At 45.5% G+C, this 64891-nt stretch overlaps 1 protein-coding gene across 1 annotated transcript; it reads left to right on the top strand.

Annotated features, from left to right (window-relative positions):
* Positions 1 to 22020: 22020 nt before the first annotated feature.
* Slc1a4 (solute carrier family 1 member 4) lies at positions 22021 to 51228 on the top strand. The gene is made up of 8 exons (XM_021176313.2): positions 22021 to 22775; positions 34157 to 34199; positions 35676 to 35738; positions 40505 to 40671; positions 44749 to 44982; positions 45300 to 45494; positions 46772 to 46906; positions 48926 to 51228. Exons 1-8 carry the CDS (start codon positions 22261 to 22263, stop codon positions 49158 to 49160), a joined length of 1587 nt encoding a protein of 528 aa, XP_021031972.1. The 5' UTR covers positions 22021 to 22260; the 3' UTR covers positions 49161 to 51228.
* The last annotated feature ends 13663 nt before the right edge of the window (positions 51229 to 64891 follow it).

Raw genomic sequence — 64891 nt, 5'->3', positions numbered from 1 at the left:
TGTGTGTGTGTGTGTGTGTACTTTACAATAGCAGCAACAGCAGAATCTCATTCAAGAGCTGAGAATCTAGTAGTTATTTGATCCCTGAGGTTGTCCCACGATAGCTGACTCTCAATGGGAAGCAACAATCTATACTCATTCAGTCTACACGGTGGGATGCTTCAGTGAAACCGATCTGGCACCTGAGGCATGGGAGGTTCTGGAAGTGCTACTTAGATCTGGTGCATGATGAAAATTTGGAAAGGCTGGTTCTGCTATCACTGACGTAATCATCATCATCACCATCATCGACATCATCATCATCCTCTTCAGTGGTGTCAGTGGCAGCAGCAGCAGGAGGAGGAGGAACAGGGCAAATCAAGTTCTTTCTGCCATATCCTTTGATATGTGAAGGACCCCCACAATTGGGGTGGGCTTTACCACATCAATCAAGGCAATCAGGACAGTTCTTCAGGTGGGACTCCCTACGCAGATGATCTCATTTGAGGCCAACTGACATTAAAACCAGCCATAGTAAACCACTGATATCCAGAGCTACAACACTGCTGTGCTTCATTTCTTTCTCATTTGGGAAGCAGATGTGATATGAAATATAAAAGAAACAAATAAAAAAGCAATAAAACAGGGCAAACAAATAAATCCAAGACAAAAAAATTAAATTAAAAAACAAAACACTCTGACCAAAAGCAACTCAAGGAAGGCAAGACCTTAGGCATCCTCTGTTCTTCAAAATAGGAGGAAGAGATGGCCAATGCCCTTGAGAGTCACATTGTTGGGAGTAAGAGCCCATAGAGAGAAAGGACCTCACAGATGCAAACTGGACAGCCTATGACAGCTTCCAGCTCGAGAGAATGACCCCTATGAATTGGCAGGTCGCCATGGGTGGGCAGTAAGGAGCTCATCACATAGAAAGCTTCCAAGCAAGCAGTGGTGACGATGTCCTTGGAATTGATGCTGGGAAGAAGAATGGAAGGGATCCCTGGGTCTTCAACACGGTTGAAGGACGAGACACATCCCAGATCCCCACTTCTTATCCTTCCTTATGTCTCTCATCACAGATGGAGTCTCAGATCCACGGTCTCCTGGGCTCAATTTCACCCGGATAAAAGCTCTGCCAAATCATTTGAGCTCCGAGATAATTTGTCTTTCTGTTTGGCAAAGTTTAATGTGTCAGGGCACCTGGGACTCCTAAATACCATTTTTGCCTGGGCTGAAATCACATTCTTTTTCTATTCTGTGGCTGCTATTGCAGATCACCACTAACTTAGTGGCTACAACAACAGTTCTGGATGCCAGAAGCCAAATGAGCCTCAGTGGGTGAAAATCAAAGTGTGGGCAAGACTGCACTCCTTCTGGAGGCCCTAGGGGAGAACAGTTTCCCACCTTTGGTGGATTTCAATGGTGCTGCCATTTCTTGGTGTGTGGATTTTTTCCAGCTATGAAGTCAGAACTATGGCCTTTAAGTTGCAGAAGAGGGGCCAAAGCCTCAGGGTCACAGGGATATGCTGTTCTGAAGACTCCACTCTGGTGATTACATACTCTGTGCAGGTTAAAACAAGCTAGCCAGTGATCTGAATTCATCTCCAGTCTCTAGTCTGCTTTTAATAGAAAGGCTTGGGAGCCAAACATATTTGGGGTACTGTTATTTAGCCCACAATAGTTACACTTTAAGTGTAACACTTCTGAGCATGATTTTTTATTTATTTTTGAGACAGGGTTTCTCTGGCTGTCCTAGACCTTGCTCTGTAGACCAGGTGTTGTAACCCCTGAATTACTGATAGTAGAGAGAGATCAGTGTTGTGTACAGACAGTTTGCCTCTGCATCCCCCACCCCACCCCACCAGAAGCTCCCATCATTCCTCCAGCCCCCAGCAAACACAACAGGCAGACAGCTGATTTCTGTGCTTCATCCTCCTGCAGCAGCCCGGGGCTCCCTTCCCCTTAATGAGGACATTCTAAGGAGACAGCAAGAGACATTCTCCCCTCCCTGCCTTTGTGTCTCCAAAACCCAACACTCCTGCTGATAACTCTCCAGGTGCCTGTCCTTGAGACCTTAGAGAAATAACAAGTTCAAGGGAGACCATGGAAAAAGTAAACAGAGGTCAGGTCAGACAGTTAAAACTGGCTATAAAATTAGTCCTTGAACAGACACCCATTAACGCCCCCCCCTTCAGTACTATTCCACCCTATACTCCCCTTTTCTATAGATGCACACTCTTCCTAACTATACTGTATATAAACCCAATGTTTTCTGGACTCAGGGTTGCTTGCCACCATTCACGCAGTGGACGAACTGAGTTCAAACTTGAAACAATAAAAGAGTTGTGGCGGACTTTGCAATTCTTGGGCTCATCTGGGTTTCCGTGATCTCAGCGCACAACACAGGTTGGCCTTGAACTCAGAGATCTGCCTGCCTCTGTCTCCTGAGATTAAAAGTGGGTATTACCACCTCCCAGCCATCTTTTAGTTCTAAGACACAGCCATACATGGTGGTGTGTATCTGTAATTATAGCACTGAGGAAACTAAGGCAGGAGAATCAAGGGTTAAAGGCCTTGTCTGACCCCCCCATTTCTAAATTTTGGAAAAGAGAGCACAGGCCTATCGTTTAGGAGGCTGAGGAAGTAGGATTTTGAGTCCTACGCCAGCCTGGGCTGCATAAGAAGCAGAGGGACATGTCACGGAACTCTCCTCAGGCCAAGGATGCACTTGTTCTTTTAGATGTCTGTGAAATGGCTTGGATTCCCATGAAGTATGCTCTCAATCCTTTCAGAATGAACCTTAAAGAAACAAGATGTTGGAGGTCCACTTGAACACTTTCTGACTTGCTGTTTTTACCTAATTTTTGTACTCAAATGTTAGGAAACCAGAAAGACTTATCTTGGAATTGCATCGAAACTTAGAATGACAAATATTTACATAGTACCCAGGCCCTGTTCCAAGCCCCCTCTGCATCACTCTCAGTCTTCCAAGAAATGTTGTTGGAAGGTTGCTTGGTGTCATGACATAAACACATTTGCTACCAGGCACACAGGGCCATAACTTGCATCTTAGTTTCCCTCAGAAGGAAATAATGAAATAGAAATTGCTATTAAAAAAAAGAAAGTGGACTTACTTATAGTTTGGCCAAAGTGTGGAAAGAAATTCTGCTCTTCTCTTCCCTGAGCCTATGGTGGTCTTACAGTTTCTAGACAGCAGACGATCTGCAGTTAGCTGTGAGACAGTTTAGAAAGTTCTCTCTTGGGCACGGGGCCTTGACTTCTTTGCTGCCTCCACTCTCCAAACTCTTTAGACTATCTCCTCTGCCTTCCACTCACTGAGGGATCTCCACTATGTGTGCAGTTCAGATAGGAAGGTGCTGGCTGACAGCTCTGTGGACCAATAAGTTTATGGGGAGGGGGTGTTTATTTACAGGTGCATGAATGATGGGCAGCTGTGCATATAAAATCTTACATGCAAAGAGATAAAAAGAAATGAGACATTAATGTTTATAAAACTCTTCTTTAAAACCAATGAAGAATGGTTTAGAGAGATCGTTCAGTGGCTAAGAGCACTGGCTGCTCTTCCAGAGGTCCTGAGTTCAATTCCCAGCACTGACATGGTGACTGACAACTACTTAAAGTGGAATCTGATTCCCTCTTCTGGTGTGCATGAAAACAGAACAATCCTGTACATAAAATAATTAATAAATCTTTTAAAATGGGAAACAATGTAGCTGTCAGAAAGCATAGACTAGATTAATTAAATGTATATCAGAGAGGGCCACTGAGGTGGCTCAATGGGTGAAGGCATTTGCTGCATTTTACTGGTGAACCAACTCCACAAGTTGTCTTCTGCCCTACTCATGGGCACCATGACACTTGCACCCACATTCACACACATCGTGCACACTTGTGTTGTGCCATTAACACATTGTGAACCCAAAAGACCACCAAGGATCTGATTCCAATGTAATCACACTAGTGTCTCTTTATTCAAGCTTGAGCTTGGGCCACACCACCATCTCTGATGCAGGAGAATGGGAGGGGGCATCGAGCCCAGTTTCAGTCAAGCATTTATAGAGGCAAGAAGTGGGTATCTAGCCTGGTACACATCTGTTTGGGGAGCCATTATGGTTCATATTGGGAGCCAAACCATAAACTTAACTTCTGCTTTCCTCCGGATTCCTCTGTTATTAGGAAGTGAAGTGTCAGGGGCAGGCTTGTAACCTGGGGTTGCAGATTTGTTGGGGAATAGCCTGGAAACTGGTGCTAGGTACCAGCTTGTTAGTTAACTTGAGTTTAACCTTAGGTCAGGTTCTCTAAGATGGACTTAGATGGTCTGAACACAAAAGATTTGGTCTCTGACTTGCATGCACACATATTAATAAATAAAAAATTTAAACCTGTACTAGTGAGATGACTCAGCCAAAGAAATTATTATTGCAAATCAGCAAAATATAAGCCCTTATATGTTAATATGGGAAGATATGAAAGATAAACTAAGTGACTGAAATTGCAGAAGACCTGTGGTAGGCATGTCTAGGGGCATGCCTAGGGATGGAAGAGTTATGGAATTGTCATGACAGGAGAAAAGACATTTTAAACAAGACATTTGTGCTAGCAGACTTTTGAAATGGTGGTTCCCAAATCATTGAAATTAGGGAAATCTCATTCTGGGGGAAGGGAAAAGCAGAAGCCTTGTGCCAGGGAAAGAAGGAAAGGGAAGGAACAAGTCTCTTTGGGCGTTCTAACAGTTTATTGGACCACCTCGCCGGAAAGAGTTAAGGGTCAGTGACAGGCAGGACCACATCATAGCCCGAACTACTTAGTAATGCACGCCTCTCACACTTTATTAACAGGATATAGTTTAACTATCTCACTACCCTTTTTTCCTCTCTCACTCATTATTGTGTGTCCTGTGTATACATGTATAATGTTTGTGTGGATGTATGACATGTATGCGTTTGTGAGTGCCAGCCCACCATGACAACTTTGAGGAGTCTGTTTTCTCCTTCCTCAGTGGGTTCTGGGGACTGAACTCAGGTCCTCAGGCTTGAGCCACCTCCTTGACCCTTGCCCTCTATTTAGATTTAAACCTCAGGTCAGTAACCCACAGATGATCTTAGTGGGTATAGCGGGTGAGTCATGTACCAATGAATGTGTATTGTCTGACATAGGCCAGCCAAGTTGAGGAGTCCTGTAGAGAGAATCTCTTATAAACATCACCTGTTAATTAAAAAGCTGAAGGCCAATGAGCTGAGGAAGGAAATAGGAGGTGGGACACTGGCAGGAAGAGAGAAGATTCTGGAAAATAGTCAAAGACAAAAGAGAGATGTGAGAGAAACAGACTACGAGATGGAATGAGGAGATGGGTGTAAACCAGCAAGAAGATGAACTTAGAGAGACACTGATGGAGATGCTGAGGAGAGAAGGAAGAAGTGGCAGGGACAAAAGGAGGGGTAACTAGTCAAGTGGTACACGTAAAATAGTTTTAATGGGTTAAACAAGTTACAAGCTAGTCAGGGAATGGCTAAAGCTCATGGCCTAGGCATTTATTAAAAAATATTTAGTCTCAGAGTCGTCATTCTGGGAACAGGACTGGGAAAGGAAAAATGATTTCTTAATTTTTATAAACAACCCAGTACCTCAGACCCATGGGAAAGCTTTTTCCCCATTATTATTTTGTATATAATGAATATACTGAGCTTCTGGGGTGCTGTGGCTTCTCCCCCTGGGAGCCCAGACTCCTGATCCACCCCAGTTATTTTGATCCCTGGAGCCTTCCCCGTAGCACATGGTAAGGGGTCACAAGCCTGGTTTTTGGTTTCTCTTCCCAATGAGGCTGCATTGATAAATCTCTATTCTCTGTTTCTAGATATTGTTCGCCTTTTTAATTGGCAATTTGGTATGGGTAGGCAAATCCAATGTGCTACAACAGCTATAACCCTAACATTCACCCATCCTGAGTGCTCAGTTTTAGGAACTGGAAATCTCCGTTCAAAAAGGAGCAAAGCAAGCAACCTAGGAAATGAGATTCAACTTCAAACACAACAGCCAAACACACACACACAGGGGGGAGAGAGAGAGAGAGAGAGAGAGAGAGAGAGAGAGAGAGAGAGAGAGAGAGAGAGTCTCAGCTGCAGAACTAAGAAAACTGCTGCTTATTGACATGAACAAACCAGCTCCAACCATGTCCTTAAACAGAAGTCTGTGATCTACAAGTCAGCTAGTTTCCCATATGTCTTAATTAGGGTTTCATTGCTATGAAGAGATACCATGACCAAGGCAAGTCTTATAAAGTCAAACATTTAATTGGGGCTGGCTTACGAGTTCAGAGGTTCTGTCCATTATCATCAAGGCAGGAAACATGGCAGCATTCCAGGCAGGCATGGTGCAGGAGGAGCTGAGAGTTGTACATCTTGCTTTGAAGGCAAACAGGAGGAAACTCTATCTTCCAGGCAGCTAGGAGGAGGGTATCAAAGCCCATCCCCACAGTGACACACCTACTCCAACAAGAACATACCTCCTAATAGTGTCACTCCCTGGGCCACAGCCAGATATAGTGGAAGCATTCCCACCACTTCCTGCAGGGCTGAGCCTGTCTTTTCCAGTTCTGTCCCACACCCAGTAGGGGCTCTCAACCCTTACCTCTTTCCTGTTCCCAGAGACAACCACAGTCAATGGGCCAAGGTGCTGCACTGTCAATTTCTCCTGCATAGTTTTGAAAATAAGCATTTCTTCTTTAGGATGTTTTTGGATTCATTTAACATTTGCCAAAACAATACAAAGAATCACTACACACGCACAGCCATTTCCCTGTCACCAGCTCTATCTCCTCAGGTCCCCTTTAGCTATAGCAGTTTCCCAGGCTTTCTATGGTTTTGATGTCTTTGGGCACTGATTTTGCATTTTGTAAAATGCACCTCTTCTGGGGTATGTCTGCTGTTGAACTCATGATGCCACAGGAGCTGTATAGGTTTAAAGAGGAAACTATGGGAGGAAAGGCCATTCTTAGCATAGTGGATTAAGGATACACATTATCACCATGACTCCACATTACTCACGCTGAGTTTCACTCCTATTCAGATGTATTGCTCTTTACATACTGCCAAATGAGTTCCCTGGGCTTTCCATGTCCACATAAGGATCTGGGGGCCTGGGTGTGGCCCTTCATTTGAGGCTAAATATACCACCCATCATCTGTGTACATGCATACATATATGCATGAATAGAAACAAGGATTTTGTTTCTGTTCATAACAGAATCTTAGTCAGTGTGCCTTTGGAAGTCTAAACATGACAGTGATTCAAAAGAGAAACATGTGACCCTCATGCCAGCTATGGGCGTGGGCGGAGGATGTAGGTTAGAGAGAAATCAAGAGAACTTGCCTATTTCTGCCACATGCCAAAATCACAGGGGATGCTTGCCAAGGGCCAAGGTCAGCTGCCAATTGGGCTACATGCCCAGTCCTCTTTCTGCTGAACATCAATAGCCGTCCATGATGCAGCTTGAATTTTTGAGCTCCTGTCTCCTGCAAGTGTCTGCCTGTGCCCAGTGACTCATATCTGGCAGTGAGAGTTCAGGAAGGCTCAGCTAGAACACAAGGGATTAGACAAAGAAAACACACACAGACTGGACCTGAAAATTTCCCCATTACATAGTAAAGCTTGCTTGGATTCTTTCTTGCCTTATTCAAATGTATTGTGAACCAGAATTCAAATTAGCTTTCCTTGAATAGAATCAGGCTATTGACTCCCCCAACTCCTTATGCTGGCATATCAGCCAATTTGAAGTAACTCAAATAGACCACACATAATAATAATAATAATAATAATATGATTGTTTGTTATTTATTAAGCATTTTACAATGCTATAGAAACATTGCCTGGGGCTGGAGAGATGGGATGGCTCACTGACTGCTCTTCCGAAGGTCCTGAGTTCAAATCCCAGCAACCACATGATGGCTCACAACTATCCGTAATGAGATCTGATGCACTCTTCAAGGGTGTCTGAAGACAGCTACAGTGTACTTACAAATAAATAAATCTTTGGGCCAGAGCAAGCAGGGTTGGAGAGACAAGAAAAAGTGTCTGAAGACAGCTACAATGTACTTACATATAATAAATAAATAAATCTGAAGAAGAAGAAGAAGAAGAAGAAGAAGAAGAAGAAGAAGAAGAAGAAGAAGAAGAAGAANGAAGAAGAAGAAGAAGAAGAAGAAGAAGAAGAAGAAGAAGAAGAAGAAGAAGAAGAAGAAGAAGAAGAAGCATTGCCTGAGGCTATCCTGGACCATGTAGTTACTCAGCCAGACCACAACAAGACCCTGGTTCATAAGAAGAAAAGTATGGTAATAGTTTGTGTGCCTGCCTCAACAATACCATGAAGTAGAAGATAAAACAAAGCACCCAATGATTAAGTGAGCCGACAAAGATCAGAGAGCACAGCTATAACACAAAGGAACAAACACATCTCCATGCTTACCCAAGACTGCTGCACCACTCAAAACCCAGCCCTGCCCCAGTTCCCCTGGTCAGTAAACCACCACACACCCTCTAGGTACACAAGCTACCATGGTCACCACACTATTTGTACAGAGGGTGGGACAGGAAGCATCACTCAGCACTGCTCCACTGCCCAATCATATAGTAGAGTCAAGTATGCTCCCAAAAGCTTTGCTAAGTGCTGAGAACTGGAGGGTAGACAGCTCAGGGTCCCAGCAAAAGGACTCACTGTTGGCTCACTTGTCCCCAGAAGGATGGGGATTCAGGTCTCACTTGAATGTGAACAGACTGAGGGCTACTGGGAGAACACTGTTAAAAGAAGACCTCTCTGACAAAGGTCATAATCACCTCAAATGAATGGTGATTTGAAGCTAAGGACACAGCATGAAGCATGACCATGATCCCAAATGACCAATAGTATTCAAAATGCTTAATTAGCTCCATCTCAGTTCATCAGGAAAAGGTCTCCCATCATGCCGACAGACAGGCCTATAGGAACAGTGATTGACAAGCGAGAGGAGTTGAACAGCAACTCAGAGCTAGTCCCCGAGGTAGAGTAGCAAGGGCCCAAGGGCCACAGGGTTGGCTAGGTGCTCTTCTAAAGCTGCCATGGTGGGGACAGAGGCACTGGGCGAGCTTTCGGGATCCATGGAGTGCTCTCCATAGAGGAGAAAACTGGACACTATTAGCGTTTTGGAAACCTTTAATTCAACCTACAGAGTTTATTTATTTATAGACCTAGTAATGTCTTGTGCTAAAATAAAACACACTTCTGCTTTATTTTTAGTTTATTTTATTTATTTACATTTCAAATGTTACCCCCTTCCCGATTTCCCCTCTGCAAGACCCCTATCCTATATGCCCTCCCCCTCACCTCTATGAGGATGCTCCCCCACCCATCCACCCACTCCCACCTCACTGCCCTAGCATTCCCCTACACTGGGGCATCCAGCCTTTACAGGGCCAGGTAAGACAACCCTCTGCTACACATACGGCTGGAGCTATGGGTTCCTGCATGTGCACTCTTCGGTTGATGATTTAGTCCTTGGGAGCTCTAGGGGGTCTGGTTGATTGATAATGTTGTTCTTATGGGGTTGAAAACCCTTTCACCTCTTTCAGTCCTTCCCCTAACTCTTCCATTGGCAGTCCGATGGTTGGCTGCAAGCATCGACATCTGTGTTGGTCAGGCTCTGGCAGAGGCTTTCAGGAGACAGCTATATCAGGCTCCTGTCAGCAAGCAGTTCTCGGCATCAGTGGTTTATTCTTTGTTGTTGTTTTGTTTCGTTTTGTTTTGTTTTTTGAGACAGGGTTTCTCTATGTAGTCCTGGCTGTCCTGGAACTCACTCTGTAGACCAGGCTGGCCTCGAATTCAGAAATCCGCCTGCCTCTGCTCCCCATGTGCTAGGATTAAAGGCATGTGCCACCACTGCCCGGCCCAGTGGTTTATTCTTAATAAGCTTAGATATTTGGTAGATTGTATTTCTAAAACATTCAACACATTTACAAGCTTGGTTAAATTCCTTTAGCAATTTCAAACCACAGGAACAATATAACATAACTGAGGTCTCTGAAGAACTTCAAACATCAAAAGCAGGCTTATATAGATAGTGAGGAAAACTTCGTGAATCTCGGAAAGCGGATTTACAAGTTGTAGAAGTAAATAAGGTGATCTTAAGAATTTAAAGCACTATTAAAAAAAAAAAAACTAAGAACTGGAAAAGTGGGTCAGTGGTTAAGAGCACTTGCCATGAAACTGTGCAGACCTGGGTTCAGATCTCAGTACCGACATAACAAAGGCATATGGTCTTTCACAAACCTATATCCACAGAGCTGTGGGGAGCAGACAGGCTTGCCAGCTGCCAGCTTAGCAAAACCCATGAGAGATCCTGCCTCAAATGAACAGGGTGGAGAGTAACAGAGGATGCCCAGTATCCCTTCCCTGGCTTCTGCACATACACAGAAACACATGCCTGTGCGCACACATGTATGTGTGTACCATGAAGCAGAGCTCTGTATGAGAACACAAGGATTAAAATGTTATACGCACATAGTTTGTCAGTGGTTTTGGTTCATTACTCCATCCTAGAGTCATTTGTGTAACCAAAGGAAACAATGCTTATTCTAAGCTTGACATGTCAACTGAATTGATGAGCTCTAGATAGCAACATGCCTAGGCCCTCTGTCCTTGAACTTCCTATCGTGTCTACACTTCCTGGTCATTCCCACCAGTCCCACAGCTTTAAGCATTTTGTGCTGGTGATTCACCCTCATATATCTCCATATCCAGTAGGTGTTAGTGTTGTTCACCCATATTTCTGGTCCTTCTTTCCCAAACACCTAACAGGACAACCCTTTCTCACCCTCTTGAAATGCACCTTGACCACGTGACTGACTTTGACTAAGAAATGTTATTTTATTGCCTGTGTCAGACTCCACCTCTTTTCTTCTTGCTGTAGCAAAGTCCAGGTAATCAAACCTATTCGTCCACCTCCTAGAGGGGAATCACCACAAAGCAGGACTACTATGAGAAACAGTGGATCCAGTGAGACCCAGGTATAGCATGTAGTTTTGTCTACACTGTTCTGTGTTCCTGGCTGGTTGCACACACATACCCACCCAGAAGCTATCTCAGGTCCTCGGATAAAAGACACACCGAATTAATTCATTTTTAAACGGGCTTATTGGCTCTGTGGCTGGGCTCTTCTAACCTTCCCCGGCTAGCCTGCCCTTACCTTCACTCCTTGCTTAACACCTCTAACTCTGCCCTCACTTTAGTTGCCCAGTTACCTTCTGTGAAGTTCATGGGATGCTTTCCCTTGCTGCCTACGTTTTGTAAGCCCTCCCCTGCAGCTCCAAGTCTGTTTTGACACTGCCCCCCCAGCCCCCCAGTATCTCAATTCTCTTCCTCTCCTAGCCTTCGGGAACCTGGAAGTCCTGCCTCTTTCTTTTCACCCAGCCATTGGCCACTGACATCTTTATTGATAGATCAAAAAACAATTGGGGGTGAGGCCCTTCAGTGTCAGCACACACAGATTCCTATTAAATCAGAGCATCAGAACCGCCCTCTACACCCAGTGAAGACCTTCTTCCTCTCTCTAGAAAGACTTCAAGTGCTGGCTCACCATTTCTAGCAAGATGACTAGGTCGACAGTTTAGATCTAATAAATTGATACCTCAATTTCTATTTTCTTCTCCCACCCTCCATAAATTCCTACACCACCTAGCCTCCCTGCATCAGCTAGCTGTTGTGTCTATCCTTCTAAGGGCCATGTTCCCAACCCTTATCCTTATCACTGGACTTTCACTCACATCCGATATCCAACCTTTTAGCAAGTCCTGGTGGCTCTAACTCAGAAGTACAGTCTGCAGTGAATTGAGTGTCACTGTGTTCTATGCTCCACCCTAACCCTGGGCTCCTCTCTCTTTGATCACAATGGCTTCCTGGCAGGTTTCCCTGTTTCTACTCTCATGTCTCTTGTAGTGTAGGTCTTCAAGATCAACCAAAAAGACCCCAAACTCTCAAGTAGATCTCTATTTCACAGTAAAAATCAGAGTTCTTTTGAGACTTCTGAAGTCCTATCCATAGATTTCTGACCACAGACATTTATTTCCAAAATGCCTCCTAGAAGGCAAAACTCTCCATATGAAAAGTAGTCACTGTATTATAAGTAGACATGTTCCCATATGTTGAACAGCATTGCTCTCTGAGATTAAAGACTTCCCCCTTAAATAGAAGTTTAAGGCACAGAATGCTAAGGGGGAAGTGAAACATTGCATCCTTCCAGGAAACTCACTAAGATCAAGAGGTAAATTACTCTGTGGTTTCAGGAAGACCCTAAAACTGACCAAATTCATTAGGCTCCTCCCTCCCAACCATATATGAACAGTAAGGACTGTGGAGAGACATTCTCAGACAAACTGAGCTGTGTAGAAAAGGATCAGACCAACTGAGTCACCAGGAAAGAACACTTTCCAATGTGTTGAGCTGCCTATAGGCTGTTCAGTAAGCTCCAGGCTTCCAGCTTTTGCTTTCATCCATGCTGGTTGGGGTGGGCTTTGGTGATGCAGCTGTCTGTGAGTCATTCCTGCTCCTATGAGTACTCATATTCCTGTAAGTAACCCCAATAAAACATGTTGGGTATTGATGGTATCCATTCTTTGGTCTGTCATCAGCACACTCTCTAGGGTGAGGAGACATTTGTTTATGTTCTGCCAGGAATAGTGTCACATGATACCAGTGAATAGTGTCACATGATACCAGTGAACAGTGTCACATGATACCATGCCAGTGAAACCTTACCTCAGAAATGCTATCAACTATGGCTACCTCAAGAAAGTCAGTTAAGCTGACCAAGTAATGTCTCTGAGATCCACTGTCATGTGTGTGCTACCACCATGCTTCCCACAAGCTACACTTAATCAATAGCTAAGCAAGAAGGTGCTAAGTCTCACCTGTTCTTTAGTTTCCTGGGCCCTTGACACCAATTTGAGGCTTCCCAACAGCTGTCCCTCCCTCACTGCATGACAGTGTTCCTTCATTTTTTCTCCATGCTTCCCTTCACTTGGGGACAGACCTATCCTGCCTTTGACAGCTGTGCTTGCCTACAGCACCATCCTCATTTTCTGTCACAGAGGTATTTGCCCCAGTAATTTTTATACATGTTCTGTGGCGGGTACCTTCATGTTGTATAACCAAAATACCTGATGGAAGAAAGTGAAGAAAGAAGAGAGTTACTCTTTTTTTTTTTTTAAGATTAAAAAAATATATGTGTGTGGAAGGGGTGGTGAGGGTAAAGAGGCAGGGGAGTGTATATATCATGTGTGTACAGGTGCCCCTAGAGGCCAGAAGAGGGCATCAGATCCCTTAGAGCTAGAGTTGCAGGTAGATGTGAGCTGCCCAATGTGGGTACTGGAACCAAATCTGACCCTCTGAAAGAGCAACAAGCACTCCCAACTGCTGAGCCATCTCTCCAGCCCTGGGAAAGATTTTTCTTGACTAATGGTTTCAGGTTTCACTTTATCACTTTGGGGAAGCATAGTGAGGTAGCTCAGATCAGTTCCTGGCAAGTGTGGTGGAGGCTGTTCATATCACAGCCTTCAGGGAAGCAGAAAGCAAGGGCAAAACCAGAGGCAGGAAGAACCTTCAAAGGCTTGCTTGTAGCATCCTGCTTCTACCAAATAGGCATCACCTTAAATGGTCCACAGCCACGAGAGATGGGAGGAGCAGGGGGAGTAGGCAGCTTTGCCGATCTCAGCATTCTTGCCCCACATCTGGGAGGCGGGGGTGGACTGACTGACATCTGACCTAGGAGGATCCCCACTATAATGACTTGTGTTCCATGTGAGCAGGTGAGCCCAAGTCTGGTCTCATGGAATTGGCAAGGGCTCAGAGTGCAGGCAATGTATAAACCTATTGGAGACTTCTGCCTCTCTCAAGTGAACTCTACTCATGGTCAGAAAAAAAAAAATCTTGTGGCTGGGATCAGATACAAAACTGGATTTAGGAAAAGTCATCACCACATATAACTCTCACATCATGCCATCATTGACTCATTGTTTCATAGCATCTGAAATTATCAAAAGACTGAATCACACACCAGTTAAACCAGGAAGGATTTCCATCATATTTGCACATGCATTAAAACCAGTTTTTACCTCTGTATGGTGACCCAGGACCCTGGCTGCCCATGGCAAAGATTAGATGTGTTACAGACAGCAAAGAGTCTATATTTCATTGGTATATCAAAATTATTTCTTGACTCTTCAAAACCATTCCACACAAGATTTAGGACACTCATATTTTAAAAAGATCCAAATGGATTCAGTCACCCTTGATAACGTCCCTTATTTTTAGGCTAACATTCTTTAGTAAGGGCAAGGTCCATCAGCTGTGTTTCAGGTTGGTAGCCAGAAATTGTCCTGTCTGCAACCGCCTGTGGCTGGGAGAACTGTGGACAAGCCTCAGTTTTCACACCCAGCCTAGCAGAGGATAGGTGGAAAGGCATTTAGAAGCAGCAGTGACCTCTCTACAGTTGTAATTTGTGTCTCTCTGCTAAGGCATCATAGTGCTGCAGTGCCACAGGATCAAGCCTGAAGCCTACCACTGCATCTTTTGTTGTTGTTTTTGTTGTTGTTGTTGTTGTTGCTGCTGCTGGTTTTGATTTTTGTCGTTCAAGACAGGGTTTCTTTGTGTAGCCTTGGCTGTCCTAGAAGTAGCTCTGTAGACCCGGTTGGCCTCGAACTCACAGAGACCCACTTGCCTCTGCCTCCCAAGTGCTGAGAAGCTACCATAGCTAGGCTCATTTGTTCTTTCTTATAAACTACTATTTCATAAGTTTTTTTGCACGCGTCCGACTTGACCAGCAAGAATGACGCTGCAACAGGATCCTTCTGCACACGTTTATTGGGAGAGCTTGATTGTAGAGGCGAAGAGACCCTGAGTCCAGAACTGGTGCTGCTTATATAGGCCTAGGAGAGGCATGTCTCACACCTGGATTGGTTATGCACTATGCCTCATTTGCATGTTCCTCATCTGATTGGCTACTCTCTCTCAGTATCTCTCAGTACCTCATTAACATACCTCATTTGCATGTCTCACATCTGATTGGTTATTCTCTCAGTACCTCATTATCACACCTCATCTGCATGTCTCACATCTGATTGGTTATTCTCTCAGTACTTTGCAGAGCCTCATTATCATGCCCGGGCCAGGCAGTGTTTTGGCGAAAAACTTTACTGCATAAGTAAGCATTGGTTGTTTGCCCAAACTTATGCGTGGTGGCCAGCAGTAGCCTGTGCCACTCTGCAACGGCACATGTGGCTTCCCACAAAGTTTGAAAGTTTTTAATGTACAGACAAGTTTCCAAAATAAAGTAGTGGCCATCTACACACTTGTAAGCTAGTTTCATGGATTTTAACACTTGTCTCCCCAACCCAGCTCTTGACATATACCACTCCCTGCTAAACATATGGGACTGGTGGGCATATGCCTTGAACTTCACCCCCAATGACCCCTCCAGCTTCTCAAGAGCAAGGCCACTGCTCTGCTCTCTGGAGCACCGCCAGCACATCTGAGACTTCCCTTGAATTCACATCTAGTCCATAAAGTTTCCCAACGGTGTCATGACTATGCTCTTGTTGCAGGATTTTCCATGTCCAATCACAGTAGGGCAGTGGGAGGCCTGTGATTGGACAGGGAAAAGGAAGGCAGAGCTAAGAGTTGCAGAGAGACAGAGAACATCTCAGGGAAGAGAAGAGGATGATGGCTGCAGATGTCAGCCGCGTGGCATTACCAGTCACAAGTAGTTGTGGTATCATAAGGTTAGATTATTGGGATAAAGCTTTTATCATTATCAATTGGCTCTGAAATTATTGTATTGGCATCTTGTAAATTGTGATATTGATGATACATAAATCTGATTGGTTAATTAAACTTTAAGAGTCTTGATTCTACTGGGTAATTAGGTGTTGAGATGGCTGGCCATGGGGTATGTGGGGCATTGCATGGTAGCGAGAGGAACTTGCCCCCCACACACACACACCCACCCCACACCCTGCTGGAGAGATGGCCTGGCAGGAGCTCTGTGGTTCGTTGTGGCCAGATTGTTGGTGGGCCAGCAGGGATGTGGAAGTGTGGTCTGGCCCCACAGAAAGTTGGTGAGTTCACTTACAATATTTCCCACAACATGCTTTAGTTTCCCTTCAGTTAGATTCCACTGCCTTTGACTATTATAGCTCATTCATCTATTAAATGAAAGACTATGAGCATGTAGATGCAAGTAATTGCAAGGCTACTGATAGCACAAGACCATGTTGGCCAAAATCCTTGCATAAATGGGATAGATCTCTCAGCCCTGCCCTTATAGAGAAGCTACGGACAGTTGATAGTTTTGGGAAAAGAATTATTCCTTGTAGGAGGTGTGGCCAACGATAGAATTCCCATGTTCCAGTAGATGTTCTTACACCATGTATGTACCATGTATGTCTGGGCAGCACTAGCTGGATTTAATGATTATTTTTTTAAAAATGTGAGATTTACTGTGGGACATGTTGGGGATATACAAAGGACGTTGTAGGAAATGAGGAGTATAAATAATCACATTTCACTGTAGACATGTATGAAATTCTTAGAAATAAAGAAAGATTAAATTTACTTATTGATTTTATGCGTATGGATGTTCTGTGTGCACGTCTGTCTGTGCATCACACTGACAGTGTGAAAAGTATGATTGTTCACAAAGGATTGAAGATAGTCCAGCCTGAAGGTCTGTTGCCTAAGGAGACCTCCTTCCTAGATTGGCCAACTCTTCTGCCTGTGCTGTACAGAACAGACACACGGGGGTTCTAGGCTGCTTCACAGCCAGCCCAGCTCCATGACAGTGTGCACAGCCCACCTGGTCTCAGCTCTTCTGTGCTTGCTTGTTCTTTCTTCATTCCTTCCGTTTCCTTAGGTCGAGTCTCAGTCAAGCAGGACAAGGTCAGAAGCCAATGCTCCAACCTGCTGAGTCATCTCTCCAGCCCCAAGCAGGGGAAAATGAGAAGAAAAAGTGGTTGGGTCCTACGGCAGAATCACACAAATATTAATACCATTTGCTTTTCAGGTTGTTTTTAAACAGGCTTTCATAAAGCCTAAGCTGGCCGCCTTAGGCTTGCAGTGTAGCTAACGCTAGCCTTGAGCTCCTGATTCTCCTGCCTCCATCTCCCAAGTGCTGGGAATACAGGTATGCAGTACTATACCTGCCTTTCTTCATTTGTAATCTAAACTTTCCAAATTCTGCAGTCAAGTTGGGGACCATAGGTTGTAGCTGGTTAAAGGTATCCATGTATATCTCTCCCACTAGACTTTAATCTACTTCAATGAATTATTGTGCCAAATTTCTAATAAGATCTTTGATACTCTCTAATAGAAATTCTCTACTTTTCTACTCTATCTCCCCAAGCCTCTCCCCTTGTAGCCTTGCACTTAGAAAGAATGACTCAGAGAGAGAGAGAGAGAGAGAGAGAGAGAGAGAGAGAGAGAGAGAGAGAGAGAGAGAGAGAGAAGGACTCGATTAACAGGCTTTGTACAGCTAGTAATCTTACCTGGAGCTTTACCTTAATTCTAAGTTGTTAACTCACAACCCTTATACATACATCATAATTAAATAATGGAATGTGGAGGGAGGAAAGGGTCCTTTGTTGAGATTTAGACTCCTCAGCTGTTCTAGCCTCAGGAATATGCATCTTAGGTAACCACGGAAACATTCTTCACCACCACTCCCTGTAGGTGGGAGGTGGAGGCAAGGTCTTCCCCCATAGGTCAAGCAAACCTGGCACTCTGAATATCCAGGCTGCCCTCAAACCCTCAGTCCCTTGTCTTAGCCTCCCAAGTCCTGGCTCACAGATCTGAGCCATTATGCCCTACTCCAATTAGAAGGTGTGTGTGTGGGGGGGGGGCAGTTTGTTGGCTCTGTTGTTCTGGATTTTGGCTTGGCTTGTGGTTTTGAGACAGGGTCTCACTCTGTAGAGAAGGCTAGACCAGAACTTACTGTGTAAGTCCAGTTGGCCTTGAACTTAGTATCTAGCCCAGCCTGCTGTTGAACATTCCTCCTGCCTCAGACTCCTGAATGCTGGGATTTCAGGCATGAGCCACTATGCTTAGCTTTAACTCTTTCTCTCTCCCTCCCTCCCTCCGACAATTCTATGGGCCTTGCACAGGGATTTGCTCTCAGTATCTCTTTAAACATCTGACATATCATCAAATGAAATCTCCAATTCAAAGTTTCTCCCCAGGAGTCCTAGAAACCAGATTACTTACGTCTCCGCTGGCCAGCTCGTCTCTCCAATACTCCTGCTTCACCAGTCTTCTTGAAGAAAAAGAAAATTTCTGCTGACATACTTTAGCTGTTTCCTAAAACTAGGGGCAAGTCTTCTGTTTCGGTCTCATCCTGCCTCTTGCTCCATCCTGGCCAGATTCTTAGCCTCTGAATCATGCTTTTAAAAATAAAACAACTGCATATACAAGTGAGATCATGCAATGTTTTGTTTCATTTAACAATGTCCTTCAGGTTCGTATAGATTTCGCTTTTGGAATGGTCTCCTTTATCTATGCATCCACTGATAAGCATCTAATTTGGCTCTGTCTCATGGGTATTGTGACTAGAACCACAGATGTCCAGCTGGTGACATGGTTTGTTGAGTAAAGGCACCTGCCACTGACAATCCAAGACCCATTCCTGAAATCATCATGATGGAGGGAGAGAACAGACTTCTATAAGTTGTTTGGTATCCACAGAAGCACTCAAGTGCCCACACACACACTCAGTAAATGTAAAATATTAAATTCCGATATCCTTTCAACATGCTGATTTCACTTCCTTTGACCATACCTAGAATCCCTGGATCAAAGAAATGGCTTTTGATTTTTAAGGCCCTGCCACGTTGATTTGCATTTTCTGCAATGCTATACTAATCTGAATACCCACCAACAAAGTATAAAGCTCCCTTCTCCACCCGCCCTCATCAGCACATGCTTTTCAGCTCGCTCTTTCTGTAATTGCCATCCTATTCTTTCTCTTTATTCTAGACATTAGTCTAGGCTCCGTAACAAGGCTCTCTCTCTGAAAGGGATGAGGGGGCTGGAGAGATGGTTCAGCAGTTAAAAGCAGTTACTGTGTAATCATGAGGGCTACAATTCAGATCCTAGCCTCATGTCTAACAAACTGGAGGCCTGTGCTCTCCTAGAATTTCAGCTCTAAGGGGGATAGAGGCAGGAGGATAACTGGAAGCTTGCTGGCCCCAGGTTCAAGCAGAGCATACACAAAGCCCTGGGTTCAGCCAAGTCTGGTGGTGTTGTGTGCTGCTCACGAGCGCATGCGTGCACGTGCATACACACACACACACACACACACACACACACACACACACGTAAGTCCAGCGTGTGTGTGGTACAGTCAGGAGGATTAGGAATTTAAGGCTATCTGTCGTTACATAGAGAGTTCAAGACCAACTCAAAGTTCATGAAACTCTGCTTCAAAACAAACAAAACAAAATTTCAAAAGCCAAAAATAAGGAGGTTAGAAAGATGATTCTGTTGGGTAAGAGTTCAGATCCCAGCACTTGCTCAAAAAGTGAAGTGTGGCCAAGCACTTGTATAACCCCATGCTGTGGTGCAGAAACAAGAGGATCACCAGCCGAGCTCCAGGTTCAGTGAGAGGCCATCTCAAAGGAGTAAGACAGACAATGATAGAGCAAAAAACCCAATGCTCTCCTCTGGTCAGACATAGACACCAGAAAATAAATACCCCAAACCAGTAATTGTTTAACACCTAGATATAGAAGTATGGAAATAAACAAGGTGCAGTGACATATACCTGCGATCAGAAAGTAGAGGTATTGTGGTAAATAATATTACTTGGGAGTTTCTACTCTGCCTGGATCATTCAGTTCCCAGATAAAAGACACACACCAATATATTTATAAAAAGCCTTTAAAGCACTAGAGCTGGGTAGATATCGACCCTCTAAGCTATTTTGCCTACTTCCCTATCAATGACCCCAAGATATAACTTGCCACGTTCTGCCTAGGCTGCTCTTACTTGAACTGGCCAGCCTTTATGGCCATGTTTTCATGATTTACCTATCCCCTGGTGTCTTCTCTCTCCACCTTCTTTCCTCCCTCTCATGGTCCTGCCTCAGACCCCAAGCCCAGGAACTGAAACCTCACCTACCTCTCTTCTGCCCAGCTATAGGATATCTGCATCTTTATTGACCAATCAGGAATAACTTGGTGGGCAAGGTTACATAGTATCACTTTGATGTACTGTGAGGATCTTCTAGTCCCCTAGGCAACAAGGGCCAGTATTTAGCATTACAATACATACCAATAAACCAAACCTCTACATAGAGGCAGGGGAGATTCTGAGTTCAAGGCCTGCTTGGGCCACAAAGGAAGAATTTGTCAAGCACTAGCATGCAGTCAACAGCATGGCTAGTGGAAGTAGAGGAGAGAAAGGACATTTCAACACGAGTCATGGGGCTTAACAACAGATCAGACTAGAGAAAACTTAAACATAAAGGTTCACAGAGGCAGATCATCACGATAACAGTAACGGGCTGGAGGAGACAATCACAGATCTGATTCTGAATATGCTGAGCTGAGATGCTGCAGAATGTCTGGGTGGAGCTGTAAAGCAGGCAATTGGAAACCCACTTCTGGAACATGACTTCAGTCTTTTGCATAAAAACAGTAGCTTACACAAAAGGAGGCAGAGCAACCTGGAAATGAGGAACATGGGTCTGTAGGAATCAGTCATCCTTGCACAGAGAGGTAAACCATGTTCTGGGAAACAAGATAAAAATATGTATAGGTCCTCATCTAATGCACAAACCTCCCTCCCACCAATAAGCTCCTACTTCAACAAGCTGTACATGACAGCTAAATGGCTTCATGTAAGGAACTCTTTGCTGTCTCAACAATTGGACGTTTTACAGTTCCTCGACAGGACATATTGATTTGCACAGTTTTCTGTTATGGTATGCTTCAAAATTACTTTACTTCACATTGTCTTCCTCTTTAACTCAGCTGTGTACCTAACTAGGGTTTTCTTCAAAAGCAGAACAGGGAAAAATAAATAAATAAATAAATAAACAACACAATAAACGACTGCCAAGGTTTCCCTTTTTATCTGCTGTGGCCCAGGAAGATAGTAAATAAATGGCATTTAAAAAAAAAATCCATTGACCCATCTTTCAGACTGGCCAAACACTTGACTGAACTGCTGGTGTGCCAAGTCTGGAGCCCCGGAAGGGGGTGGTTAAAATCCCGCTTGTGTTTCAGCTGAAGTTACAGGGCAGACACGCCACCGAAAGTGGTGGCGTTAGAGCTCTGTTTCCCTGGGAGAGTTTTACGTCTTTAGCCTGCACACACCAGGCTTCTCCTCAGAGTCCAATGGACCCGCCCCAGAGGGCGCTAGTGCACGCAGTGGCTCACCCTTGGCACTGTGCATAGTGCCACCCGGACCCGCCGGTCACCTAAGGGTAAAGCTCTGCTAGAGTCTTGTACGTGCACACAATGAGACTTTCCCCCATTCACCCACTCCTTTGTCTCTGTACCAGGAAAGCCTACAGAGCCCTTAGAAGAAAGGATTTCCCGCAGGACGGAGGTTGGGTCGTTCCGGACTCCCTAGCGGAGGGCGGGCACCAACCTCCGAGGGCTCCCCTCCTCCACCAGCTGGGGAGAAGAACTGCCGAGGTGTTCCAGACGCTCCCCTCCCTCTCTCCCCGAGGCCTGGACAGTAGGACTGGAAGCTGCCAGGAGACAGGATTGGCCGATGGCCTCACGCCCAGTCGGGAGAGCCGGGCCTGCCTGTCTCTCACTCTCTTTGCTGTGCCTCGAGGAGGGTGGGAGAAGGGCGGGACCTGGGAAACGTCAGGGAGGTGGGGAACGGATATTCGGGGCTCTAATTGGTCGTAACATCGGAGGCGCGCCTACATGGGCGGGGCGAGCTCCAGCCCCGCCCTCCTTCCTAGGCTGCAGCCTCCAGCGTGCCTCCTGCGTTGCATCATCTCCAGCCTGCAGCGGCTCTGAAAGAAGGCTGGGCGCGGCGCGGTCTGCTCTGCCTCGGCTCCAACCCACAACCCACGTCTCTCTTTTATCTTTCTGAAAAGTGTTCCTGTAGGGACTCACAGAGCTCGGAAGCCGCAGCTGGCACAGGCCACTGTCTCCGCCTGATCCATTCATTCGAAACCGGTCTTTTCTCCAAGTTCCTTGAGTGTTACCGCTTAGAGCAGCGGGCAACGACATGGAGAAGAGCGGCGAGACCAACGGCTACCTCGACGGCACCCAGGCAGAGCCCCGAACGCCCGAGACGGCGACGGGCAAATCGCAGCGCTGTGCTAGCTTTTTTCGGCGCCACGCGCTGGTGCTGCTCACCGTGTCGGGAGTGTTGGTGGGTGCCGGCATGGGCGCGGCGCTGCGGGGGCTGCAGCTCACCCGTACGCAGATCACTTACCTGGCCTTCCCGGGCGAGATGCTGCTCCGCATGCTGCGCATGATCATCCTGCCGCTGGTGGTTTGCAGCCTGGTGTCGGGAGCCGCCTCCCTGGATGCCAGCTCCCTCGGGCGTCTGGGTGGCATCGCTGTTGCTTACTTCGGCCTCACCACGCTGAGCGCCTCTGCTCTCGCCGTTGCTCTGGCGTTCATCATCAAGCCAGGGGCGGGCGCGCAGACCCTCCAGTCCAGCAGCCTGGGGCTGGAGAACTCAGGGCCTCCTCCGGTCTCCAAAGAGACAGTGGACTCTTTCCTCGATTTACTCAGGTACTGCTCTCCACCCCGCCAAAGGCACGGCGGGAGACGCCACGTGCACTCATATCACCTAGAGTTAATTCAGTTACTGTTGGCCTTTAACACTAAATTTCATATTTACGTCTGGGCTACGTGCTGGCCACACCTTTAAAGACTGGAGGCCACAGCTTTTGGCTGGAACCGATTTTCCGTTAGGTGGGACGTTAAGGGTATACCTTCTCAGTTGTGCTTTACTCCTTACACTGGGCTCTCTCAGTTTTGTTTGTTTGTTTTGTTTCGTTTTTTAATTGTTCCTGTTTTCTCCCCTACATCACCCCCAAAGCTTCCAGGACATTGAGTGACTTTCGCCTGAGGAGCTATCCAGCTTGTAGTCTGAGGTTTTCTCTGATTCAGCCTTTGGTCTGGAAGGAAGTTGGCAATTTTCAGCAGAATTATGGATGTGTCCAAGAATAATAAAACTGGAGTTAGTTATGTGGAGCCCGTTGCCCAGCTACGTGACTGCCTCTCAGGCTTAGGACAGGTTGTGGACGTTCTTGGTCAGGATCATGGGGCCTAGCGTTATTTCTTTGTAGAAAGCCGAGATCCAGAGAGTTGAGACACACACACCTTTCTTTGCTTGTTTTTTTCACTCAGGAGTTGTATTTCATCCCCTGGGATGATAGAGTATAGTTTTCAAAGCTTCACCTCTCCATTTGAACTAATCCAAAGTTCACAAATGGGGAAACATCAGTCTACAGGCGTTTACTAATGTAACCAGGTTCGTCTGAACGAGGAGTCCAGCTGGCTCCCCTTCCAGCTTTCTGAGCTTTAGTGGTATGTTTTGTCTTGAGTCACTGGGCAAAGCTCCTCATTGCTGAGGTGGTGAAAACCAGAGAAGTCTGGGCAAGCGACTTGTCTTTCTCCTGTCTCCATTTCTTCGTGTGGAAAATATGACAGCTGTCTTGCCACTTCAAGAGTTTGTTCATCTAAAACAAAACAAAAAACCGGAGACATGGTATTGGGGGGGAAATCTGCTGAAAAAGACCAAAAGTTCCTGCAAACAGAGCAAGTGGAGGTAGCCTATGGGGACTTTGATGGAACTGTAGGCTTTGGTGCCTGCCAGGTGGCCTGGTAGTCTAAGAGTCTTAAGGTTTGAGACGTAACTGTACATGTGTTCAGAGATAGAGAACCCTACTGAAGCCCAGAGCAGCTTTGGTTTGTTCTGTCCTCAGGGAGAGAAGACAAATATGGGGTTTCAGGGTTCTTTTTGTAGAGCCATCTGTGGCCCAAATAGGAGTATGATGTTCATCTGTACCTCTCTATGGTAACACAGGAGCCTTAATGGTGTTCCTCCATCTTTGAAAAAGGAACTGACCAGTAATTGGGGGTAGGAGGAGTGAGAACCACTTTATGGCCATCACCCCAAGAAAGGACTTACAACTTACTGCTTTATGGTCGTGGTTTTAGACCCAAGCCCTTCTAGCTCCTGCTTTCAAAGTGAATGGTGACCCAGTGTCATGTCTCAAGGATCAGTATAGGTGTAATTTCTCAGAGACAAGGGCAACCCTTGTTGTATCTCCCCGGAAGAGCTTTCCCTGGCCTGTTAGGATGGGGTAGTATTTTCTAATGCTTCTACTAGCTAGCTGCACTTGACCTAGAAGTTCGTGATAAAGGCAGGGCAGTTGGTGCAATCCTGCTTCCAACCCAGGAAATATAGGCAAAGATGAGGGCTGAGCGTGTTTGGGACACTTAGGAGGCAGGGTTTGAGTCCAGCCTGAGCTACTAGTGAAATCTTAACCAAGGGCAGGGTTTACGCTTTAATGGTAGAGTGATTTTATGGCCCTAAGTTTGACTCTCATGGGGTGGGGTGGATTAGGAGATCCATAGGTCTTCTGCCCCATGGTTCAAGGTTTGCCCATTCTCCAAGACAAAATGTATAGTAATGGCAGTATGTCCTGGTCTACAGAGTGAATTTCAGGACAGCAAGGGCTACACAGAGAAACCCTGTCTCAAACCCCTTCTTTCCTCATCCTCCCCACACCCCCCAAAAAAATGAGATTTCACATTCTGGCCCTGGCTGTCCTGGATCTAGCTCAGGCTGGCCTTAAGCTTAAAAACTACATATACACAGTATCATAATGAGCACAGCTGTGCAAGCCCACCATCCCCCAGGCCTTCCTCAGCTCCCATCCTTATAGGGGGTACCAAGATCTGAAAGGAGAACCCTTTGTTAACTAGCTCTGAGACAATAAACACCGGGGCTGATGAATACTTAGCAGGTATACATACTATGCCGTATCCTGTTCTGTAGTCTTTGAAGTTCCTGCAGACTTAGTAAAGAATTTTTTAACTTAAATAAAAGGAAACACTTCTGAAGCAACAGCAACAAAAAAGAGCAAAAGTTCACTACTTTATATTCTTATATAGGACGGGGAAACACACACCACCTTGACAATAGATCAGAAGGACAAACCACCCCAAATGTATACAGAAGAAACATTTTTGAAGTTTTCCACACTGAGCTGTTGTGTGTGTGTGCAGCACAGCTGAGCTCTCCATTTGCCAATCCAGATAAGCTTCACACCTGTTTGCCTGTGAAAGTCGTGTATCCAAGTGATGTGTTGCCACACTGAGCAGGCGCGTCCATTCACTCTCTCCACATTTGGCCCGAGGGACTGGATCTCTGGGTTGAACAACACACTCCGTATTTTTGTGATTTCACTTTAGCCCATAGTAAGAGACACTTTTTATATTATGACATCTCATATATACATGCCTCAGGCCCGCACTCTCAAACCACAGCAAGTTACAACAGGGTTTTAAGTGTGGTAGATGATTGCTTCTAACATGCTGATAAAGCCAGTGAGTTGGTTTTGTGGCCAGCTCACGTGTAGAACGCTTTAGCCTAGTACATCAATGGTGTTCTGTATGTAATTCAGGTAAACTGGGATGTGTGTAAATCTGGATGCAATGAAGAGTCACATCCCAGGGTCAGAAGCACAACCCAGCTGGGCATGATGGGGCAGCCTGTGGAAGGCAGAGGCAGGAGGACTGGCTGTGAGAAAGCATATCTCAGAAAAACAAGAAACACCTTATGCAGAAGGACGATTTGGCATTTCAGGTCTCAGAACAGCATGTGTGTTCTGCACAGTAGGGATATGCACTGATCATGTGTAGTTATTTAAATGAAGTTAAGGTCGGTTAGAGGAGGGCTCTCTAGGATGCACAACCCCAACACTGCAGAAAGGACATAAAGAAGCACTCGCCTGTGATCCTTGCACTTGAGAAGAGCAAAGGTTCTAGGTCATCCTTAGCTACATAGCCACAGGCTAGCCTAGGATACATGAGACCCTGTCTCACAATAGAATAATAATACATTTACTTTAAAAGTATGTAAAACTCCCCCTCTAGCCCCTCTCTTTGTCCTCTCTTCTCTTTCCTTTCTTTGTCTTCTCCTCTCCTCTTCTCCCTCTCTCTCTCTCTCTCTCTCTCTCTCTCTCTCTCTTTCCTACCTTCTCTCTTTCCCCCTGCATTTCTATAATAAAGCTCTTAAACCATAAAAAAAAAGTGTGTAAAACTTTAATTTCCTCGGTTGTATTGTTAGCTGATTATCAATGTCTAATCTGGGTGTTTCCAGGCTATTGGCTTCTTATTTGAGGATCTAAAATAAGGGCTTACAAAATAGCAAGGACTCGAAAAAAACCAAAAACCAACCAACCAAACAAACAAACAAAAAAACCAAAGAAAACCAAAATAGCAAGGGAATGTTATTCAAAAGCTAAGTGATAGTAGCAGTCAGAAAGAAAATATGCTGCCAAGTATGACAGGGGGCCACATGAGCAAATATATATATATGCTCATATATATATATATATATATATATATATGCTCATATATATATATATATATATATATACTCCCTATACAGCAAGGCCCTCAGCTACTGTCTGAGTAATCCTTTGGTGGGGTTCAGAGGAAGAAGGGGGTACTGAAAAAATAGCTCAGCAGTTCAGAGCACATGCTGAACTCTTGAAGAGTACCCAAGTTAAGTTCCCAGCATCTAAATGGTAGGCTCCAGCCAGCCATCTGTAACTCCGGGTTCAGGGTATCCAACACCTTCTTCTGGCCTCTTTAGGCACTAGGCACACATATGGTGCACACACATATACATACAGACAAAAACTCATGCATGTAAAACAATAAATAAAAGGAGGAGTAGTTTGAAGTACATGCTTGCTAAGGTGCATAGCGTGGGTGGCTCTGTTTTACCTGACAGTCTTTTGGTCGGCATTGATGGGTGGTGCTGGGGGCTGTTATGATGCTATGTAAACCTTTGTTCAGTGTGCATATTCTTTTCTATAGCATATCTAACTTTAATCATATGTGTTCCCAATTAAGCATAGATATAAGATGGTAAGCAGTTTTACCCTAAAAGTTCATTCAGAGGCCACAGTTTGTCTTAACGCTCATGCACAGTAGAGAGATTGGGCCTCTTACCCTCCTACAGGATATATTGAGAATACATTTGAATAGGTCTTGATTGTGTTTGATGTTCATTGAGGGGAAGAGAAACTTAATCCGTTTTTTTGTAGTGGAATGTGCTGTGGCTTGATGCAAGTGGAGAAGGACTTACGTTGCTAACAGATTGCTGGGTGCACCATTCAGAGGAGTGTGTGTACACAGGATATGTGGATATGTCACCACTGGGCAATACACATACAAGTACTTCTCTTGAGCAGGGCTTGTCCAGATTAAGCACAAAGGAAACAGATGGACTTCATGGCTCTGGGCCTTGGGAGGGTGAAAAATCACCTCTAGCATCTTTTCCAGCTCAGTGTCCTCTGTGTTGAAAGCTTACTAAGAGAAAGTGCTTAGAGACAAAGCTGTAAAGGAAAGAAACTTCTTGCCTGGCAAGCAGCTGTTGCTGCGGTGCAGGGGTGCTCGGGCTAAGATGAGCATCTGTGTTGGAAAATCTGAGTGGAGAGTTGTGCTCTTCCCCTGTACTCCTGGCCCTGGGAGCCAGCCAGGGGGAGGCCCTCCCAGCCCCTGATATACAGCACGCAGGACACTGGAGGAAAGGAGTTTTAGATGAGTCCTGTGATGGTTAATCTTGGTTGTCAACGTAATCAGATTAAGAAAAAAACTAGGAAATTATTGAGGGGTGCTCCTAAGTGTGGCTGTAAGGGAGCCTCCATAGATGAGTTTCCAGATCATGAGTTTTCCGATGTAAGGGATGGTCTCGTTCACTGATGGATTCCAAATCTGAACGCACTGTTAGGGGCTCTGGGAGTGTGGACACTGCAGGCAGTGTTCTAAGGAGTTGTATCTCACCCCATGCTGGACCTCTTCCACGTTCCCTGACTGCTGTGATGCCAGCAGCTCCCTGCTACGCTACACTGAACCTTAGAAATCGTGGAGTCAGTAAACAACCCCTCCCTTCATGTTGAAACACATCTACAAGGAAGCTAGCATAGCTCCCGAGGGCTTGAGATCTGTGCTGTAAGCTACGTGTGGCTATCCTGTGGGGTGTATGTATCTGTGCTGTAAGCTAAGTGTGGCTATCCTGTGGGGTGTATGTATTTGGAGTCTTCTTTGTAGTTATCACCGTGCCTTTCTGACTTGGTTTAAGGTGGGGCCCAGCATAGCCCAGGATAGTTCTGAATTCCTGATCCTCCTATACTGCCTCCCAAGTATGAGGAGTACAGGCCTGCCTCTCTCCCCCCGCCCCCCTCTTCCTTCCTCCCTCCCTCCCTTTCTTTCTTTATCTCTTTCTTCCTTCCTTCCTTCCTCTTTCTTCCTTCCTCTCTTTCTTTCTTTCTTTCTTTCTTTCTTTCTTTCTTTCTTTCTTTCTTTCTTTCTCTCTCTCTCTCTCTTTCTTTTTCTTCTTCCTTCCTTCCTTCCTTCCTTCCTTCCTTCCTTCCTTCCTTCCTTCCTTCCTTCCTTTCATCGGTTTGGCTTGCTGGAGTGTTATCTCCCTGTGCTTATTCAGCATGTATTTACTTTGGCTTCTTTGGCTCAGGACAGTGCTACTGAGATGCTCTGTGCTGCTGTTGGTCCCTTTTATTGCCGACTGGTGCTCCACTGTATTGATTTATCACTGCCTCCTTATTCATCTGTGATGGGCATGGTACTTGGGGCCTTTATGAGTAATGCTGTCATGCATACAGATCCTCCTGCAGATACATATTTTTGTTTCTCTTGAGCAGACATCTGGGCGTAGAAGTGCTGAATCATGGTGAATGTATTTTAACTTTATCTTGGACTGCCAAAATACACTATATTCTTTTGAACTTTTCCTTTTTTTTTTCTTCGTCAGGAGTTATTCTTTTGTTTGTAGTATTGTCTATACCCCTTTGTTTCTGTTGAATCTCACTGATGGTCTTAAAATGAACTCTGTTAGGATTTATTCTGGATAAGATGGTACAGGGTTAGGACTCATGACTGAGAGATTAGGCAGGGCAGAAAAGGATTTCAACCAAGAGCTGTACTCCTTATAAGAGGGTCTGTTTCTAAGATGTGAATGAAAGACTCCTCATACCCACCCAGGAAGCAGTTACCCCTGGATGATATGAAGCATTTGCAGGGAAAATTATTCCCAGTGGGAAAGGTTTTCCTAGTTAGGGTTACTATCGCGCCGTGACCAACGCAAACTGAGGAGGAAGGGTTCATTTGGCGTATGCTTCAAATCACTATTCACCCTTAAAGTAATTCAGGACAGGGACTCAAACAGTGTAGGAACCTAGGGGCAGAAACTAATGCAGAGGCTGTGGAAGAGTTTCCTGGCCCACCAGCCCAGGGTTGGCACCACCTACAGTGGGCTGGGCCCTCCCCCATCAAGCCCTAATTACAAACATGCTCTACAGCTAGATGGATTGAGGTTGCTTCCTTCCAGATGACTCTAGCTCAGTGGTTTACAACCCTCCTAATGTTGTGACTCTTTTTTTTTCCATGTTGTAGTGACCCCCACACACATGAAAGCACTACTTCATAACTGTAGTTTTGCTACTGTTATTGTAATGAACATATGTGTTTTCCAATGGTCTTAGGCAACCTCCACCTGTCAAGGTGTTGTTTGATCCCCAAAGGGATCTCGACCCACCTGTTGAGGACTGCTGGTCTAGTTTGTGTCAAGCGGACATAAAACTAGTCAGACAGAAGATGCACATTTTCTAACTTGGCAGTTTCCATAACTTCCCATTCCTCAGAGAAGGAGAACCCTCCGGCCAACTGGGTCTGGGAACCAAGAATTGGCAAGTAGTAGGTAAAGACCGGGAAAGGAGGCACAGGCTCTCTTTCTGCTTCTGAGGAGATTAGCAAATAGAAGGAGATGCAGGACCTAGTCACATGGAGATGGGATAGGAAGTTGGTTTTTGTAATGGAAGGAAGGTTAAATATATTGCTTTTCTCAGATAGACCAAAGACTACCCAATATAAATTGCTACTTTATCTTTCAGAAAACTAAAAATAAAATGGGATTTTTATGAACCGCAGGCCAGTCCTAAATGTACTCTATAGCTAAAGATGACTTTGAACTTCCTATCTGCCCTTAGCTCCTAGGGGCTCGGCTATAGGTTTAAGTGGTGCTGGGGACCAAATCCAGTTCACACATGCTATCAACAACTGAGTTTCATCCCCAGCCCACATCTGCTTGTTTAAAGAAAATGTGCCTATGATACGAACTTCTCACGATCGTCAACAGTTAGTTCAGCTAAGCATCCCTGTTTTCTGCTCTCGTGCAGGTGTACACTTGCTGGTTGTTCTTAAGGATGCCAAAAACAATTCAGGTTTCATAGACCAGTGAGTGTGGGGAGGCTGTGAATGCTGGCTGTCCGCTGGGAGCACAGTGAGAGTCCTAAACAAGGTTCCGGTTTGATTTTCATCTCATTTAGAGTGTCGACTTGTGTCTTAGCTATCTAGTAACAAATGGCTGCAGTACAGCAGCTTAAACTCCCACGTAGGTATAATCCCGGAGATCTGCGGGGGTGGGATTCTTGCCGTTCAGGTTCTATCTGTTAGAGGACAGCAGTCAAGGCGTCCGATAGCTCTCACCTGAAAGGTCATCGAGGGGAGACTTTGGAGGTCATGTGTCTATTGGCAGAATGTAGCTTGCTGAGGTTTTGACTTGGAGCCATGGTTCCTACTCCACTGTTGACTGGAGGCCAACCTCAGTTCCTCATCAAGTGGAGCTTTCTAGAATAGCTGCTTCCTTTATCCAAGTGTGTAAGCCCAGAAAGACCGACAGGAGAGTGTGCTAACTAGACAGAACGCTACAATTTTAGGTGACCAAACCACAGAAGGAATGACCCATTCATTGCTTTCGGTGCATTGTACCGATTTTGAGCAAGTCATAGACTCCATCACCTCAAGGAAAGTGGAGTGTGTAATAATGAACACCAGGAGGCTATCAGATTGCCCACCACTGGGTCATCACACCTGCCTACCTCAGAACCCCAACACCATATATTCTGCATGTGTGCATGTGTGTTTGTAGGTTTCTTTGCCGGCTGAACAGCCTGTCTGACCTTCTTTTCCTGTTGCTGTGATAAAATACCCTAACAAAAAGAAACTTACGGGAGAAAGGGTTTATTTGGGTTGCAGACAAGGTATAGTCCGACAAGGTGACAGGAGCTTGAAGCAGCTGGTCACAGTGCAGCCACATCAGAAGACGGAGTGGCAAAGGAATGCGTGAAACTCACTTTCTCTTCCTACTCCCCCCAGAAACCCAAGCCCAGGGAATGGTTCTACCAACTGTTAGGCTGTGTCTTCCCACCTCAATTAGCCAAATTAAGATAATCCCTGACAGGAATGGCTAGAGGCTCATCTCCCAGTGCTCCTAGATCCCTCGCAGTAATTAATTCTGCAGCTCAGCTTGCCCTCAGGAGCAGGAATTAGTGGGAAAGCAGCCAGCACAGGGCCTTTTATTCTTCCAATTTGTTGTTCCTGCTGGAAGTGTATAGCTGGAATATGGTAGTTTATATGTGTATAGCTGGAATATGGTAGTTTATATGTGTATAGCTGGAATATGGTAGTTTATATGTCAAGACCAGCATTCTACACAGAGCCTTGCTCCAAAGAGGATATTCCCAGCACTTGGGAGAAAGAGGCAGGTGGGTCTCTGTGATTTCAAGGTTAGCCTAGTTTATATAGTTAATTAGATTTTGGACTTGGTTGGTTTTCTGAAAACTCATTTGTTTAGTTATTTGTTTGTTTAATCTCTCTTCGCTCTCTGTCTCTCTCTCTCTTTGTCTCTCTCTCTCTTGCTCGCTCTGTCTAGCTCTGTGTGTGTGTGTGCGTGCGTGTGTGTGTGTGTGTGTGTGTGTGTGTGTGTGTGGTGCTTGCATGTGCAGTACATGAACCCCAGAGATCAAAGCTAGGCATCTTCCTCCACAATCATGCTCCATTTGCTTGTTTGTTTGTTTGTTTGTTTGTTTGTTTGTCTGTCTGTCTGTCTTGAGACAGGGTCCCTCTGTGTATCCCTGGCTGTGCTGGAACTAGATCTGTAGACTGGGCTGGCCTCTAGCTCACAGAGATCCACCTGCCTCTGCCTCCGAAGGGCTGAGCACTACACGCCCTTCTCCTTCAGTCTTGGGACTCCCAGCACTGGGATCTCAGACTCACATTCCTGCTTCTGGCTTTCCATGGAATTTATTTTAGGTCCTCATGCTTGAGCCAAAAGCACTTTACTAACTGAGCCATTTTTCCCAACCCCTATTGTCTTTAAACAAAACAAAACAAGTGCTTTCATCCAAACATAAAATCCATTCCTATACGTGTATTTCAGGACATCACAATGACTTTATTAATATAAAAGAAAAAAGGGAAATATTATAATAAAATGTGTTTATTTTATGTGTATTAATGCTTTGCGTATGTGTACTGATGTATCTATGCACCACATGTGTGAGTTACAGAAGGTTGTGAACTGCCATGTAGGTGCTGAGAATTAAATGTGGGTCCTTTGGAAGAGCAGCCAGTGCTCTTAACTGCTAAGCCACCTCTCCAGTCTTCCAAAAATGTGCTTTAATCTATAAATGCAGGGCTTTATCCATGGGCAGTGGTTAAAGTGACTGCTGCACATCCTGAGGCTCTCAGTACCCATGGAAAACCAGGCATCCTACGTAAGCCTCTAACCCCAGCTCGGAGGAGGAGGAGGAGGAGGAGGAGGAGGAGGAGGAGGAGGAGAGATGGGATTGCTGGGGTTGGCTTGCTCCCAAGGCAGTGGGAAACTTAATCTTTCAAAAATAAGGTAGTGGATGTCTGACTTCATGCATAACCACACAGTGTCCATTTGTACAAACACATGCATCCATGTACACACACACACACACAAATAAGTAAATAAGTCTTTAAAAATATGTAAATTCTCTAAAAGAGGTTGGATCTTTATTTCTGGTTTAGAATTGCTGCTGACTAGTAATGGTGGTGCACAAGGAGAGAAGGAGAAACCCCTGCTAAGGAGCCAGCTGAGTGCAGACTGAGTCCAGCTCAGTGCAAAAGGAAGGACTCCGAGCTTAGGACTTAGCAATGGGGCTTCAATTTCTTAGCAAGAGTAGTTCTTGGAAACTTTCGAAACAAAACAAACTGTTATCCCATAATTTACATAGTAGCTGTATTCCTGGAAGGTGCGTCCAAGGTGTGAAAGGAAAAACAAAATCTCTTGGTTGGAGTTAATCCAGGCTCAGGCAGGCAGGTTTAAATGAAGCTATTGTCATGCTGAACACTGGGGACTCTACAGGCTTTGAGACAGTTATTTGTATAGGATTTTGTTGAACTTGCCAGGATGACTTTCTGGACGCTGGTACCCTCCCTTCCAAGATCTCTCAATTCTATAAATGGATCTCAATTATTGTAAAACAAACCAGGCCTGTTGGTTAAACAGGTGCGGTGATGTACACCTATAATTCCAGCACTCCGGGAGCAGTGGGAGGAAGATGGAGGGTTTGAAGTCAGCTGGGACTTGCTTCAGCATTAACTAAATAACAGTTGCTGAGGCTGGAGGAATGGCTCAACAGTTGGAGTGCTTGCCGCTCTTGCAGAGGACTACCCCGTAGTTCCCAGCACCCACATCAGATGACTCAACTGTAACTAAAGCTCTACAGGATCCAGCACCCTTGCTTGACCTTCATTGGTGTGTCTGTGCACATGTAAGTGCGCACACACACATACACAATTAAATAATAAAAGTACATCTTAAAACAAACAAGCAAAACAGCTGGTGATGCCTAGGAGGATCCACAGTTTAGCATCATCTCTGCTACACAGTGAGTTTCAAGGCTGTTTAAATGTTTAAAGAGTGAACTGGGCTATATCTCAATGCTAGGATACTTGCCTACTATATGCAGAGCCCTAGGTTATAGAACCGCAGTACTTAAAATCCATGACCCTGACGAAACGCTTGCTTTCTTTTTCCATAGAAACCTGTTCCCTTCCAATCTTGTGGTTGCCGCATTCACTACGGTAAGGTTTGATACTTTGTCGATGATATGAAACCTTGGTGGAGGAAGTGTATAAATTAATGCACCAGAGTTTGGTAAAGTACGGGAAAGAGGGGTCCTAGGGTAGTTCCTCCCCAAACCCTTCACGAATGAGGCTTCTTAGGAGAAATGATCCTGAAATCATGATCAGGCCTCGAAGCCTGAGGGAGAGCAGAAAATGGTCGGTATACGTTCGGGTCAAATGACTGATGGGGTCATGGAGGGAAAGAGAGGCTTCCCTTTGAAACCTGGAGAGGAGCCTCATTAACAGTGAGAATAAGAGAGTTGGGGGGAGGGGGTCCTCCATGAGGAAGATGGAGGGGGAGGTCAGAGGAGCGTTTGTTTTTAGATAGGCCAGAGCAATCCAGAGGGATCCTGTTATAAACAAAACTTAGTAACACTAGGGTCAGTTTTTGTAGAAGGAGATTTGAAACAACAACAACAACAACAAAACCCTGTAGGATGTAGAAAGGGTGCTCCAAGATCCTTTGCATCACTTAGAAAATGCCTTCAAACCATTATTTGGAGACTGTTTGAAACATTATAGATTTTTCAGAAATCATACTTTTATTCTGACTATAAAGGTAGTATGTACATCTTGCCAAAAGTGGGGGTGGATAACTTGTAGATATAATGTGAAGTTTAAAAAAAAAAAAAAGCAAACCATTTAGAGCGTTGGGTGTTTGTCACAGAGGGGATGGGTGTGGTTGGTCTCCCTGCCACCCCAATCCGGGGCAGCTGTGTACATCTGCCTCTCTGAAACTGTGATAAAGCAGAGAGAAATCAAAGCTTTTGAAACATGGTCTCAAGCAGGCGCTCAGGTCTATAGCTCTCTGGGTGTCTGACAGTTCTGTAGCCACGAGACCTTCGTAGCGGGGGGAGAGAGAGATGCGTTGCACACCATGAAAAGGTGTGTGCCTTCCCAACTCACAGTAGGACCAAGGTCTGGGAAACTTGGCCAAAGACACTGCCTTACCTCATGTCCCTTTCTCTGGAGGTGGGCAGCTCAAGCCTGGTTAGAAACAGACGCTAAAGAGCAGCCACACTTAGGTCATTCTGGAACACTGTGGAACATAATAGATAAATGAAAAAGAGAAATGTGATGAACTTTGTCTTTCTGGAATTTGTGCCAAACTTCTTAAACAATATGAAACATGAGCTGTTGAAGGATCAAACTGTCAGCAGGAAATAGTTTACCCTATTGCCCAAGGAACACATGAAAGTTCTCCGTTCCCTCGGTCCCTAAATAACCCGACAGCTTATCAGGGGCTCGCTGCCTGAGTGTTAACGTAACTCATGCAGGATGCAGAGGTCAGCATCAGGCCAGTCAAGTGCAGCTTGCTCAGCACACCCACTACGAATAGTAGCAGCAGTAGACCAGGACCTTGCCGTGCCCCTGGTGCCTCTGGTGGGTCTTTACGCCTGTTCACTAATGATGGGTTTTCCTCCTCTTTATTAGTCTGCAACCGATTACACAGTGGTGACCCATAACACCAGCTCGGGGAACGTGACCAAAGAGAAGGTAAGGCTCTTCAGAAGATGGCTTATGGAAACGTATGGAAAGCAAACTAGCTTCCTTAATGACAGACAGACAGCCACATGTGCCTGTTACTTACTGGGATTGGAAATTGGGGGTCTGAATGGAATATTTAAAACTTCCTCGGTAGATTTGTTCCTTACAGCACAGTTGAACACCAGAGTCGGGAGCCCAGAAATCTCCATAGGCCCGTAAGCTTCTAGTTCATAGCAGCCCTTCTAGCTAAATGCAACGGAGGTGTGTCTCAGCATAACCTACAGTCGGAACTCAAAAACTAACATGATATATGGGAGAAAAAAATCACATAACCCCAAACATATGTCACCATGCAAATAGACAATCATAGAACATATAACAACAGTTTTGTATATTTGCATATACTTGGAATTAGTAAATTACGACTTAAAAACAGTGATAAAGCACAGTTGTAATCCCAGCACTTTTGAGTCTGAGGCAGGAGAATCATTGTGAGTTCTATGATAGCCTAGGCTATACAAGAAGATTCTCCCTCAAAAATAAAGTTCAGTAATAAAGTAAAGGCCAGAGTGGGCTGAGCATGGTGGCGTGTGCCTGTAGTTCCAGCTATTGAGCTGAGGCAAGAGAATCTCTCGAACCCAGAGATGCAGGCCAGCTAGGGCAGCTAATAAAGATGTGTCTGCCGTAGAGTCCTACATCTCAGCAGCAGGGAAGCTGAGACGCGGGTTTCAAGTCAGCTTGAAATTAGGGTTACAGAGCTGGTGCCTGTTCCAGAACAACAGAAGTTCAGAATAAAAAGGGGGTAAGACAGAATTCAGCTAATATTGTTAGTACATTTTTGCATATGGGGGGGGTGCTAATACTTTGCTTCTATCTGTATAATAACCCAGAATGCTACAGCTGGGTCTTTAGGTTGCTGTGTTGTACCAGCGATCTGAATTTTAGTGTTTTGTCTGTCAACACACTTTTCTTTTTCTAAGATGTGTTTATTTATTTTGTGTATGAGTACACTGTAGCTGTTTTCAGACACACAGGGCATTGGATCCCATTACAGATGGTTGTGAGCCACCATGTGCTTGCTGAGAATTGAACTCAGGATGTCTGAAAGAGCAGTCAGTGCTCTTAACTGCTGAGCCATCTCTCCAGCTCCCCAAATCATATGTGAATGCATGTTTTGTCTGCTTACGTGTCTATGCACTAAATGCATGCATTTGCCCATGGAGCCCAGGAAAGGGCATTAGGTCTCCTGGAACGAGAATTCCAGGCTATTGTTAGTTGGTACTGGGACTTGAACCCAGGCCCTCTGAAAGAACAGCCAATATGCTTACCCACTGAGCCATTTCTCTAGCCCAATACACCTTTCTAAAATGGTAAATGACACCTGGTAAGGTTAGAACAAAATGATGTTTTCCTTGACTTTACACTAAACTTTGGAAAGTTTATGTTCTTCGAATATATAGGACAGAGTCAAGCCAGGTGATGGCACATGCCTTTAATTACAGCACTTGGGAGGCCCAGGAAGAAGGATCTTTGTGAGTCTAAGGCCAGCTTTGTCTACAGAGTGAGTTCCAGGGCAGTCAGTGAAACAAAGTGAAATCTTTTCTCAAAACCATTAAACAGAGTCGTGCTATTTGAACCTCTGGACAGCCTGATCCCCACTGCAAATAGCTTGAAGTGGTGTGCTGAGGGTCATCTGGGACTGTCTGAGGCCTCAAGTAATGCAGGCATCCTAGAACCTACCTGTATCTGTAATATCTTCGTCTAACTTGGTATTTCTGACTGTTCTGACCTCCCCAATGGAAGTGCTAGTGACCCCCAGGTATCCCCCAGTTGATGTTCCCTGCTCTCCTGGATAAATTCAAGAATGTTAGCTCTTCAACAGAGGAACAGTGTGGCCTGGCCAATTCCAGACTTCCTTTTTAAAGACACAAGTAGAATTATCCTTATTCCCAAGGATGGAAAGCTACTGGCAGAATTAACCAGGAGAACCCAGCCTAAGGACACATGAGTGGTTCCAGCCCTCACCTGTGGCTCTCCTCCATGCCTACTTTGATATCCTGTGATCACTTGCCACAGGTAAAGACCTAACCTTTTATTGAATCATTAATTCAGTAAACAGTGACATTTGGCAGCCGCTGGGTGCCACCCTTGGGTGATGCTCGCCCTAGACAGAGCCCTGCCCTTGTGCTCTGGTCTGCTCTTGCTCCCGACCAAGGTGAGCTTAAAATATCCACAACTGTAAAGTGAGATAAATCTTTGCTCCACAACAACAAAACAAACAACAGGACTTCTGGGACTTTAACTCCATCGGTAGAACTGCCTTGCATACAGAGGCTCTGGGTTCATCCCCCAAGCATGGTGGTGCATGACTGTAATTCTGACACCCAGGATATAGAAGCAGCTGAATCAGTGAAGGTCATCTTAAACTTCATAAGCTGAAGACCAGCCTGGGCTACAAGAGGCCCTGTTTCCCCAAAACAACACAAAAACCAAATTATTTGATTTTCTAGAAATAATCTGAGTACTTCACGCATATAACATACGCAAACTTCCTAACAGCTGCATAGCAGCAACTGTTATTATCCTTATTCTGAAGGTGTAGAGCAGAGAGATTGAGTTGCTCACCTAAACCCACTCAGGCTCCCCGCTGGACTTCCTTACCTGTCACCACTACTAGAACTGTTCCTGGTAAATTTGTTTATTAGTGTAAACAAAGCAGACGTGACTGTGAGTGTCTCCCTGCGTCACCGTTAGATCTGAGATGTTTCTTTTTTTTTGTTTTGTTTTTGTTTTTTTGTTTTTCAAGACAGGGTTTCCCTGTGTAGCCCTAGCTGTCCTGGAACTCACTTTGTAGACCAGGCTGGCCTCGAACTCAGAAATCTGCCTGTCTCTGCCTCCAGAGTGCTGGGATTAAAGGCGTGTGCCACCACGCTGCCGGCCTGAGATGTTTCTTAATGGTGAATCAGAAGCAAATGACACCGCTACCCATCAGTCTTTGATGAGTTTGCTTGGTCGTCCGAGAGCTTCTTGGGAGTCAAACCTTTCGCTGGAATGCACCTAGTTAACCTGGAAATTAGTGAACTCTATTGAGAGTATATTTGTGGTAAATTTAAGGGTCTGTTTATCAGCTACTGGGCCATGGCGTAGATTTTGTGACAGAGCTGGAAGGGATGAGGGACCTCAGAACTATCCAACCCAATGATTTTTTACTGCTCTGGGCTGTCACAGGAAAGAGGGGTGACTCTGCCCTCCACCCAGCCGACATGCCTTGTCATACAAGGGCTGAAGGGCTCAAAACTCTACCAACCTTTTTTTTTTTTTTTAACAGAGAACATGTATTAAAAAATTAGTTGAGGAGCTGGTGACCTGACTAGCAGGCTAAGTCACACACTGCTAGGTTCTGGTGACTCCATGGGATCCACTGTGCAGGAGAGCTGACTCCAAAGCATTGTCCTCTCTGATTCCCGTGTGTGTGTGCATCAACACACAGATGCCATGTCATGTGTGCACACACAACCAGGCTTATAGTAAGTAAGTAAAAAAAACAGCAGCTGAGAGCTAGAACCCGAGGTTCAGAGAAGGCAGTGAATCCCAGAGCCGGAACAGCTATCTGGGGTTTTTACCATGTTTCCTATACATCACTTTATGAAGGTTTTTCTTCTTGTTGTTTAGAATTATTTTATTTATTCTAATTTGTTAGAATTATTTTAGTTATTATGTGTCCATGTGTGGGTTCTATGCCTGAGTACAGCCATCTATGGAGACTGGAAGAGGGTATTAGACGCCCCCAGGGATGGAGTGTCATGTGGTTGTGAGCTGTCTCTTGTAGACTCTGAGAACTGAATTCCAGTCGTCACTCCTTAAGAGCGCCGGGCTGTCTCCCCAGCCCATTTGTTTGTGAGAAGGAGTCTCCGTGGCCTTGAGTTAGAATCCTGCTGCCCTGGCCTCCTGAGGACTAAGTCCTGCCAGCATCAGATCATGCCTGGGGGTGATGTTCTGACATCACCTGTTTACTCTAAACAGCCTGCGGCCGTGGAAGCCGACATTGCTGGGGACACAGAGGCTCTGTTATATCTACACATCTTTTTCTTCTTTTCTTTTTGTTTTATTTTCTCTCTCTCTCTCTTTTTCCTTCTTAGTTATGGTTTTTAGTTTTTCATGACAGAGATTCCTGGCTTTCCTGGAGCACTCTGTAGACCAGGCTGGCCTCAGAGTCACAGAGCTTGGCCTGCCTCTGCCTTCCCTTAGTCGCCCAGTTATGTCTACACATCTTCAGTGGGTGACTTACTGAAGACACTTGGGGAAAGCCCACATGGCTCCTGAAAATCTCGTGAGACTTATACAAGTCTCACGGGAGGTCAGTATAAGATCCGAACCGCAAAAGACGAGCTGATGTGGGAGATGGCAGTTATGGTCCTTGGGTCTCTGAAGGAATGTTCTAACAGCCAGCTTTTCTGTTTCTGTTTGTTTCTGTTTCTGTTTTGTTCTTTTGAGATAATGTCTTACTTTATAGCCCAGGCTAGCCTCAAAACCTCAGTGCTTCTCCCTCTGAACCTCCTGAGTGCTATGATTACAGGTGTGAGCAGTCATTCCTGGCTGTGTACTCTCCGACTCTGTCTCCAGCGGCTTTCTGCAACTTTGTTTATAACTCATTAAAAGTTAGAAAGAGCACAAGCATGTGATTATTCTGCAGTGTTTCAGACACTGCACAGATCCACTCTAACGTCACGCTCGCTTCCCTGCTGAACCTGACTCCTCTCTCTTCTGATCTGCAGATCCCCGTTGTAACTGATGTGGAAGGGATGAACATTTTAGGACTCGTCCTTTTTGCCCTGGTGTTAGGAGTGGCTCTAAAGAAGCTAGGCCCTGAGGGAGAAGACCTCATCCGATTCTTCAATTCCTTCAATGAGGCCACAATGGTGCTGGTGTCATGGATCATGTGGTGAGTTTCGCTCTGCCATCTCTTCTTCTAACTGGCCCCTGGCATCTATGAAAAATTTCAGTACTCTAAGTGGGACACCTGCCCCTATGCCCAGTGTTAGATTGATGAAGCATAGCCTGTCATGGTACAAAAAGCAGTGGACCAGGGAGATGGCTCAGTGGGCAGCAAGCCTAACCAGAGTTTGATTTCTGGAACTCACAGTGGGAGGAGAAAACATGCTCAAAAGTTGTCTTGCAACCTTCCCATGTACCCACATAACACTCTCCCTCTCTCCTCTTTCTAATGATGACAACAACTACGATGACGATGACGATGTTTTAAATCTTTAAAGAAGTGATGCAACAGTTTCTCTTCTTGTTTGGGCCTCCTAGAGAACTGGGAGCACATAGTTACTGTTTGGTAACAGTAACTACACTGAGCCCTGGACTCACATCAACAGATCCATGTATGAGTTCCAGTGCTATTTCACATATTTACCATGCCCAGTTTGCTGTCTGCTGCATAAAATAAGGTTCTTTTATCTCAAAATGATAAACTGTAAACTTCAAGGAGATCATTGGTAAGACCTTTTACAACAAGGAGGAAAAACTTATCTCTCTCCTGCTTAGGTAAAGCTTGACATGGTCTTTTATGAAAGCTTTTAATTTATAAGGAATATTAAGGAAAGGATGGTTGCTCACTAAAAACCATTAGTTTGAGTCCTGGCTAAAATTTAACACTCTGACCACCTCCTTCAGAGCAACTTCTGAGAAATCAGACTAGTTCCAGCCCTCATATCTTAAAAGCTTTTCCTGGCATTTCACCTGTCTCGGTTAGGGTTTCTATTGCTATGATAAAACACCAGGACCTTAAGCAGCATGGAGAGGAAGGGGTTATTTTAGCTTACAGTTTCACATCCCATCCCATCATAGCAGGACATCAGGGCAGGACCAGGAGCCAGAAGTGAATGCAGAGGCCATGGAGGGGTGCTGCTTACTGGCTTGTCCTCATGGCCTGCTCAGCCTGCTTTTTTTTTTTTTTATAGCTCCCACGACCACCTGCCTCAGGGTAGTGCTGGCCAAGGTCAGCTGGGCCCTCCCATATCAATCATCAACCAAGAAAATACACTACACCATAGGCCAATCAGATGGGGCATTTTCTCAATTATGTTCTCTCTTCCCAAGGACTGAGCTAACCTGGGACAAGTTGACTTAAGAACTAGCTAGCACATCACCTAGGCAGACCTCTGAATTTTAGTTGTTATCCAAACTGTTGCTATCCAATAGTTGTTAAAAGCTAGTTTATGAAGCTGGGCATGGTGGTGCATGCCTTTAATCCCAGCACTTGCGAGGCAAAAGCAGGTGGAGTTCAAGGTATGAGTTCAAGAACAGCCTGGTCTACAAAGAGAGTTCTAGGAAAGCAATGGCTACACAGAGAGACCCTGTCTCGAGAAATGAACCAACCAACCAACCAATCAAATAAGCTAGTTTATTCCTTCACATACAAAGTATCTCTTATTGTCAACCACTAATGATCGCAGAACTTCTCTCTTCGATGACTTAGGTACCAACTGGACTGCTTTTAGGAGAAATTTGAATCTGACAAGCCAAACCCTGACCCCATGAGTAGCATTTCTCTTTTTCAGTGAAAAAAAAAATCACATAAACCAGCTCTCACTGCATACATGCCTCTTTAACGTTGTTCTTCTGGGGAAAGAACTGACACTTGGCTTGGTTAGGCTTGGTTCTGTGAGGCACTGTCTCAGGAAGCCCAGGCTGGCCTTGAACTTGCTGTGCAGGCAAGGATGATCTAGAACTCTGTATCCTGTGCCTGGATTCTCAGCTTTCCCACATCCCACTTTAGAGTGCTTATGACTGAAAACAGTGTGTTTACCCTGTTAGAGTGTGGGCTGGTGTGCAAGCAGGCAGTTCACTGATGAGAACGCTTCCACGAGCAGTACACAGCCTAAGGGCTGCCTCCCGCAGTTGAAAAATCGAGTGGTGTCAAGTTGGTTATTCAGTTGATGAAAGTGAGAACAGGGTTCTTATCCCTGGGACTTTCGGCCTCTAGAGCTGCCCTTCAAAGTTGTGACAATGAAACTGTCTTCCTGACATCTCCAAAAGTCTTCCCTGGGTTGCCGTTGGTTGCGGGAGCAGGGATGGTGGCTTCCTGCTAGACTGTTGGTGGGAACAGGAATTGGTACAACCACTTCAAAGAACAACTCGGCACCATTTCCTAATGTTTAAAATGTACACACCTCCAAATCAGCAGGGCCCACTTGATGTCCTGACCTAGAGCACACAGGCATGTGGGCATACACAGACAGGCCTGTTTCCAAAGATGAGAGCTTGGGAGGACACCCAAGTGCTTCCATGGAGGAAATACTCACCACAAGGCCCTGCAGCTGCACAAGCTGTAATCCCACAACCCAGGAGGTGGAGGTGAGAGGATCAGGTCAACAACAGCCTAGGCTACTTATGACCCTGTCTCAAACCCAACAGTAACAACAGCACAATAGTGTGTCAAGGGCAGAAACAACCCAAATGTCTTACAGTAGTAGGCGGGTGGAGAAACAAAATGTGATATGTAGAGAAATGGGGTGTTACTCAGCCTTATAGAAGTGATATTCTGACATATACCACAACATGATATAACGACATAGAACTACAACATGAAGGCATGAGGCTACTGAAACAAACATGTCTGTTCTGCTTTTTGTGTGGCTACAGCATTAGTTACCCAAGGCTGGCTGGGGCAGAGGGCTTGGGAGCTGCTGTATATGAGAGCAGAGCTTTACTCTGGAGTGACGGAGACACTTCTGGGCTGGGTGGTGGGAATGGCTGCCCAACAATTCAAATGTACCCAGTGGTGATCTCCTCTGCATATAGTGAATGTTTTGATGCTAAATTTTATGTGTGTTCTGTCATCATTATTTTTAAAGGTAAATTTCTAAATACTGATACAAAGGTCTCATAAGCATGTTGTGGGATGTAAGCCGACTCAGACTGAAATGCAGTCCTGTGTCTCTAGGTACCCAGGGATCTCTCGGTACTCGGGGTGCTTGTCTGAGGGCCTGGCTTGAGGATGATGCCTGAAGAGCAGTGTCTGGTCCTCAAGAGGGCATGTATTCTTACTTGAAGATGAGACTTAAAATTCCTGCTACTCCTGGAATGTCCCTAGAAAGAAAACTCAAGAAGCCAGTCAGTCACACTGGTCCCCTCCCCCGGGGTGCTCAGGGCTGATGTGCGAGACCTCACACTCCTCACAATTCTGCTCCCCTTGAAATCTGAACTAGGAGGTATCGTTAAATATAAATTAAAATTTATAAGTTAAAAGACAATTGTGGAATCGCTACTAGATTGATATTAAATTTACAGCACCTGACTTTTGTTCTTTGTAGTTTCTACAATTTATTCCTTTTCTCCCTTTAAAAAGAAAAAAAAATCTTTCTCTTCTGGCAGTGCTCCCAGAATATCATTGTCAATGACTTTTTCCCACGGGATCCTGTCTTCCAAGCCACACAGAATGTAAAGCTTCCCAGAAGCCCTGGGTGGTGTTGGTTTCGTATCACAGCAGCTCTGTGAGATTCCTGTATTTCTGAGTTCTCAGGACACGTCTCAGCAAAGCTAAAAGCCAAGCTCAGAGTCGCACGCACAAAGCCTTTCTTTTTCAGCTCTTTGCCTTTTGCCATGTAGTTGGTGGCAGTCCGTCAGTTAGGAACAATGCAGAGCTAGCTATAATGGCACTCAGCCTAGCACTCAGGAAGCTGAGGCAGGAGGATCACAAGTTCCAGGCTAACTTGGTCGGTATAGTGAGACTTTGTGTAAAAGGAAGGAACGGGGATGAAGGAGAGGAAGGAGAAAAGAAAAGCTAAAAGGAAGGTCTGTGTACACCAGAGGGAGGACATCTAAGTGTGTGGGAGCACTCACCCAGAGGATGATCATCTTCATTTTTCTTAGTCACCCCACCCCATCTTTCTTTGTGTGTGTTTAGAGTTCCTCTACGGGGAAACAGAGAAGATCCAGTTGAAAGTCCCTGGGAGGCTCAGTACCTCCCAGTCTCACCACCTTCCTGATGAGCATCTATGCTTGTTCCTAGGTATGTTCCTATAGGCATCATGTTCCTGATTGGAAGCAAGATTGTAGAAATGAAGGACATCGTCATGCTGGTGACCAGTCTCGGGAAATACATCTTCGCATCTATGCTGGGCCATGTCATCCACGGAGGAATTGTCCTGCCTCTTGTCTATTTTGCTTTCACAAGGAAAAACCCGTTCACATTCCTCCTGGGCCTCCTCACCCCATTTGCGACAGCTTTTGCGACCTGTTCCAGGTGAGTGGGCTTGGGAACCAACCGAATGGGTACAGAGTGAGGTAAGCCCAGTGATTCTCTTGGGAACACTGTGTACTGAGGCAAGATGTGGCCCTTAGGGGAATCCACTGGAGTAATGTAGCAAGTGGATCCTGGAAGTCATGTTTGAGTCCTGTGGGACTTGAAGTTACACTGACAACTTTGAAAGAGATCTGGCTGGCTTCCCTATTTGGAGGGAAGGCAGCCAGACACTGGCTGAGCCGCCATACCAGTGTGTTCTGGTGTTCACCTGGCTGGGGACCATTTCCATGCCTGGTTGCTTCCCTCCCCATCTCTAGCTCAGCAACCCTTCCGTCTATGATGAAGTGCATCGAGGAGAACAATGGTGTAGACAAGAGGATCAGCAGGTTCATCCTCCCCATTGGGGCCACGGTCAACATGGACGGAGCAGCCATCTTCCAGTGTGTGGCCGCAGTGTTCATTGCCCAGCTCAACAACGTAGACCTGAACGCAGGACAGATTTTCACCATTCTGTGAGCCCGTTACTCTTCCCTACATTGTTAGGCCTGGCTTAAAACTTCGATGTGTGGGTCTGAGATTCCTTTGAAAAAAGATCCAATGCTCAGTGTCTCGTCTGTAAAGGTGGGCTGGTGAGAATTCATCACAGTCATCCCTCAGGATCCGGAGGCTGTCAGTTTTCTTGCTGCTGGGACAGAATAGAAAGCAACTTAAGGGAGGAAAGCTGTGTGTTGGCTTAAGCTCTGAGAGGATGCAGTTTGCTGTTGTGGGAAAGGCAAGGGAGTGGGAGGCTGTTTTGCCTACATCTGAGTCAATCAGGGCACAGAAAGATGAGTGCAGGCATTCAGCTGGCTTTCTCCCTTTTCCATTTTTATACAGTCTAGAACTCTAGCTACGGTACGGTGCTACCTACATTTAGGGTACGTCTTCCCATCCCAGTTAACCTTCTTTGGAAATGTCCCCACAAACACACCCAAAAGCATGCCTCAGTAAAGCTCTAGGGCTTTCCCACTTCAATCAAACCGAAAATCCAAGTTTTCTGTCACAGGGGCTTCCCTTCCAGGACCATCTTACTCCAGTGGACAATAGGTAGTTGGAGTAGTTGATTTTTGCATTGCTATGACAAGATATTTGGCAGAAACAGCTTAAAAGATGAAAAGTTTATTGGGTCTCATACATAATTCAGAGGAATTTTGGTCTATCGAGAAGGATAATGTCTTGTTTACCTGGTGGTAGACAGGAAGCTGAGGATGCAGGTCAGGACAGGGAGAAGGTATAATCTCCAAAGCCCCTCCCTTGTGAGCTACAGCCAAGTCCCACCTCCCAAAGACTCCACAGCCTTCAAGTACAGCTGCTCGCTCAGAATCAAGTGTTAAAAACAGCCTGTAAGAGACATTTCAGCTTCAAACCATATCCATACGGCCCTATATATAATTTGCACATATTTTCCTCAAAACTTTAAATCCTTTCTAGATGATGTACTTATGTACTTAGTATAAGTGATAGGGTAGTTGTTGCTATATTGTATCATTAAGGTACTAAGAAAAAAAAATGATCTGTAGATGTTCAGTAGTTACCGTTTGTTTTTGGTATTTTGGGTCAGCGGTTGGTTTAATTTGTGAGCACAGAACTGGAGAGTGTGAGGTCTGAGTGTACTTGGAAGGATGTATCATCTCTCACGCTCCTAGAGTGTGTGGTGGTTATTTATAAGTCATGACTGCAATGCTCTGTAATTCCCTGGGCCCCCTCCATCCTCCGTCTTCAAGGCTGCCTTTGCTTTGCTGTACCCTAGAGTGACTGCCACAGCATCCAGTGTTGGAGCAGCAGGTGTGCCGGCTGGGGGGGTCCTCACAATTGCCATCATCTTGGAGGCCATTGGATTGCCCACACATGACCTCTCTCTGATCCTGGCTGTGGACTGGATTGTGTAAGTAGCCCATACCAAAGACCCTAGAATAGAGTCTGTTGAGGCCTCTGAGTACTTGATGCTCCACTAGACCTGGTGCATGCAGCAAGACTTGCAACTATCTTTGCTTTGGAAGGCATCTGTTGTTAAGCTGGCAAAGCCAGATTTCTAACTGTGAAAAGTCAACAATATAGCAGACAAGAGCCCATGAACATTCACAAATGGTACGAGAGCCGACCATCCAGGACTTGCCTGTAGTAGTCTGTAGGTTCAAGGGGCTGTGCAAATGATGGCAGAGTAGAGTGTCAGTAAGTAGAGCAGTGGTTGGTCCTGGCCCGCAAATATCTGAGGAATGGTTGTCATGCAAGGAGAGCATGCACACTCCCTGTGCTTGGACTCAGGAGAAGTTAGGCAAGAAGGTGACCAGGCTAGACTGTCCCTGCAGTTCCTTACAGACACAAGAATGTCTGGAGGTTGATCACCGAGCCTTCTGATACCTCATGCAGGTGTAAATTATACTGTTCTTTAAGAAAGTTGACTAAGGCAGTGATGTGGGAATAGCAAGGCTCAAGGGTAAGAAATGTGTGTATCTGTGTATCTTGCTATCATAGTAGAGGTCTTACCAGTCATGGTAGAGATTAAATGAGTCACCATTCTGTACAGTGCAGATAACATGGGGCACGTGGGAGAGCATTCAGCAAACATTAGTCCTGCTGGGCTGGTCACAACCAGGCAGAGAGACACTAGCTTCAGGTACCTGGCACTGGTCCGCCATGCTGGTCTCAAGCCTGAGGGCTCTTCACAGAAATGGGGTAAAATGTTTAATAGAGACTCCTAAGCTTCAGATGCCTCATGAGAGGGAGCTCCATCCATGTGCTAAACAGGCCAGAGCCAGTCAGGAATCGCCTGTCTCCTCCTCCTCCCAGCTGCCTCCAGTGCCCAGAGAAGGTATCTTAGGATGCTCCATCTATGAGGGAAATAGCACCCCTGCAGAGGGCACCAGTCCTCTAGCGCCCTTGGGGAAAAAATCACACCATTTCCCCAGTCTTCAAAATGACTACAGATCCTTCTCTGAGTTTCAGTGAAGCGTGGATGTTGAGCTAACCTGTGCTAAGTAGGCTGTGGGGAAGGCAAGGCTGTTTTCTAAGACATGCTTGCCCACAGCCACGGAATGCTCATGCTGTTGATACCCAGGACTGAAGTTCAAGTGTGCTGTAACACTGAAGGGAAGAACAGCTGAACCCAAAACCATGCCTACTTGCTTCTCCCAAATGTGCGTGGTGTTCTCTCTAGCAGGGCCATTGCACATAGCAGAAGTCTGTGGAAAGGTGGCTGGCAGGAATTAGATTGCATATCAACTCCCAGAAGTGTCGAACATGCTCGGGTAACTTGTTTGCTACCTTCAGCTGTTCTTTTTCCGACATTTTTTACAATGAGCATCTGTTACTTTCCTAAGAGTAGATGCTCCTCAGAGAAAATGAATTCAGCACAGATCTCTTGGAGGTATGCCCTCCAGTTTCACGGCCACATCCAGCGGGGCTCCTGACTGGGCTTCTGAGAAAATGAAGAACAGGACAGATACTGAAGAAAGGCCAGGCATACAGGCACAGGGAGGCTGGGGTAGGATGGAGAAGCCACAGCCCCCAGGAAGGGTAATTGCATATAGCTGAGTCAGGGACACATATAGCTGATTGCATATAGCTGAGTGTGGAGGCACGTTCAGCTCACCTCAGAAGGACAGTCTCTGTAAGACAGCAGACTTCAGGCCATAAATGTCAACATGCTCACACAGTGAGGGAAGGAAGGAAGGCTTTGCCATCCTTTCTGAACCTCACCCACCCGGCTTTTCCACCCCCATGAGTCTGAAACATTGGGGTCCTTCACATGGTCATTCGCGTGTCAGACAATACACGTTTACTTAGAACTTCCCCTGCTCCCTACAAGTTAATTTCCCTGTGGCCACCAGCCTGCTTGTGATAGCGCCCTCCCCTGGTGACTCTGGGTATAGCACTAGTCCTTTTTGCTTTCTGTTTCCACCAGGGACCGGACCACCACTGTGGTGAATGTGGAAGGGGATGCCCTGGGAGCGGGGATCCTCAACCACCTGAATCAGAAGGTCGCGAAGAAAGGTGAGCAGGAGCTACAAGAAGTGAAGGTGGAAGCCATTCCCAATTCCAAGTCTGAGGAGGAGACGTCGCCTCTGGTGACACACCAGAACCCAGCAGGCCCTGTGGCCATTGTTCCTGAACTTGAATCCAAGGAGTCAGTGCTGTGATTGGGCTGGGTCTGGGCCAGCCTGCCAGTACCAGCAACCCACCCTGGTAGCCTGCCCCATTGATGTGGGCGTGGCCCTCATAGACTTTTCATCTCCCAAGGAATGCTTTGCCCAATCACCAGTTTGAGAGTGGCCTCTCAGCACAGGCGTGAATGCCTCCTGAGCTAGAACACTCTGTCGTTTGTCCTGATCCATGTCTCCATGGAGCTCTGGATACACCTTGAGTCTATACCCCTCGAGCTGCCAGGCCTGAGGGATTCCAAGTTCATGGAGGCCTGGGGACCAAGGTTGGGGGCGATGCAGATGGATTCTTCTCTTTCCCCTGGGAGCGTTGCATCTGGTGCTTTCTGGGCCAACCAGAGGGTTGTCTCTGCCGCAGCAGACACTGAAGAGCTTCCCAGAGTCTTAGACTGAGCTGGAATCTGCTGGGCTGATGCTGGGTTAAAGGATTATGCTCCACTTGTGTGGGAGGCTTCTAAGGGGCCAGAGGTAAAACAGGTTAGAGAGACCCCCTGTGATGGTTAGCACAGCTAGGGGCTCAGTTTGAGTAAACCATAAACTCCGAGGTCAGGAACAGACTGGGGAGCACCCTAAAGAAGATGAGACAGACTTGTTCCCATTCTAGACTGAGGCTCCTGCCAACACTTCCCCTCCATTTCCATTTGGACTTAGCCGCAGACCATAGGACCTCCTCCTCTGGGAGGGGTGATGTGGTCACTGCACTGCAGACTTATATTTGTTGGTCAGTCTATTACTACAATTTGACTAGGTCCTTCCTAAAATGCTGCTGAGCTACAAAGTCATATACTCCCCAATAAACTCACGCGCTGGCGCAGCTCTGTCCCAGGCCCCTGTCTGGTTTCCACAGTAGACTACTTGCTTGTGTGAGACCTATGGTTAGTCCTGGGTCTGATGTAACTTGCCTCTTGCCTACTTCACTGGGATCTGATAAGGCCAAGGATACGTCTGTGGAAATTATTGTTTTGCTCCTTGGAAGTCAGGTTCTAAAACCTGTAAGTGCCCAGTTTATCTGAGAGGCAGCTTTCTCCATGAAGGGTGCCTCCTGGCGTGAGCGACTCTCCTGAACTGTTATCCTCACACTTCAGAAGCTAAGCTCTGAAGAGTTGTGAAGACATTCAATGCAGCCTTTTCTTAATGAGCTACCCAACTTCTACCACATTCCTGGGTACCCAACTGTGTTGTTACTCCTAACCCACAGTTCCTGCCAATCCCACCCTAACAGGAGATTATGTCCCTTCGTCATTGGCTTCATGCTTTTGAAACCTTGCTTTCTCTGCTGTGTTGTCACCAGACCCACACATACTTGGGACAGAGTCCGTTTTAAAATGGGGCTTGTGCCTGAGTGAAGGGGTGGGCAAGGAGCAGAGCCCACAGCCAGGGTGAAGGACAGCTCTCTGAACCAGCTGTGCCATGGCACTCTCCTGTGGGGCCAGGAGCTAAGCGGGGAGCGGTAAACCTTATTCCCAGCACTGGTTTTTAAAGGGGAATCAATCACATTGTTTGATTATGAGTGAGCATTTGGTATTTTTTCAGTTTCAGTGTATCTTTTCCTCTGTATTTACATATACTTTATGTATCATGTGTGTGTGCATGTGTGTGTGTGTGTGTGTGTGTGTGTGTGTGTGTGCTTTTAGCTCCAAGCAAATCTGAGTTTGGATAAAGAGGAACTAAACTACAAATTATGTCTATGGTATCCTGATATTCCCATTTCTACAGAATCTTATTACGTAGGGATTGAGCTGGACAGTGAAACCCACTGGCTGGACACTCAGGTCTCAGCCTGGACCCACAGTAACAAATGCTGCTGTGGACAAAGGGAGATGCCTCTGTGTGTCGTGTGTGGGATCTCCCCCTTGGAGGCCAAAAGAGGAGGTGGCCCCACACCTCCCTGAGTTCTGGCTCTCAGAGAAGTTGATGGAGTTTCGGAACAGGGAAGACACCACCACAACTGACTGAAATATCTCCTGGCTATTTTTCTAACATGTTCATGTATTGATGTTTTGTGTATGTGTGACATTTGCCTTAAAACGTAGCACAGCCATCAAAACTGAGTACTGTATTTTTCCTGGCACCTGCCTGTCTTTGAGTCCTGTCTTGTATTTGATGGAGCTGTTGTGCTTTTAGGGGTTGACCTAGGGCGGCTGAATACAGTCTTCCTTTCCCTTCCAGCCAGCATGAGACCCTGGGGTGAGAAGGGCGCTTCCTCAGAAGGGAAACCTCTCTGACAACTGGTGTCGCTGTCCTGCCTGCGGCTGCCTGACTAGAACTCGTGACCATTAAGCTGTGTGTTGGTTTCTCATTCTCCGATTAGGGCTCTGACATCCTGTCATCTGGCAGAAGTTAGAGTTTGCCACAAACCTCCAGCATTAAGTGTTGTCGGAACAACTAGGTTGACAGGAGTTAATTAAGCATCCGTGCAAAGCCAGGCACCGGCGCGGTAACAAGCACCAAACCTTTACCGGGAAAGTCCCTATTACAAAAGCCCTCCAGGCAAGCGGGTACCCATGCTTGCTGTACTTGGGTCACCACCACACCCAACTCACTCTCTTACATAATCTTGTCTTCCTTTTTTGAAAAAGATATGTTTTTGTTTTTAGAGACAGGGCATTACTGTATAGCCTAAGTTGGCCTTGAGCTAGTGAGACCTCAAGAGCCTTCAGCTTCACTGGGGTGACAGGCATGCAGCATCTTACATCGCCCTGTTTTCAATGACATCACTTCCTGTACAACAGGGAACTCTAGAAGCTCACACATGAAGCTGTGGTTTCCAGACCCTGGGGTTCTAGGAAAATGGATTCCCGTTCTGACTTATATCACCAGCTCTTCATATAGCGTGGAAATTGGCTTTAATTTCTAGTAGAGTACAATGGCTGGAAAGGTTTGCCTAGATCAAAGGTGGGATGGCGGCTGGGACAACAATTTAGACTCCTCCCTGGAGCTTTTTGAGGTATTCCAAGGTTGAAATGAGTACCTGGTGATTCAGCTTTTCAAGGTAGCCAGAGCAAGATCAACTGTCCCATTGGCTTAAGCCACCTCTGCCCCAGTGTTTGCGCAGGTCTGTTAAAACTTGCCTGCTCAAAGGAAATTTCTGTTACCTCCATGAATGATCCAAAGCACACAGCCAGGAGGGTGGTGAACTGTCAGTTCATGATTCTGCTGTTTGCTTCTCTGATCAGGCCGCAGTTCCCTCCCATGCCTCGGACTCCTCAGACTGAAAGGTAGATCACAGCTGTAGCGGTGACAGGCCACTGTGAGGATCAGCTGAGTTTCAGGAGTGTTAGTCTTCAGGAAGTGGCTGGCACATTAAATGTGCTGTGCACCAAGCTGACTGTCACATCGAATAGTAGCTGGGAATGTTCCTCATCTGCAGGTGTCCCTTTGTGGCTGGGTCCATGTTTTGCAAATGTTTTTTTTTGTGAGGAGACCAACACCTATTTATCCAAATAGGACACCAATGACAGACCAAAGATTCCACTTAAGTCTAGCTTGAGAAATAATAGGTTTATTAGGATTACATAAAGAATCATGGGCATCTTATGACAACTACACCATTAAGGAAAATAGAAATACCTCTCCTCCCACAAGTCTTAACCGCCTGTACATTTTGGGTTGGAGCATGCCACATGAGCACTCTCCCTCCGCCCCCTGAAAATTAGTGGGCCCAACCTTGTACAGGTCTCCTTTAGGCAATCATAGCTGCTGACACAATGACCAAGTTATGCCTAGGAGTCTGTTCCACAACACTCCACCCCTTTGTCCAGCTTACATTCTCTCCATTCCCTGTTCCCTGATGTTCCATTTACGGGGCACTTGTCACTTCTTCTCAGGACTCTGATGACTAATGAGTCCCTGCAGTAACTGCTACCCTTCTAAAAAGAAGCTCCTCTGACTAGAGACGAAGGCAACATCATCTATGGACATAAGCATAAATATTTAGAAGGCACTTTGACAGATATATCATATCCAGTTAGCAAAGCAATAGCTATAGCTTCCTCACCAGAGCTTATGACCTCTTAGCCCCAGGCTTCTGACCAGTTGTGAAATCCCTTGCGCAGAATGGGCCTGAAATTCAGTCAGAAAGCAGCTGACTACACTCATAACAGTCCATCACGACTGACCCAGTGGGCCCATCTTGCCTGGAATGTTGGTGGTATATATAGCACACAAGATCCACAGCTGAGTCGGATTGTTGACAGTTCTCCCACGAGCCTACACAGTGCCTTCAACCACTGTGGAAGTTAGCTAGCAGGGAGGAGGTTTATGGCGCAGTCCCAGCTTGGTCGCCCTATGTCCTACACAAAGCATGGGATGGCTGTGGGGCTTTACCACGGTGAGCAAGCAACAGCAGTAACAGAAGGTTGTGTTGTTCAGGAGGTCCTGGAACTCCTTGACCAACAACTAGGGAGTCAAGTTCCCCAGGCACTGGGACTTCCAGCTAATAACCTTCAGATTTCTGGAGGCATCTTTTTCAATGTCATGGGGCACTTCCAATGTTTACAGGCCTCAGGTCATTCATGCCATACTATACCCAACTATAAAGTTCCAGATACTTTTCTAAATCTGTTAAAACAAAACAAAACCTCAGAGTTAGCAGCCCATTATCTATGAATTAACACAATTTTGCAAAGGGTATGCAGGGTTACTGAAGTCCCACTAACCACCACTCCAAACAAATGTCATTTGCTCTCAGAATTAAGCAGCTAAGCAGGTACTGAAGAGAAATGCCAGCGGGGTCCAACAGCATGAGAAGAGTCCATCATTTGTAGCTACTGTTTCTTCTACAGGCCAACGCTGGGTACCAGGGTGTGGCTTGGAGGCACTACTTTAGCCCCCCACAATCCTCCGTGAGCTCCGTGAGCTGTCCTGATATTTCGTTATCATATAGGGATGCACGCATGTATCTCCCGGCCTCCAGCAGGCTCTTTGGAGCCAGGGCTGGCTCTTGTTGTTTTCACTGGCTTCAGTAGTGACACTAGTGCACACACAAACACACCCACACACAATGCCTCCACAGGCTCCCTCAGTTTGACTGTCTCTGGGTCATGTTGTGGGTCCCTGCTGCCTCTCTATTGGCAGGGCCTGTTTACCATTTCTGTATTCTCTTGAAGAGAAACATGTGCAGCTTACTCTAGAGGGAATAAGTGTTCTCTCCTAAGACAAGCTTAGCCTTTCTTAACCCGAACGTCTCTATCTTTTATGTCACCACATTTTTCTCAGTCTTTCAAGCCTTCCAGAGGCTCACAAGCACTGAGTTTGTCATTCTGTCACTTTTTTTTTTCCTTAGAAATTCTGGCTCAACACAAACTTTAGCTAATTCATCTTTGGCCCTGTTGGACTCCATGTTTGGGGACTGTCCTATTTATGTTGCTACTGCTGTGATAAACACCATGACCAAAAGCAACTTGGAGAGAAAAGGATTTATTTTAACTTACAATTGTAGTCCATCATGAAAACATGTTGGAAGCTAGGCGATGGTGGCACACGCAGATGCAAGGCAGAGGTAGGCAGATTTCTGAGTTTGAGGCCAGCCTGGTCTACAAAGTGAGTTCCTGGACAGCCAGGGCTATACAGAGAAACCCTGTCTTGGGAAAAAAAAAAAAAAAAAAAAGAAAGAAAGAAAGAAAGGAAAAAAGAAAACATGTTGGGGCAGAAACATACAGTAGGAACCTGGAAGCAGGAACCAAAGCAGAGGTCATGGAGGAGCACTGCTTCCTGGCTTGCTCAGCCTCCTTCTTACACCACTCAGAACGACCTGCCTGGGGTGGCACTGTCCCCAGGGGACTAGGACCTCTCCCAGCAATCATTAATCAAGGAGATGTCCTACAGGCCAGCTTTGGGAGCATTTTCTCAGTTGAGGATCCCAGATAACTCTAGATTGTCTCAACTTGACAGGAAAACAAAACTATCAACCAGGACAGGTACCAAATTTTGTGTACAGTTTTCCTGGGGAAAACCATAAGTGAATAAATGTTTACTCACTTCAGATAGGCATCAACAAAAGATCAAAGCAATAATTCCATTCCAGTCTAGTTTGGTGAAGCAATACATTTCATTAGGGTTATTTACAGAGGCGTAGGCAACTTAAGGGCATCTATACCAATGAAGAAAAACAGGTCAAAGGTGGGGGTACACACTTTTAATCTCAGCACTCAGAAGGCAGAGCAGGTAAATTTCTGTGAGTATACGAGTTCATGGCCAGGCTAGTCTACTTAGTAAGTTTCAGGCCAGCCAGAAATATATAGTGAGACCCTGATTCCAAAAAAATTGGAGTGGTGGCACATGCCTTTAATCCCAGGACTTGGGAATCAGAGGCAGGTAGACCTCAAGGCCAGCCTGGTCAATAGAGCTAGTTCCAGGACAGCCAGGGCTACACAGAGAAACCCTGTTTTGGAAAAAAAAAAAAAAAAAAAGACAAAAGACAAAAAAAAAAAGAGAAGAGAAAAACCTTTCTCTCTCCCTACTCATTACTGAGGGGTAGTGAGATAGGCTCTCGTGCTCTGTCCTGGTAAGCCCCAATCTCAGGGCCTTTGGCTCAGGTTCAGTGTGTGCAGGGTAACGCAGAAAGGGAGAACTAGAGAACCTCCTGGAATTTCTCAAGTCAGATTCTCAAATTTGAGTTATGTGTCATAGGTGCTATCAGCCATTTTCTGTTGCTAATAGCATAGCACTCAAGACTAGGGGAGTTAAAAAGAAAATGGTTCATGGGTCTGGATGTCCAAGGTTGGAGGCTTGAATCTAATGATGTACTCACAATCTGGAGTGGAACAGGGCAACATAGCAGCTACGACACTGCTAGCCCCTTCTAGCCTCTCTGCTGATGCAGGTATCAGGAGTCAACAATGAAGGCTTTAATACTAATGATTTTAAAAAGGACACATCTCTAAAGATTGTAAAGATCACGAAGATGTTTGGATCATCTGCCTCTTACCTCACCATAGACACTAAATTCCAGCGGGTTCAAATGGCTGTTACAACTAAGTTTCCCAGGACTCCGTACAGCTGTGTCCCAGCTCTGCCCAGAGCAGGAAGAGAATGGCTCAGAAGTCTTCCGTCATCAAAACTAGTTTCAGAGATGTTCTGAGCTCAGTGAAGAACCACAGTCTCAATATGTTATTTCTCGGGTGGCTAGGATATAATGCATATGCCTTAACATTCACCCCTGTGCTCCAGAGGCTGGAGAGATGGCTCAGTGTTTTTAGAGCATTTACTGCTTTTACAGAAGACCCAAGTTCATCTCTGAGCACCTTTATTGATCCATTTACCTGCAACTCCAACTCCAGGGGCCCAACACCTCTGGTCAGCTACACACATATGCAGATACACACAGAGATAGATACATATGCTTATAATTTTTTTAAAAAATCTTCAAAATATAAGTGTGTGTGTGTGTGTGTGTGTACAATGCAACACTTTCCAGTATTTTAGAAGCTTGGAGAAAACACCACAACAGTGATGAATTAAAGACTCTCACCCTCACCCAAACAAAAAACCTGCTTCTGTCTCTATGGCTGTGCCTACTCTGACATGTCATATACCTGGGATGGTAACATCATTTTTCTTTTATAGAGGAAACCCCAGGTAACAGTGACTGATGTTAAATGTGACCCCTACCCAGTTCCCACTCTTCTCACACATCAGAGGGAGCCTTACAAACCATGATCACTAAAACAACAAATTCAGCATAGAGCATGCGGCTCATTCTGTCTGCTCAGCAGGGTCTTCTCCATTGGGGATTGAGTCGGGGAAAGATGGACATCTGGATTCATAGATTAAATAGAACACACACTGATTAAAAGAGCCTTCAGACCCTTCCATCATAACTGATGTTGATCCATGGATCTAAACCACATGCTAAGTTAAAATGTGGTGGAATCCTGGGAACATATTCTGCTAATACTGGTCTGGCTGTGTGACACTGTGTTGCTCCATCAAGGCACAATGCATAGTGTGTGCTGTGTGAATGACTCTCCCTACAGTTGTGAAGTGCACAGTCTTCATACTTGTACATGACAGCCCTGGGCTGCAAAGGTGAGTGATAGCTTAAAATTTTGACTCACACTCTGTTGTTGTTGTTTTGTTTTGTTTTGTTTTATTTTGAGATAGGGTTCTTCTAGCTGTCCTGGAACTCACTCTGTTGACTAGGCTGGCCTCAAACTCAGAGATCCAGCTGCCTCTGCCTCCTGAGTGCCGGGATTAAAGGCGTGATCCAATTGCCTGACTCGACTCACACTCTTAACATAAAGCATATTTCATCCTGTTTAAAAACAAAACAAAACAGATTTTTGGTTTGAGTTTTTGTTGGTTTGGTTTTTGTTTTTTACTTCTTTTCCTCCTAACAGGTGTGGGTAATGAGTGAGTCTTAGAGGCAGTAGGATTGTGGTCGAGAGGAGTCTCCTTATTCATATTTACCACTCACATGGCCTTTTCTCTTTCTCTGTGATGCCCATGTAGCAAGACACCTTGCTTCATGCTAGGTACTTTGTAGTTCTGATGTACTATCTTTGTCTGAGATAGAGTCTGGCTACACAACCCAGCTGGCCTAGAACTGTGTAGCCCAGGTTATCTCAAATTCATGATCCTATTGCCTTAGCCTCTAGAATGCTGGGATTGTAGGCATATGTACCATGTCTGTCATTGGGTGGATCTTTGATCTCTGTTCCTCTGGTCACCTAGGCTGGTTGACCAGCTTACAGGCTCCTTCACCTGACATAAAGGTGACCACAAAGCCTAATGAATGGCCACAGGGTAGCCAGGACTAGGTGAGGCTACATTGCAAAGAGTGGAGTATTACCTGTAATATTATTCAATTTATTTCAGGTTCTTCCTAGGAGGTTAATGGAGCTACCCACAGTGTGGGTCTTCCCCTAATTAACCCAGTCTAGGAAATCCCTCAGAGATCTGCCCAGAGGCTTGCTTCCCTAGTAAATCTTGATCCGGTCAAGTATAATATACAATCTCTCCTTTCCAAGACCATGTCTTACTCCGTATCCCAGGCTGTCCTGGAACTTATTCTGTAGCACTGGCTGGCCTCAAACTCAAGGCAATTCACCTGCCCTCATCCGTTTAAGGAATAGGTTTGCAAGCATAAGTCAGCAGGCCTGGCTAATCTTTTCTCCCATAAGTGGTTTTTCTCAGACATTTTGTCACACAATGGAAAGCTGACTGACACCGGATAATGTGCCACATCACTACAGAGAAAATAGATAGCTTGATCGGAAAAGAAATAGAAATCTCCAGACTGTGCCTAGAACTATGAGAAACTAGAGAAAACTAACGTCTCGACTAAAAAAAAAAAATGTTTAACAACACTTAACTGTGGTTTTCCATACATTCTCTTGGGATATAAAAATATTATCCTTGAGCTAAACCAGAGGTTAGTTGATAGATTGCTTACCAAACATGAACAAGGTCCATCCTACCTCATAACCAGTCATGTGCCATAATCCTGTTATCCCAGCACCCAGAAGGCCAAGGTCATCCAGAACTGCACAGTGAGCTTGAGATTTGCACTATAAGGGATGCTGCCTTAAAAAAAAATATCATCTTCATCTTTTTTCTTTGTTCTGGCTGTTTGACACACAGGGAAAATCCATGAACTTCACAAGGATTGCTACTCAATTAGTTTTCATCCAAATGTTTTGAAAGGGATGGATTCTCACTGTGTTTCCTGAGTTGGTACCAAACTCCTGGACACAAACAGTCCTCCTGCCTCAGCTTTCTAAGTAGGTAAGACTAGAGAGATACACAACAACCCCTGACCTTCAGAGACTGTATTTTGTGTGTATGAATGGGCATGAATGTCTATGTACCACTTGTGTGCCGGATGTTCACAGTAGCCAGGAGAAGGCATTTGATCCCCAGGTGTTGTGGATAGCCCAGGCGCTAATTATATTTGATGTTAATTCCATTCTCCTGTGAGTGGCTTTGAACAAGGAATGAGTCAGCACTCAGGTGATTTTCTGTAAACCTGCTTCCCACCTTAATTTGTAAAATAAAGGAGAGTTGATGATTGGGCAGATAAAAGGAAAGGTGGGAAGGGAGAAGGAGAAAATGGAAGAGGAAGAGGACAAAGAGGAAGAGGAAGAGGAAGAAAAGCAGAACAGAAGCACACGGCTTGGAGAAATCATAAGTTCTAAGGGGTCTCATAAATGTGGAAGATGGTAGTGTAGCAGTAGATCTGCCCAATCTAGGTGCACAGCACGTAATAATATTAACTGAGTCATGTTTTCATTGCTAGGGCATATTTGGGTGGAGATTTACCACAACACCCAGGAACTAGAGTAACAGAGAAGCGAGCAATGGGAGTTGACTCTAAGTCTGCTGGAAGAGTATCCAGTACTCTTACACGAAGCCATCTCTCTTGCCCCACTCAAAAGCATTTTTTAAATTTTTACAGAGATAGAATTCACATACCATACCAGTATAGTTAAATTGTTTTAAGGTTTCAGGTTGTGCAAATAACATCATAACTTTTAGAACATTTTATCATTTTCAAAAGAACCTCCTACTCATCAGAAGTTTCCTTCACTGACTCGGTCCCTTGCAAGCCCCACAGCCTGAGACCGTCAATGTCTGGGCTTTGTTTTGTAGAAATATAGTTGTAGCAGTCAAAATGACCAGACCAAGTCTACAGCAGCCTAAACAAGACTAGCAGTTCTCTGAAAAATAACCATAACAAAAAATAGCAGTTCTCAGAAAAAATTCTCCTGCCCTGCCTCACACTAAATTCTGAGAAAACCACAAACTGCCTTGACCTTGCTGCCAGAATTCCCTGAGACATTAGTAGCTGACCAATGAGTTTAAAAATATATTGCTGCATTGCTGACCAATCATAATATGACTCCACCAAAAAAAAAAAAAAAAGTATAAAAGAACTGTGCTTTTTGAGCTCAGGGTTGACTCTCCCTGAGAGGCTGAGCAATCCCACGCACGTCGGAACAATAAACCTCTTGCCATTGCAGCAAGTTGTGTTTTGGGGGGGTCGCACACCCAGTGTAAGGCCTCAGGGGTCTTACATTGGGGGCTCGTCCGGGATAGTGCTCCCCCAGACCCACAATTGGTGAAGAGATCAGAGGTACGCTCCAGCAGGTCTATGTTACTTTCTGTTTTGTGTTGTCTGCGTCTGCTGTCTGTGTTTGTCGTTTGCAAGGCTATTTTGGTCCTGGGAAGGGACCAACCAGTCTCAGGTTCTTGGGGGGGGGGGGTCTTGGGAGTGACCTGTCTGATTGGTCGTTGTGATGGGCAGACATGCCAGGACGTCACAGGCCACAGGAAACTGGAGGATGCTCCAGAATCCCTCTGGGAGGTTGGATAGGAGGCGGTCCTTCTCTACCCAGAGATTCAGCTACCACCCAATATGAACAGTATCAGGCTTCTGTGGGACTCGCATATTGGACACCCTGTGTTGGTCTTGTTTGTCTTGGTTGCTTTCTGTGATATTACTGTGATGCTTTATCTGGACGAAACGATGAGACTGATGACTTCTACTCCCTTGACTACTACCCTTCACCACTGGACGGACATAAAACCTAGGGCACACAATTTGTCTGTTGAAGTTAAAAAGGAAAAGTGGCAGACTCTGTGCGCTTTGGAGTGGCCTTCCTTTCAGACTGGAGAGCCACCTGAGGGCTCCTTCTTTTTAGATAAGATAGAAAAGATTAAAGAGAAGATCTTCTTGGGACCAGGGGGACACCCTGACCAGGTTCCTTATATTGTTGTCTGGGAAGATTTGGTCCTGTCTCCCCCTTCATGGGTTCACCCTTTTGTTTCACTTTCAGAACCAGGTCTATCGAGAGTATGTGCCATGAAAACTGAGATGAAAAAGAAGACTGTTCTGCCCTCTGGAGATACAGACCTACTTCTTTTAGATCCTCCCTCCTCCTTACCCCCCCCCACTCAGCCCCCAGTACCGGCCCTGCAGGGAGTGGTAGCTACCCCAGAACCCACAGCACCCCTGGCTCTGCCGGTATGGGCTCTCCAGGGGAAGGAGACAAGCACAACAGGAGAGTGGGCCCAGAAGCTGGGACATGGAGCGAGTGGGTGGGGACCCTGATGCCTCTATTTTACCCCTCCGGGCCTACGGCCCCCTAGATAACCAAGGCAACGAACCTCTCCAGTATTGGCCATTTTCCTCGGCCAATCTCTATACCTGGAAAATTCAAAACCCCTCATTCTCTGAAAACCCCCAGGCTTTGACCAATCTTTTGGATTCTATTCTCTTTTTCTACCAACCAACTTGGGATGACTGCCAACAGTTGCTGCAAACTCTCTTCACAACGGAGGAGAGGCAACGGATCCTCCTTGAAGCTAGGAAGAATGTACCCAGGCCAGATGGGATACCTTCCCTTCTGTCCAATGAGATAGATACTGGGTTTCCCCTTACTAGGCCTTTGTGGGACTACAACTCTCCTGAAGGTAGGGAGCACCTGAAGGTGCCAGACTCTAATGGCAGGTCTCCGAGGGGCAGCATGATGCCCCACCAATTTGGCCAAGGTAGGGAAACAGTCCAGGGCTCGATGAAATCTCCCTCAGCGTTCCTTGAACGCCTGATGGAGGCATTCCGTCAGTTTACATCCTATGACCCTACGGCAGAAGAACATAAGGCTACCATTACTGTAGCCTTTATAGATCAGTCAACCAAAGACATTAAGAAGTTGCAGAAGTTAGAAGGGTTACAAGATAAGTCGTTGAGGGAACTTGTGCAAGTAGCTGAGAAAGTGTTTTATAACAGAGAGACAGAGGAGGAAAAAGAAGAGAGAAGGCAGAAAGAGCAGGAGGCTAGGGAGCTGAAAAGAGACAAGAGACAAGAAAGAAATCTTTTTTTCGGCTTTCGGCTTGGAGGAGGCTACGGTGCAACTTTCTTCAGTCGTCCTGAATCCGGGTTCATCTGACACCAGCTGCCTCCACCATGCTGCCCAAGTTCAACCCTGAGATCAAAGTCATGTACCTGAGGTGCACCAGAGGCGAGGTTGGCGCCACATCCACCTTGGTCTTTAAGATCGGTCCTCTGGGTCTGGCTCCAAGAAAAGTTGGTGATGACATTGCCAAGGCTTTTGGTGACTGGAAAGGTCTCAGGGTTACAGTGAAACTGACCATCCAGAACAGACAGGCCCGGACTGAGGTGATGCCCTCTGCCTCCGCCCTGATCATCAAAGCCCTCAAAGAGCCACCGAGAGACAGGACGAAGCAGAAGAACATTAACACAGTGGGAACATCACATTTGATGAGAAATCTTCATAGAATCCTGGCCACTAGTAATGAGACAGAGTTATGATTTTAAGATTAAAACCATGCCAAAGAAAAAGGGGGGGTGTAGAAATATAGTTTTAGCAGTCAAAATGACCAGACCAAGTCTACAGCTGCCAAAACAAGATTAGCTATTCTCGGAAAAATAACCATAACAAAAAATAGTAGTTCTCAGAAAAATTCTCCTGCCCAACCTCGCACTAAATTCTGAGAAAAACCACAAACTGCCCTGACCTTGCTGCCAGAATTCCCTGTGACATTAGTAGCTAACCAATGAGTTTAAAAATCATAATATGATTGTTGAACCCTCCACAAAGAAAAAAAAACAGTATAAAAGAACTGTGCTTTTTGAGCTCAGGGTTGACTCTCCCAGGGTAAGGCCTCGGGGATCTTACAGTTTCTATAGCTTGTTCTACTCTTTAAAAAAAACTCAAGTAAATGAAATGATACAACATTTTGTTTGTAGATTGCTGGGTAAGAAGGTAATTGTGGGACACTAGAAACATTCACTTCAGGGAGGGAACCAATGACAGACCAGTGTATAGTCGGTCCAACTTGCTAAACCAGTGAGTTTTACTGGGGTTAGTAGCAGGAACATAGGTGAGAACAGTTAGTTACAGGAGCAGAAATGACTCAATAATAATAATAATAATAATAATAATAATAATAATAATAAAGCTGATATATCAACAAAGTGTACCCCAGTATGGGTGACAGCTCACAAGAGCTGGTAACTTGGAGCTCACTCTAGCTTGCCTGCAGCTCAGGGGGTTAAAGAACACCCTCTCCTGGTCCATTTGTTGATCTGAGTCGCCTCCAAGCAGCTCAGGTTGTCTGTGGGTCTCCCTGGAAGTTCAGATGAGTCCTTGCTTCTTTCAGGCTGCTGGGCTTTTCTGAGAAGGACTCTCAGCTCGCTTTACTGTTTGCATATGCCTGGGGAGGGAGGGGCCTAATGAATCTGATCAGTTTCATGGACTTCCTGAAGCTATTTTTAGATGTTTATTTCCTTGCATGATGGAATACTTCATCTCCCTTTAGAACATCTTATCGTTTCACCTCCCTATAAACATCATGTCTTAAAACCTCCCCTTTCACATGCTATCTTGAGAAGTTCCCCCCAGAGGGAACTGCTGCCCAGCAGATAAAGACTCTTGTTCAGCCTTCTGAAGAGCTGTCAGACTATTTCTACAGTGGTTTGGCCATTTTCCATCCTACCAGCCATTATGAGGGACTTTGGTACCTTCATACCCTTGCCAACATGTTTAGCCTATGGTATGGTATATGAAGATATGTACACATTTACAGGTTCACTCACATATATGAGCCAGAGGTCACAGTCAGAGGCCCTCCTCTTTTCTACCTTTTTAACAGACAGCCTCTCACTGAACCCTGGCTGGCTGGTCAGCAAGTCCCAGGGATCCTCCTGTCCCTGCCTCCCAGCACTGGGCTTACAGGCAAGCACCTCCATATCTGGCCATTTCATGTGGGTCTATGGATCTGAACTCAGGAGTTCATGCTTACAACAGCAAACACTACCCACTGAGCCATCCCCCTAGCTCTGCTGAGCATCTTTCATGTGCCCACTGGCCATTTACATATTCTCTTTGGCTAACAATTTATTACTATTATTATCATTATTATTAATGTATTTGCATTGTGAAGAATATAAATTTCTATTTAACTATTTTTTATAAAAATTATACATTTTATGACTTGAGAAGGATCCTCTTTTATCAAGTTCTATAAAACCTGGTTGTAAATTTGAAGTTTCCTCTTTTAAGTTAAAGTCATTTTCACAATAGCAGGCAGAAAGAACTGAGTAAGTCTTTGAAATGAGATTATTCCTGGAAAATTTGTATTTCTAATTCTGAAGTCTAAGGTCGTTATTTTTGTTGTTTTGCTTTTTGTAGGTTTGCTGTTGTTTTTTGGTGGTGCAGGGACCTGAACTTACAAGTGCTATGTAAGCATTCGACCAATGAACCCTGTTCCCAGTTCCAAATGTGTTTTTAATACATGTCAGAACTGATAAGCATCACTTCAGACTGGATCATTACCATTCCCTTAAACACTCAGATGTCTCTGTTCATTGGCAGGGATTACTTGGAGAGACCTCAGCCTCCAGGAAAGGATCCAGCTTCCTCTGCGTGGCTCAGTCCCAAAGCTTACCTTATAACATGGTAAGCACTTGGTAAATGTCTGTGAAGAGAGTAGAAGGAATGAGCAATGGATGGAGAATTGGTTCCCCCAGGGCACGAAGACGATATCCACCGCAGCTTGAGTCCAACAGCAGAGCTGTGTGGGCGGGCTTTCTATCAGCAATTCTGTTCTCAGACAAATGAAACTTCTTCTATAAAAACAGGCCCATGTCCCTCAACAGAGGAATGGATACAGAAATTATGGTACATTTACACAATGGAGTACTACTCAGCTATTAAAAGGAATGAATTTATGAAATTCCTAGCCAA

The sequence above is a fragment of the Mus caroli genome, chromosome 11, assembly GCF_900094665.2.
Source record: "Mus caroli chromosome 11, CAROLI_EIJ_v1.1, whole genome shotgun sequence".
NCBI classification, from domain to species: Eukaryota; Metazoa; Chordata; class Mammalia; order Rodentia; family Muridae; genus Mus; species Mus caroli.
Note: the sequence above shows the minus strand (reverse complement) of the source record. Positions and strands in the feature narration are given on the sequence as shown.

Coding starts and splice junctions, on each gene's coding strand:
- Slc1a4 (XM_021176313.2), top strand. CDS start 22,261: ATGGAGAAGAGCGGCGAGACCAACGGCTACCTCGACGGCACCCAGGCA. Junction 35,739..40,504: donor GGAACGTGACCAAAGAGAAG/GTAAGGCTCTTC, acceptor TCTGATCTGCAG/ATCCCCGTTGTAACTGATGT. Junction 44,983..45,299: donor GCTTTTGCGACCTGTTCCAG/GTGAGTGGGCTT, acceptor CCCCATCTCTAG/CTCAGCAACCCTTCCGTCTA.